The sequence below is a fragment of the Anoplophora glabripennis genome, unplaced genomic scaffold, assembly GCF_000390285.2.
Source record: "Anoplophora glabripennis isolate ALB-LARVAE unplaced genomic scaffold, Agla_2.0 scaffold473, whole genome shotgun sequence".
In the NCBI taxonomy this organism is placed as follows: domain Eukaryota; kingdom Metazoa; phylum Arthropoda; class Insecta; order Coleoptera; family Cerambycidae; genus Anoplophora; species Anoplophora glabripennis.
The window spans coordinates 37,175-108,935 of record NW_019417197.1 but is presented as its reverse complement, the minus strand read 5'-3'; the positions used below and the strand labels follow the sequence as shown (position 1 = coordinate 108,935).

At 34.1% G+C, this 71,761-nt stretch overlaps 5 protein-coding genes across 6 annotated transcripts; 2 read left to right on the top strand and 3 right to left on the bottom strand.

The window, feature by feature from the left end:
* Nucleotides 1-35,464: 35,464 nt before the first annotated feature.
* LOC108911424 (2-oxoisovalerate dehydrogenase subunit beta, mitochondrial) lies at nt 35,465-45,244 on the bottom strand. Its single transcript, XM_018716360.1, has 7 exons — nt 45,049-45,244; nt 43,671-43,951; nt 42,279-42,434; nt 41,724-41,895; nt 38,155-38,300; nt 37,906-37,992; nt 35,465-35,624 (listed from the first exon to the last, which is right to left on the bottom strand). Exons 1-7 carry the CDS (start codon nt 45,170-45,172, stop codon nt 35,484-35,486), a joined length of 1,107 nt encoding a protein of 368 aa, XP_018571876.1. The 5' UTR covers nt 45,173-45,244; the 3' UTR covers nt 35,465-35,483.
* A 2,810-nt stretch (nt 45,245-48,054) lies between these two features.
* Nucleotides 48,055-67,315, bottom strand: LOC108911423 (centrosomal protein of 290 kDa). Its single transcript, XM_018716359.1, has 20 exons — nt 67,015-67,315; nt 65,997-66,082; nt 65,756-65,941; nt 65,103-65,244; nt 64,920-65,056; nt 64,477-64,863; nt 64,242-64,426; nt 62,153-64,192; nt 61,802-62,096; nt 61,585-61,752; nt 61,183-61,476; nt 60,921-61,093; nt 60,660-60,869; nt 60,395-60,608; nt 60,152-60,345; nt 59,508-60,045; nt 48,854-49,020; nt 48,598-48,793; nt 48,197-48,454; nt 48,055-48,146 (listed from the first exon to the last, which is right to left on the bottom strand). The coding sequence occupies exons 1-20, from the start codon at nt 67,313-67,315 to the stop codon at nt 48,069-48,071; spliced, it is 6,249 nt and encodes a 2,082-aa protein (XP_018571875.1). The 3' UTR covers nt 48,055-48,068.
* Nucleotides 51,788-55,925, top strand: LOC108911429 (cytochrome P450 6a9-like). Its single transcript, XM_018716368.1, has 6 exons — nt 51,788-51,874; nt 54,265-54,649; nt 54,745-55,043; nt 55,101-55,310; nt 55,411-55,645; nt 55,705-55,925. Exons 2-6 carry the CDS (start codon nt 54,268-54,270, stop codon nt 55,830-55,832), a joined length of 1,254 nt encoding a protein of 417 aa, XP_018571884.1. The 5' UTR covers nt 51,788-51,874; nt 54,265-54,267; the 3' UTR covers nt 55,833-55,925.
* A 149-nt stretch (nt 67,316-67,464) lies between the features above and the next one.
* On the top strand, nt 67,465-70,260 carry LOC108911431. The gene is made up of 5 exons (XM_018716371.1): nt 67,465-67,535; nt 67,603-67,782; nt 67,843-67,962; nt 68,021-68,109; nt 70,136-70,260. The coding sequence occupies exons 1-5, from the start codon at nt 67,511-67,513 to the stop codon at nt 70,247-70,249; spliced, it is 528 nt and encodes a 175-aa protein (XP_018571887.1). The 5' UTR covers nt 67,465-67,510; the 3' UTR covers nt 70,250-70,260.
* Nucleotides 70,247-71,542, bottom strand: LOC108911430 (probable enoyl-CoA hydratase). 2 transcript variants are annotated; one of them, XM_018716370.1, is made up of 5 exons: nt 71,346-71,542; nt 71,039-71,277; nt 70,843-70,987; nt 70,638-70,787; nt 70,247-70,587 (listed from the first exon to the last, which is right to left on the bottom strand). In XM_018716370.1, the coding sequence occupies exons 1-5, from the start codon at nt 71,413-71,415 to the stop codon at nt 70,298-70,300; spliced, it is 894 nt and encodes a 297-aa protein (XP_018571886.1). In that variant the 5' UTR covers nt 71,416-71,542; the 3' UTR covers nt 70,247-70,297. The 2 variants fall into 2 exon arrangements, with proteins under 2 accessions (XP_018571886.1, XP_018571885.1); XM_018716369.1 differs by having other exon boundaries at nt 71,039-71,289; nt 71,346-71,541.
* Between the last annotated feature and the right edge of the window lie 219 nt (nt 71,543-71,761).

Genomic DNA, 71,761 nt, shown 5'->3' with positions numbered 1-71,761 from the left:
TCAACGTTCCAAAGCTCTGTAGTCCGCAGGCGCGTTAAAATTATTACATATTTTAAAAAGTGTAGTAAAAATGGTAAAAACTGGCTAAGTAAAAAAAAGCGATTAGCACAAATCTAGTCACTTTTAACACTGTGGTTTCAAAATTTCATTTTTTCTGAAAGATTTATAAGTTGGATGTACAATTTTGTTCTATAAATATTTATTAATTCCTTTCTCAAGGACGTCACTTGGAAAAGTATTCCTAAAACAAAACGCAGGAATAGTTGAGATCTTATCTATCGTGGCTATTTTTGCGTGTAGCTCTTTGTCAAGGCTGATGTTAGAGTAACAAGAATACAAGATATTTCTTTGAGAGATTACACTGTTTATTAATTTCAATAGGTGCAAAAAAGTAAGTGTTTATGAACTTCATATTTTTTATTTTATTTTAGATGTTTCAAATATAAATATGGTAATTGATTTCATACATATACTTAACCCTAAAATGTTTGGTGAATTAATTCTTATCTTATATTTAGAAAAACCTTATACTTACTTGATCATTTAAAATAAACTTATCTTTATTTTTAAATATAAACGCACATACACGCTCGGATATATGAATATAACCATTTGGAATTAAAATACCAAGCTCATTTTTCTAGAACATGCTATTTTTTTCAAAAGAACACAATTTTTATAAAATATACTGACTATAAATTTATTTTATTGTTAAAATCTCATGTTTTACTTACTTCAATCAAAAGGCTGCTCTTTTGATGTCTACTGATTTATGAATATTTTTTACAGCTTACTCAAATTGATATTTTAATAGCTTGTAAATTAGTAGATTTCCATTATAATTCATAATATAACCAGAACAATGAACACGGATAGGAATTATTCAGGGCATATGCTCAAGCAAAGCAACAGAGTACTGTCCAATTTGAGGATTTTTCCTCCAGATCTAGGATTGTTATTCATTTTTTCGAATATATATTTATTTATTATATAACTGTTTTAAGTAGAATTTTATCCACGCAAGAATGTATAAACGCGAGAACGTAGTTGCAATACAACGTTTTATCCATAATCACATCACAATTATATTTGTGGAATCAGAAATTGCTATGGTACGTTGTTTATTATCAATTATTTAATAAACAGTTCTATCTGAATTTGGTAAAAATGCAAGAAAGTAATTGTGTTCTTGTGGCTGTTTTTGAAGAAGCTCAAGAAGCAATTTTCCATTTATTGCCAGCTAAATCCAGGGAACATTACGGAAAAATGTTCGCCGAATTTAAGAATGGAGGAAAAAACGGAGAGTAATGCCAATAAATGAATAAGTCATGCTATTGTATTTTTTAAATTTGACGAAAAAATATCACGTTTATGTGGTCGAAGTATTCGATGTTGAAGGCTATTATTAAATGTCTACAAAAATATAGATATTGGAAAATATAACAACCTTATTGCTTGTATTGAAGAATTTTTGACTGGGACTTCTGATAAAGAATATTTAATGATTATTTCTTTACCTTATACATGTTGTTAGGTAATAGTGAAAATTATTTTAGGTTGCATTAATAATGGGGGTTTCTGGTGCCTGTCGATGCTGCGAAGTGACAAATTTGTGATGTACAGGACGTTGGCAGTTACCTGCTTGTTTCAATACCTGACACCAAGACGGGAATGTCAAGAAAATTTACAATTATAGAAGAAGGATTTTGCATGAATATTGTTGAAATATGCAGAAAATATATTTCTCTGCGCCCAATTCGCTTAAAACAAGACAGATTCTCTTTAAGATACATCAATCAAAAATGTTCTTCTCACCCTGTTGGAATCAACACATTAGCGAAGGTACTCTCAATAGTTGCTTTATTCCTGAATATCGCAGAAGCTTATACTGGCCACTGTATGAGGCGCACTTCAACAACTTTATTGGGCAATAAAGGTGCTGATCTTACAACCATCAAACGGCATGGTGGATGGAAGAGCCCCTCTGTGGCAGAAAGTTATGTTGATGAGTCTATATTTAACAAACTTGATATTGCATGGAAGATCCAAGGAAAAAAAAACCTGCCCTTACAAGAAGAGACATCCGTAACTTGTGCAAATTCTTCACAAACTTCGGCAGATGTTATGCGTTCTGATAATGATGGCAACAATGCTACAAGGGTTGTTATTGACGGAAAGGAAGTGAAATATGATAAAACAAAAAACGAAATGTCTATTACTATAAATGTAAATGTTAATGTTAATAAGTAAATAAATTAAATTTGATTCATTGTAGGTAAAGTTACTTTATTCCTCTAGTGTATAAAGTATCACTTTAGAAGGCTCATATGTGTGGATAAAAGTCCGATTATAAGGTAATTGTGAATAAAATAATTTTATTTTAAAATGAGTGACACTTGGAAATATGATTTATACAATAAATAAGCATTGAAAAAGTTACCTTAAAGTGGAGTAGTGCATCAAATATACACACCCTTCATAAATAATAACAAGTCACTTAACTCCTGAGCTTAGGCAACCAACATTGCCTGATTGGTACTGTCAACTTACAGCGAACAATGACAAACCGTTGCGTTTACGCTCGAAATAATACTATCGCCGATTGGTTGAATTAAATGCCGTAAAAAATTATGCCAATGGTGAAACAGAATGTTGTATTTTAATGTAAACTTGATCTCTTGTTTTAATAATTTTTAATTTTGCCGAAATTTAGTTGCCAAGACGATGGAAATAAAATTACTCTTCCAAACAAAATTACTGCTTGTGTGGTGAAGGCCTTGTACACGTAAATGAGATAAAACTTCCAACGGCAGTTTTAAATAATTCAACTTTAATCTAAATTAATAAGAAATCTAGTTTTCATATTATAATTAAAATATCAGTCTACAAACTAATTTTTTAGTTACAATTATAATGTCGCACGTTGCGACTTTTATCACCTTTAAGTCTAGATGGCTGTGGAAACAAATACGCCTCGATATGCACGCACTATATCATATCCTGCAACATAAAAAGCTATTGATTGTTGTGCAAGGTTAGTAACGAAGAATGTAATAGTCTAGATTGAAGTTATACAATTTATCTCAAATTGTTGTAATTGTTACTTTAATAGCATATCTGTTAAGCACGAGTTATAATAAATTCTAGGCTTCACGTCTAACGTGCGCTGTTAACATTTAAATATACGGGGTGAATAATGCATCTTGTCCACTACCACCATATTAAATTCCTGTCTGACATTTCACTGCGATATGAGTTATTACATTTAAGATTCGAGCTCGCTTAAAAATACCTTCCAAGAATATGTTGAAACCTTATTCCATTATTATTTTAAAAAACCTGTACGCTAATAATACCCGAACTGGGTCAATCTCGGCAAATCGTAGCTGCATTTTTTAGCTTTAGGAAGGCGGGCACAGCGCGCTGCTTTGCCGAGTCGAAATAAAACGTTTGTTGACTGTAAGGTTTCTGTAATTATAAGTGTAGGTCTTCTGGCTTCAAGTACATCCAAATGAAAGATTTGTTTTGCTGTATTCGTTCGTTGTCAAGCTGTAAAGGAATATATAAGGGGCTACTGAAGTATTTGTGAGGTTATGGCGACATAAATGGGGTCGTCTCAATGCCAACTATTCAAATATGTTGCAACTGGAAAGTGATGCAATTAAAATTGGAAGAATACTTCTTGAGCTGCACGAGTCACTTCTGCATAAAAATAGTGCAAAATACGTGCTCTGGCGCGAAGGTTATGTGTTCCAGTTCCAGTTGGTTAATTTAACTCTCAGAAGTCGTGTCTGAGTCAATATTTATCTTCACATCGAGCTTGCCTAAGCAGAAAAATCAATTAACATCTCAAGTGTCGTTTCTTGCTATCGACTATGCCATTGGAGTGATGGACAAATTAAAATTTTGCCTCCCACAGACCACTTGTAAGCGATTGCGTAGCAGATAAGGGGAAAATCGGACAAAATTATATGTATAGCTGGCCATGACAGACAGAAACAGTTGGCAATTTTAGCTTTGAGTATCAAGTATGTATGGCTTAATCAAAGCTATGATTATTTCTGGGCAATGTTTTGATATACAAGGTTTTTTTTAATATTTGCATAACTTTAGGCTTGTTTTGTTAAAAAATCCTTAATTAATTGATTAAAGACAAAAATTAACTAAATCGGTATAGGTACAAATTTATTAACCAGTGACTGAGATACAGGAATTTCTCGCTAAGAACCTTAGAACCTCGACACTTCCAAATATTTTAATAATTAAATAAGGGCATATAATGACGTGGGCAAGAAAAAAGTGTATGTTTCATTTCAATCGAAAAATGAACCCTGTATGAGTTAATTTTTTTTAGACTTATCGGTTTTATCACACTTTAATAAATTTAAAAAGTTTCTAAAATTATTCTTTCGCAAAAGAAATCTAACGAGCGTTCAAATAAAAACGTGGTCAAGTTGGTTCTGAAAATTTGGACGTAGGGCGTAGCGTATAGCAAATGAACTTAAACGTCATCTGTCAAAGCGTCAATTTGAATATTTTCGTTTTAAAAAGCGTTTAAAATGGTGTCTTCTCAAGAACAAAAAGTGTTTATCATAGAGTCCTACTTTAGAAATGGACGCAAGATTGATGGAATATGGAAGTATTCTATTGAGGAATGTTTCATAGAATTTCAAAATCAATTTCCAGGCGTTGTTGAGTACAAAATTTTTCAAAGTGCAGTTCAGCGTTGTGTTAATATTTTTCGTGAAACGGGCAGTGTAACAAGAAAAGAAGGAAGCGGCCGACCTAAAAAGCGGACTGAAGAATTAAAAGAAAATGTCCAACAAATAATGGAAAATCCGCCAAGAACTTCTGTACGTGTTTTATTGCAAATGGTGGGAGTAACAGTCGGTACCTGCCACACAGTGTTAAAAAAAGATTTGCGTTTGTTCTCCTATCGTTTAACTTGTCAGCAAGAACTTCATGAAGTTGATTTTCCGCGACGGGCTGTATTTTGTGAATGGTTTTTAAACAACTACGGTGAACTTCATAATATCACCTTTTTTTCTGATGAAGCCTGGTTTCATTTAAGTGGTTACGTAAACTCACAGAATATGAGAATGTGGTCTTCTGAAAAACCAGATAACTTTTTTGTCGAGGGCCCTCTACACGCTCAAAAAATTGGAGCAAGGGCACATACGGCAGGCGAGACGATGAATATGTTGAGGGAAGTTTTCCAAAATCGACTAATAAGTCTCAATGCTGAACATGAATTTCCACCGAGGTCATGTGATATTACGCCGTGTGATTTCTTTTTGTGGCCTTACCTTATAAACACTATTTTTGAACTGCCTATTCCTGATTTAAACCATCTGCAGGCTCGACAAGATTCGTGAAATTAACAATACCCCGAGCATCTTAGAAAATGTCTTTAATTCTTTGAGGAACAGGTGTGAAAAGTGCATGGAACAAGGAGGGGGACACTTTCAGCAGCTGCTTTAATTTATTGTTATAACAAGGAGGGGGACACTTTCGGCAGCTCCTTTAATTGTTTGTTATTATTATCACGATTATCCTTTAAAATAAAGTTATATAGTCATTAACGTTATTGAAACTGACAGCTGCTATACAGCTCGTTGAGAAATGAGGTTAAGTTGGTCGCTATACGCTACTCCCTACGTCCAATGTGTCAGAGCCAACTTCGACCACGTTTTTATTTGAACGCTCGTTACATGATTTTTTTTATTGGGAATACAAATATTTAAAAAAAAACATTGGAATGGAAATTAAAATTTTTTTTTGAGCCTGTGCTCCTTTCCTAATGCTTAGATAATGATACGTTTCTATAGCATTGTATTTTTTGGATTCGTGATGGTTACACTGTATTTGAGACTATATTTCGAATAAAGAGCCCTATATATTTTTTTGTAAAAATTTGTTTCAGATTATTCAGATAATATAATCTTTGACTTTAACTTAGACTTTGGAAACAATAATAGAAATTTTTCAGAAATTAATTGTTTAATTGAATAATGTATTTGTTTTGACAAACAAATAATAAAAGTATATTTTTGCAATTCGATTTTATTTAAAAAAATAATAGTGTAACATAAAGAGTAAGTAAAAAGAAAACGTCTCCTAATATTGAACCGTATACATTTCAAATAACATTATTTTTTAGTACTTAAAATGCAAGATAATAATGAAGAAAGTATGTAGTTGTAAATTATTTTCTGTCTTTTTCTTGCACGTTGAGCACACAAAAACCTCATTTTCTACACACAGTCCTCATGGGCTCATCAATAACATGCTGTTCACTTAACCCACTGTTCCTCTGCCGAATACAAGCCTATGAAAAGGGGATACTATGCATTAGTTCTCCTCGATATCATTGCCATCATCAAAAACAATTTCCATGTCATATCAATGTCATCAGTTCAACTACCACTTAAATCAACTTTCTTCTTTTTCTTTAACTGCTTAGCATCCTTTGATTTGTCATTTTTAACTTTTTTATAATCATTAAACTTGAACTTCTTTGTTACTGTTGTAACTTTTCAGTTTTATGGAATGTATTTTTTTTACCTTTTTTGTCTAAACTCACTGCTATACTCTCAGCATGTGCACTTTTTGACTTTCCAGGACGTGGTTTAGAAGCATCTTCTTCAGTGTATCTGCAATGTTTTGAAGACGTGGATGATTTGAAGTCTCTTCAGTGACTGCAGGTTTCTCCTCAAGGCAGTATTGTACTAACTAATCCTCGATATCTTTGTTCAGAGCGGACTTTCTACCAAATATCCCAGAAACTATTTGCTTAGGTGATTTTTTTTCCATCTTTAACTGCATTTAGGGGAATTCACCTGAAAAATTGTTCTATAAAATTATTGGTTAAGTAAGGTTGAGGTCTATTAATGAGTGGAAGAAAATAAAATTACTTAGCACGTTAAAAATATAAATGTTTCAATTTGAACTGGTAAAAAACTTCGGCGTGAATTTCGCAGAAAGTTACTTCAAACATTTGCTGAATTAAATTTGGTGCCACATACCAGACAACAACAGTACTAAAGAATTAGTAACCCATCTACTATTGCATGAAATAGTTCTACATTACAAAAAAAACAGGTAGTATGTGTCAAAAAATCGTTTTCTCAGCCATATCATTTTTAAATTCATAGTCTCGGCATTTTCTAGTTATACTAAGTATTTTTATTATTTCTTGGTGTTATGCTGCGTCAGTGTGTTTATCGAGCGTTTTTTTTTCTTCAAGTTGTTTATTACAGACGTCGTCTTAACCAAACTTTTCTTGAACGATATCTTGTTACGAGGCTATATGAAATGCTCATGCTCAGTAACATTGATATAATTTTAATTTATTAATTTTAATTTTTAAAATTGACCAAAGAATACGAGGTTTCATTTTTGGTCACCGTTTGTGAATCACCCTGTATTACCAAGTTTTGTAGCATAGCAAAGGACTAAATTGCAGTAAAAAGAAAATTATGTAGCCCCTCAAATTAATGTACCAATTGACATGAAAAGAATCACTCATCATTTCTTTCTGCCTGGAAGGAATTTTAAGTAAATGCCAAAACCTTTGAAGCTGCCGAAGAAATGAATACGGTCCTGCAGATAACCCTTTAACCCCTTTTACATCAAGTGGACCGAAACAATTGCCTGTGATTTACTTGCAGCTAATGATTTGATACCGATTGTTCTTACGGTTCACCTGGGTGCCGACAACTTTGTCCCCGATAACGGGGCCAATCAATTTCCTTTCGAAACACCGATAAAAGTGAAGAGGAATCCGTCTCTTTCTCTAAACAGCATAATAGAATTCCAGAGATGATGAGATTGCGATTACCTTGCCATACCTTACCTTATAGAAGCGACAATCTCCCGTCCATTATCCGTTGACGCACCGCGCCATCCTCAGACCACTTAGCACCCATCATCCAGCTGAACGGCAGCGTCGACAAAAGCTGGCCTGGCTCGGCCAGCATCTGTGTCAGGGTCGCCGGTTTGAGGAATCGTTGAACTTGGGAATTATTTTGACGAAATCGAAAGCGGTCTTGATTGATGGTGTGTATTTTCGGATCTGCTGCGCTCGTCTTCTCCAAGAACGAACTTGACCAAAAAAAAAGGAACGTCTGACCTTGAGAGGTCGATGGATAATCGGAGGTATTTATTTTTGACGCCGGTCGTACGCTTTTGCGTAACTGGCATTGGTGCTGGAGTTGTGAAAAATAAATTAATTAAAAAAATAACCATGCTCCTTGTTTTGGTAAGAGTTTGGAAAGCGTTTCCATTATCAAGTTAGTCAATTAATAATTTGCTGCAAATTCTGAGCTCGCTGCAACCTATCCTTACAAAATTTTACTTTGCCTTTTAAAATTTTACATTGAAAAAGCAGACAAATACAAAATATACAATACACATCACCATACAGTGTGTAACTTTGAATGGGGGTCATATTTATACGGAGACTACCTTTCACCTTTAGAAACACACATCATAAGCTTGTTTTCTCAAATTCCGCATACACACTTGGGAACTGCGGTATGCATTATTGTAAAATCTCATAATTCAAAGAAAAGGTTATTAAAATGCTTTTATCCAACACTTGTATATAATGATACTATAATTTCTTTGGTTTTAAAGGAATAATGTGGCCTATAAGTCACTAGTGAGTTATATGTCATAAGTCACTAGTAAATTATGTCTTATAACCCACTAGTGTGACCTATAGAAATCATAAAAAGACAAATGTTTGGTTTATTTTTCTAGCTTTTATTAGAAAACCAATTTGAAAAAGTAATAAGTCAACAAATAACCTAAAATGCTACAAACTTACAATCTATCTAATTATTAATATTAACATTAACATTTATGGTAAAGCCAAATGATTATTGGAATCATTCTGTGAATGTGGTAAATTTATAGAACAGGTTGCCCCTTTGCTTGTGCTTGCTTCAGGAGTCTGCACCCCTTGTATCTTTTCAGCAATATCAATTTTGCTGGAAATTGACTCTTCTATATAATCTTCTGCCACCGTAGATGACTTCCATCCACCGTGGCGTTTGAGTGTTGTAATATGCCCTCCAGCACTGGCCAAGAGTGTTGCAGATGCCGACGCAAGCCATGCCCTGTATATAAATTAGAATCTGTCAAGCCCAAAAATCGCGCAACAACATTAGGGATTTTTGATAGCTTATTAATACCAACACATTGACTTGTGCATTTTCCCTTTTGAAAATTGCAAAAGAACCTTTTATGCTGCACATTTTAAGGCCTTAACTTAGAATATTGTCTAATTAATTCACTTGGATTAACACAAAATCCTTCATTTAACACAGCGAAGCTTCTTGGTTTGTTCGGTTTAGTATTTGAAATCATGATGTAGATATACTGCCCTTTGTCCTCTATATTGTCTATGCTTAGATGGGTTAATTCCTCGCAACGGCAAGCGCCAAAAACTCCTAATATCAACGCCACCTAAGAACAACAAATTTAATAAATATAACTCAGTTAAACTATTCAGTAGAATAGATCTTCGTCTAGGGCTTCACGCAAAAATTGTTCGATTTGTTCTCTTTCTAAGACCTTGGATTTTTTTGGTTTAGTTTTGAAAATGTTTGTGCAAACTTAGAACTTTAGAAATGCCACTAGCCTTCCGGATTTAGAAATTTCAATGTTCTTGTAAACTCTCAAAGTTGACTTCAACATGGAATATGTAGTCCACAATGTGGATGGAGCTAATTTCTCACTTAAATTGAAAAAACAAGCCAGCAAGACATCTTCATTTACGCCTTTCACCTCTTCTTTGATTTTCCAATCTTGAAATTCCTTCAGTTCTTTGTTGTATATAGATTTTGATTTCTCCGGAATGATGCCTGCAGTAGCCGCATTAGCTTTTTCTAAAATGGAATCTTCTTTTTCTTCAGATGGAATTTCCATTTTTTCAGTCTTGGTTTTAGGTTTTCAACGTGATTTCAACTCAAAAAATATTCTTCGTTTACTGACAACCCTTGGTTACAGACACAATTTGGGTTGACATTCACATCGTTTGCAATATTTAAAAATACATTCATTTCGTTAAATTACCTTACTAGTACCATAATAGTTATTTATGGTACTAGTGTGTTACGGTATACAGGGTGTATCTTAAGTGATGACTTTAATTTCAAGTGGTGATTCCTTGTCATATTTTAAGCAAAAAAGTGCATATGAATATCGGTCCGCAAGTGCTTCGTTACCGAGATACAGGGTGTCAAAGTTGGGAAAATAAATCGCATTTTCTTAAATATCTTTCGACTGATTCGAAATAATTTAAAGAAATTTCATACACGGGGTTTTTTTGGAATGACAAATTCAAAGCTGTGGTCAATTTAGGTGTATTTTTTTGAGGGCGCCACCGGCAACGATTTCGGCCTCTTTAATCCATCGCAACTTTTTTCTGCTACCCTGTATGCCATTTTGGACTAGAATAATCGATTCTCCTACCTTATCTGCTTAAAAAAGATTTTAAAGAAATGTTTTTTTGTTGAATACAAAAATTCCTGTGATAACAAAATTCCGATGATATTTGGCATTAAAAGTGACAAGATACTGTCAGTTGACTATCTTTTAGTGTGCAGTTAACTATGAATAACGTTGAACAAGCTCAAATACATTTCATTTATGGGCTAGCAGATGGAAATGCTGCACAAGCCCGTCGAATTTACCAGGAACGATTTCCCAATAGACCACTTCCATCAGAAAGAACTTTCATAAGGCTCCATGCTAGACTGTGCGAAACTGGATCTTTAAATGCTCACGCTGAACGTATTGGTAGACCGAGAACAATAATGACACCACAACTAGAAGAAGCAATCCTACAAGAAGTGGAAGCTAATCCGTCAAGTAGTACGCGAAGATTATCTGAACAGTTTAACATAAGTCATCAAAGTGTTTGGAGGGTTTTGCACACAAATTTACTTTATCCGTACCACATTCAACGCGTGCAACCACTGTTGCCAAGAGATTTTCCTGCACGGTTAGATTATTGTCGATGGTTTCTCCAAAAAACTGCGCAGAATCCCAACTTTACGTCTAAAATTCTGTTCACAGATGAGGCAACTTTTTCACGGGATGCCATCATAAACTTCCACAATAATCATTTTTGGAACTATGAAAATCCCCATGTTATTGGAGAACGTGGATTTCAGCAGCAGTTTTCGGTGAATGTGTGGGCCGGAGTTATTGGTGATCATGTCATCGGACCGCATTTTCTTCCTCCTCGACTGAATGGTGAGACTTACAGACAGTTTCTAGCTGAAACATTGCCTGGTCTGTTAGAAGATGTACTACTAGCAACCAGAAATGACATGTGGTTTATGCACGACGGGGCACCTGCTCATTTCAGTCTTGCTGCTCGCCAACATCTTAATGACACTTTTGCTCAGCGATGGATAGGTCGGGGAGGACCTCAGCCGTGGCCAGCACGATCTCCAGACCTAAATCCTCTGGACTATTTCTTTTGGGGACATCTGAAGTCGCTTGTTTATGCAACGCCAGTTGTAGATGAAAATGATTTAAGAAACAGAATTGTAAATTCTTGTAATGTCATACGCAACACTCCAGGAATTTTGGAACGTGTGCGACAGTCGATGAGCAGAAGATTACATACTTGTATTGACAGTGGCGGTTCTCATTTTGAGCATTTGATTTAATTCAATTTTTATGATATTTCCAGCTCAAGTAAGTTTAAATGCGTTTTTCATGGAAACGGTTGCTCCTAGCTACTTCATTATTGGCGCCCTCAAAAAAATACACCTAAATTGACCACATCTTTGAATTTGTCATTCCAAAAAACCCCCGTGTATGAAATTTCATTAAATTATTTCGAATCAGTCGAAAGATATTTAAGAAAATGCGATTTATTTTCCCAACTTTGACACCCTGTATCTCGGTAACGAAGCAATTACGGAACGATGTTCATATGCACTTTTTTGCTTAAAATATGACAAGGAATCACCCCTTGAAATTAAAGTCATCACTTAAGATACACCCTGTATATAAGTCACGCTGGGAAATGTTTAGCTAATTTTATAATTATAATATAATTTATAATTTTATAATATTCTAAAAACCATTCGGTCGAAAATTTATATAAATTTGTTTTTTTTCTGAATATCCCGTTGAGATAAAAAGCGAAGTGTGACGCCACTACTTACCTTAATAATAACACCTAAATAATTGCAAATAATGAACAATCAGGTCACTATTGGCTCTTTCAACTTGAGAATCATTAATTATTTAGCCGGATGCAAATATTAATTGAAAATATGACTTACAATTAGATGCCGACTCCTAGGAAAGACCTCGTCTGTCAGTTTCTGTACATACATCGAAGCCTAGGCAATCGGCCTTCCATTTTTGGTAACTTTTACCAAGCAATTTGTAGATTTGAATGATACATCTGCTATGATTCTAAAATCCATTAGTCAAATTAAGCTACCGTCGTTGGTCTCAATTAAAACTAATAAAGAAAAATGTTAAGTCCATCTATTATTTTTTGATATTTGTAAATATCAAGGTACCACTAAATTAAAATTTTTATGGGTACCATACTTTTCGAGGATATGCTAATTGTAACCGTAAACGAATGTTAAATGTTACCTGAATTGGTCAATAAACCGACACAAAAAAATATTTCGCTATCAATGGTTTGATCCTTACCGAAGAGCAATAAAAAAAACAATTTGAAGCTTGAAGTTACCAGTTTCTGAAACTGAAAGTCAAAATTTTTTAACATTATAAAATCATAAGAAATCCAGCAAAAATTTTCTCCCTCTCTTTCAAAATGACCACGGACTATCAATAAATGTTTAATGGTAATCTCACTTGTCAGCTCTTTTAGTTTGGTTCAACCTCCTTAATTTGAGATAACTTTACACATAATAAATAAACTAAGGATATTTTCGTTTGTTTTTCAACCTCAAACAAGCCCTAAATAGTTTAAATCGATACGATTTTTCTTTTGGAATAAATTTTGCATCTTTTATTCTTCATTTAAATTAAAATTTTTTTTTGCAAAAGCTTATATTTTTTCTTATCAAAATATGTTAAATACAGTGGCGGCTCGTCATAGTACAAAGGATTTAAGGATAAGGACAAGGAAGGTATTAATTTAAAGTAAATAAACAACAACTTACTTACAACAAAACAAAGTAAGACTAAATTTAGGGGGTGGGTCGATTTGGTTGGTTTTTGCCCCATTTTGTTTTTGCGATAAAAAATGTGAAAAAATTCCTGTAATATCTACTACCAAAAATGAGTCGATCTGACCCGAAACTAGTAAAAACTGGATAACTCGCCGCGATCACCGTATCCTTGGGTTTTTGGGGTTGCTGATCACGAATCCGTAGTCCATTAGCCTCCACCAGATGTATTTCAAGGTCATTTAAAGGTTAAACTGAGAAAACGCTGATAAAAAACATAAAAAATATATCTATGGGTTATTTGGAGGTCAATCTGGTGGTCCCATTTCATTAGTCTCCATCAGATAAGATTCAAATATAAAAATATAAAAATATAAAAATATAAAAATATAAAAATATAAAAATATAAAAATATAAAAATATAAAAATATAAAAATATAAAAATATAAAAATATAAAAATATAAAAATATAAAAATATAAAAATATAAAAATATAAAAATATAAAAATATAAAAATATAAAAATATAAAAATATAAAAATATAAAAATATAAAAATATAAAAATATAAAAATATAAAAATATAAAAATATAAAAATATAAAAATATAAAAATATAAAAATATAAAAATATAAAAATATAAAAATATAAAAATATAAAAATATAAAAATATAAAAATATAAAAATATAAAAATATAAAAATATAAAAATATAAAAATATAAAAATATAAAAATATAAAAATATAAAAATATAAAAATATAAAAATATAAAAATATAAAAATATAAAAATATAAAAATATAAAAATATAAAAATATAAAAATATAAAAATATAAAAATATAAAAATATAAAAATATAAAAATATAAAAATATAAAAATATAAAAATATAAAAATATAAAAATATAAAAATATAAAAATATAAAAATATAAAAATATAAAAATATAAAAATATAAAAATATAAAAATATAAAAATATAAAAATATAAAAATATAAAAATATAAAAATATAAAAATATAAAAATATAAAAATATAAAATAGATATATTTTTTATGTTTTTTATCAGCGTTTTCTCAGTTTGACCTTCAAATGACCTTGAAATACATCTGGTGGAGGCTAATGGACCAGCGATTCGTGATCAGCAAACCCAAAAACCCAAGGATGCGGTGATCGAGGCGAGTTATCCAGTTTTACAGCGCCAAATCTCTCCAAAATGATGTTATCTAGTGATGGTATTTCCAGTATTTGCGGGAGTGTTACAGGGAAACTGGGTGGTGAGTGGGTGGTCCGTTTCGGGTCAGATCGACTCATTTTTGGTAGTAGATATTGCAGGAATTTTTTCACATTTTTTATCGCAAAAACAAAATGGGGCAAAAACCGCCCAAATCGACCCACCACCTTTAACGTAATTTAATAGATACTTATTATATTATCAATACCTACATAGGTACTTAATAATGAAACTATCTCACAATATTGTTTTACCTCTTGAAACATCTTTTTCAAGACGTAATGACGTAAACTACTTCTCAAAACAAATTAAAATCACTAGTCAAAGAATTTCTGAATTAAGAAACGACGAAAAATTTAAAAATATTGTTAATTATGCGAAAAATATTACTGGACTACCAAGTAAAAGGGGCAAAAGTTGCGACGAATTAGAAATATTTTCGAAATATATTTCCCCTTAATTAAGTACCTACTCGTTTTGGGAATTTATATGATTTAAATTTTTTTGTTTAATAGATCCTTCAAAATTTCCCGAATATGCAAACAAATTTCCCAAAAAATCGTTTAGATGTTTATTACAAATGTATCCAAACGTTTTTAAAATAGATAGGTTGAAAAACGAACTTAATATTTTATGCAGAGATGAACAGTTTCGTAATTTAGAAGTTCAAAAAACGATAGAAATATTATACAAGCAATTTAAAATTCTATTTTCTGAAACATAAAAAATGGTTTTTTCTGTTACTTAATTTTATTGTAAATACAATTTTTAAAGTTCTGATATTATTATTAATAATATAATTTTTTAACTAAGCCTCCATAATAAAAATAACGTGGAAATTTATTCCTATTAATTGAGAGGGGATTAATAAAATATCCAAATAGTATTATTTTTTATAAAATCTCAACTATTCACAATTGCACGAGCCGCCACTGGTTAAATATGTATTACATACGTTTATTAAATATCCAAAGTAATGACAATATTTCATTTTTTAATCGAATCCGAGTTGCCACGGCTGATTTGCTTTGACGCATTCAACAAATTGTTACACCTTTAAAAAAATTCCACATGAAGCAAATAAGTAACTTAGTTACTCTAGAAATATAATTAATGTAAGCTACAACTTTTTTCGCAGCCTTGAACTTTCGCGATCTGGTGACAAACTTGTTGACTATCAGCACCGTCCCTTATAGCCAAGGTAAAACTCTAAAAAAAGGAGGCGGTCTACAATGATACAGGCTATTACACTTAAGTGAAGCTTCATCGACAAAGCTCACGGTTCTGTGAAACAATATTTTTTTTTACGTGTTGTAAGAAAACTGGTACCGAATTTATTATTTTTATAACCAAATTGTGTTTCAAGAACCATTAACTTTTTACGACCCGTTAGGATTTGAACTGAATAATTTGAACTACAAGAGCCACAAAAACTGACACATTTTTTAGATGTTTTCTCCATGTTCTAGTGGTTAAATGTCTTATTCAAAGTTCAAAATAATTTCTGTGTTTTGTTTTAAAATCCATTCATTAAAATTCATTCATTTTAAGATTCATTCTAAACTGAATTTTAGAATATTCGCATGAACGTAATAAAAAAAATTGTATGTATGTGAATTTTGAACACTCCTAAGTAATACTAAAGGCCATCAGGACGAAGGACAATCAACAGGAAACCTCTACGCCTCGATTAGCAACTTCGGTCAATGTTTGACCGGTATGGTAATTTTTTATTTAATAGGGAGGCAGGGCACTGCCCAGATACTGCGGCAAAATCGGATTTAGTTCAGGTTCACGGCAACTTGACTGCACACGGACACAATATGCTAATCATTATACCATCGAACGCGAAGATTTTACCACCTTTAAAGCTGAATTCACATTATACCAAATAAATCTTGCTATTTAGGAAACAGTCAAAGTATATTTTTACGTCAGTCATCTGTCAAGTGAAATATAACAACGCGAGATATTTGCCTAGCTGAAGTAACAGGATTTTCTTCATCTTCCAACAACATTCTCAACCGGGTTTCTTCCTTTTAAAGGCCTTTGCAGAGGAGCATCCTTTGCGTGGCCTAACTCCCTATATCGAGTTTCGATTTTGCTAATCGTACAATCGTATTAATTGGAGGCATTTGTGGATGAACTTCAGCAAACAAACGAGTGACTTCAGCCTGTGTTATAATATAATATGCGTTTCGGTTAAATAGCCCATTTTTTTATATTTGGTTTTTAATTTACATGTTGAAATGCAAACAAGTGATAACAAATCAATTATATTGAATTTAAATTAGCCAAAAAAAACTGTCGAGCAGGTGATAGGGCATGGAACTGTTTTTGTGGCTTATCAAGTAAGAAAAAAATGTATACATTAAAGAGGTTTCATTTTCTTATTTTATTTTTTCCGGGACAATGCTATAAAAAATATAAAAAAATAAAAAAATTGTATTTGCAATTGAAAAAGCTTTAAAATAAAATAATAATCAACCTACCCTTCTATTAAAAAAGAAGTTGGGGGTTGCTACAACCCCCCATATAATTTAAAAAAAAAAACAACTAAACCTCATTGCAATATGCTCCATTGAAAATAAAAATTGACGTGTGAATTTTGCGACAAATCTTTATTTATTAAGTTACAGAAGTTGTTCCAGGTCAAACTTTCCACTCTATATATCTACTGACTGATAGAACATTATACTACATCACAGTTTTTCAATGAACTGAAATTAAACCATTGCTGTCTAGAATGTCAAAATAATAAAATAGGTGTAACTGCCTATTAATTATCACAGCCCCACAAAAAAAAGGGGCAGGTCCGAAAGACAAGACCATGGTATCCATATGGTTTTGGGGTCGCTGAATCCGAATCCGGTGTCCTTTTGACACGATTAGGTCTGGTTTAAGGTCAGTTCAAGGTCAAATGTAGAAAATCAATTGTCAACAAAGTAAATCTACATATCTAAAAGTTTCTGGGGTCGCCGAATCCGAATCTGATGTCCGTTTGACTCAATCAGATCTGGTTTAAGGTCAGTTCAAGGTCAAATGTAGAAAATCAATTGTCAACACACTAAACCTATGTATCCTTAGGTTACTACAATGATATTGTTAGATCAATCACTTCAAACATGGATGTTGTACTTAAACCTAACGCACATTGAAACAAGAGTGCCATAATTTGAGGATAGTCTTACATACGATCAAATACGAGTAACATAAATGGCTTACATTTGACCTTGAACTGAATTTAAACCAGATCTGATCGAATCAAACGAACACTGGATTCGGATTCGGCGACTCCAAAAACGTATAGATACGTAGGTTTAGTTTGTTGACAATTGATTTTCTACATTTGACTTTGAACTGACCTTAAATCAGAGCTAATCGCGTCAAACGGACACCGGTTTCGGATTCGGCGAGCCCAAAAACGTATAGATACGTAGGTTTAGATTGTTGACAATTGATTTTCTACATTTGACCTTGAACTGACCTTAAACCAGACCTAATCGTGTCAAACGGACACCGGATTCGGATTCAGCGACCCCAAAACCATATGGATACCATGGTCTTGTCTTTCAGCCCTGCCACTTTTTTTTTGTGGGGCTGTGATTATCTAAGGTTATGGGTGTCAAAATGTTACTATAATTTGTTGTTCTTACTTCAGAAAATTGAGCAAAAAAACTTGCCAATATTGTAACAATGTGTATAAACGAACTCTCAGCTTAATGAAGAACTCTGCACATATCTTCAAGGTCAGGTCTTTCTCAAAATTTTTGAAAAAACGACTTTAAATAGGGACACAAAGTTTTCACAATATTCACTACTATCTACTACAAACACAAAGATACATAAATATAAATTGTAGAATTCAGTAAGTTGTTATTAAAGTGTATTATAATAAAAGCAAAATTTTTTTTGTAAAATTAAATCGAAATTTTATTTTATGTACATACAAGGTGTAAGAAGTTTGACTGCCATTGCTTCAGCATGAGTTAGTGTAATCATAAATGAACAAAAAAGTTGTATATTACAGGGGCGTAAGATTAACAGTTTTCAAAATACAGCGAGTATTAGTATTGGGGAGTTTCATCGCAACGTGACAATAGCGTTTAACCTAACGCTACACAGCTGCTGCATACCACGCGTGCACGCGGCAGACTTGTCCTACGGAAAAAATGTATACAACTATTATTGTGAAACATTTAATAAGTTTCAAGACAATTGTTTTCTAGTTTTTAAATAAATAAAATAAAATAAAGGGTGTCCCTGAAAAGGGATATAGCCTTCTAAATATAGAACAGATAACCTAGTTCTTTTCAAATAATTTGAAAACTGTTTTTCTTAGAAACTTCAAATTTGGTACACATATTTTTTTTTTTATATATAAGAGCAATGTATATATAGAGAATGGTGAGAATACATATACAGGATGTTCTGTTTCTAGTGTCTGTGCGCCACTGGTTATGACGTAGCTTTTTTGTATGTACGCCAATGACAACAGAATTTATATTTTTAAAAATAAGCACTATTTTAGAAGATTTTTTTGCTCTTACAAAATTTCGATATCGTTTATGGATTTCGAGTAAAATTCGCATTTTTTACACATTAAATAATATAAAATCAGTTTAAGATAAATAGAACATTCTAGTACGAGGTGCCATATAACAGAAAAACAAATTCATAACAATTATTAAAAGGTTCTGTGTCAAGCTAGCTGTGATATAATTTTAGCTTACTTTGTTTTTTATTGCAATTTATACTTTTGCTGAACAAACTGATATGTTAGTAGTTTTGGATTATTGTGAAGGAAATTGTTGTGCTACTGTTCGAACATATGCTAAAAGAGTTCTTAATCGAAGAACTCCAAATCGCAAAACATTTGCTAATGCGGAGAGACGCCTCGATCCCCAGACCTAAACCCACGTAATTATTTCATTTGGAGAGCGTAGAGGATCACAGTTTAAAATAGCTTTTCAGTAAATACAGAAAACGAAAATGGGAAAGAATACAACATGAAATTAATGTTATGAGAGGTAATGCACAATTATTGGATAATTTCTAATTTTCGAAGAACTAATGTTTGCGTTTAAGAACAAGAAAGTAACTTTACATTTATTGTAATATTATTTTAATGTGATTACAAATACTAGTTTATTTAAAATATTAGTGTTGATTTTTATTTTATTGATTGATAATACTAATACCAAAAATGTGTAGTTATTTTTTTTTAATGTGACGTTTTTTCATTATTATTCCCTGCTTTGAGGCTGCAGTTATAAATTATTTTTTATAAATCGGACTTTTAGCTTATATTTAATGTACAAAAAATGCGAATTTTACTCGAAATCCATAAACGATATCGAAATTTTGTGAGAGCAAAAAAATCTTCTAAACTAGTGCTTATTTTTAAAATTCTGCCGTCACTGGCATACACACGAAAAAGTTACGGGATAGCCAGTGGCGCACAGGCACTAGAAATAGAACATCCTGTGTATGTATTCTCTCCAAATTCTATATTTACTTTGCCCTTATATCAAAAAATAAGTGTACCAAATTTGAAGTTTCTAAGAAAAATAGTTTTCAAATTATTTGAAAAAAATAGGTTACCTATTCTATATTTAGAAGGCTATGTCTCAGTAGGCGTGCACTTTTGTTTATAGGTAAGTTAGGCCAAATAGTCTTATTTTCATCCAAGGAACCTGTGGTCAAGCGTTGTCCATCCTTTTCAGGGACACCCTGTATAATTAGGACTACCTACAATAATGACGTAATATTTTGAAGGCATTTTTTTTCGTGTAGCGTTAACTACTAGACAACATTTCCAACAGACTGTTGTGTTAAGAGAATGTAAACAAATAAAACTCGTACGGGTGATTATTTTTAACGATTTTTGAGCAGTTATTTGTTAGCTAAATACCGTACAGACCGCTCTCTCTGCGTGGCGTTGCCCCAACCGCCCCCCTTGCCCACAAGAATTAACATATCGAGCGGAATCGGTTCGAACAAAATCGAAAAAAAAGCCTCCCAAGGACTTTTCCTACGGCTGGGTGTGGCCACCAACAGATCCATGTCTTAGATTTCTGCTTACCGGTTTCTTTATAGTCGACGCTTTTGAAATTAATTTAATGATTTTGTACCTTGTGCAAACAACAATCTCTTAAATTGCATATCAGTTGTTACGCAACGTAAACGTATACACAGCGCGTTAGCTGCGTTAGACTCGATGGAGGAGAACGATGGGAGTCGGGCTTGGACGTAAGGCATTGTTAACGTTATTTAAATTTGGCTTTTTGCTGGAACTAGGTTGAAATGTCTTGAACTGAAACAATTATTAGTTACTGAACAATTATTAGTTACAGGAGACGAAAATCCTGAGAGGCCAAAAGTTCAGTCCTAAGGCGAAGATCCCTATAGGAGCGACCACAGCAGAGCCATCATAGGGTGTGATCGAACGTCGACTCTAGCACGTTGCAGTTCATTAACCAGGACGGATACGAGGACAGTAGCCGATACGTTCAAAAGCTTGTATGGTCCTTGTATTAGATATATATTATATGTTAATAAACAATGATTAAGAATAAACATATTTTTTTCGATTGGAAACCTTGTTGAAAGCGTATCGCTTGAGGCGTGAATAGTCTATCTAAAGTCGACCCTAGGATCTCGAAGAGGGTTGCACATATTTTTGAAAACTTTTCATAATTAATTTACACAAAAAGACGCTTTTCCATGTTTAACAATTTTTTTTTATACACCGTGTCCACCTAGTGCGCGTAAATCCAATCTCTAGGTTCTACAGAGCCTACTTTCCCGAGATGGACAGAGTGAAAATATATTTGCATATACAGGGTGTTCAGTTTTTCCTGGGCAGGTACCAACTTAATTTTTTTAAATGAAACCCTATATTTTTTATTGCATTATCGAATTCTACGTGAAAAATTAACGGGACTTTGTGTTATAATCCCTATTAAAATATTGATAGTTTTCGAGATAATATACTTTTCATTTTTTTTTTCTTATGTTTCGTCACTTCTAGTAGTTAACATAATTATGATTGTATGACACCTAGAAATTTTATTTTTTTTCAGGAACTGTAGAGTGAAGATGGCTCTTTCAAAAATCGTATCAAAAGTTGACCTGCGACATATAGGTGGCAAAAAGAATCGTGCCAAACCTGATAATTTAAAATTTGAAAAATCTCGACTTTTTCAAATAGAACACCCTGTGTTTTATGATTTCATTAGATGCCTTTCTGTAGACCCTACAATTTTTTAATAGCTTTCCCTATACCTAAGTTACGTAGTTTTTGTAAAAACCCATTTTTACGTAAAATACCGGATTTGCGCCCGTTCCTTTGGCTGTAATGTGATTATTTTATTGTTATTATACTTTTCCTATTACCTATTTATCTTTCAGGTTAGAGAACACCTAAATCACGTATATCCAAACCAGTAGTTAGGTCCTGGTGGTCCAGTTCCTTGGCCCACACGTTCGCCTGACTTAAATAGTCTGGACTTTTTCTTGTGGGGTTATATCAAGGAGCGAGTATACGTACCACCAGTATAAGTACCACCAACGGATATTCAAGACTTAAAAGAAAATATTAAAAACGAGTTTCTAACTATAACGCCTCAAATGTTAAGAAATGTCCACATTCATTTTCATCGTAGATTAATGCTTTGTGTAGAAAACAACGGTGGACAGTTTGAACATTTATTTTAAGTTAGCTTGCGACTATGAGTATTCATTTTTCAAAATTCTATTCATCCAAATTTTTTAATCTCCAATTTCACTAATAACTTTCCTAACTACGGTAACAGTGCTTGATTTTCAATATGATACGGATGAAACTTCTTCTTCAATATTTTATTTGTCAAGCTTTTGAAAACTCCAAGGTTACTACTAATTTCCTGGCACTAATATTTGGATTTTCAACAGCAGACGCCACAACTTTAAACTAAATATTATCGTTGTTACTTTCATGTCTCCTGGTAGTTTTCTCATAATTCGCATTTGCTGTTCATTCAAACCTTTCCTTCACATTTTCAAAACAGTGGGAATCTCTGTAAATTTGGATTATTTGCTTTGTAAATACGTGCTGCTAGCAAACATTTCCCATATTTTGCTAATTCTTAATCACTTGTAGCGATTTTATGGTTTTTTGATTTTATTTACAAATAAATGGTAACTTTCCATAAAGACTTATTTATTAAACTCAAATATCTAAATTTTTCAGTTATTAATTTTTATTTTAAATAGTGTAGCTAGACAACTAATAAATTTAATAAAAATAAATACCCTTACAATATTTTTCCCGACAAAGGAACGGGCGCAAATCCGGTATTTTACATAAAAATGTTTTTTTTTTCAAAAACTACGCAACTTAGGTATAGGGAAAGCTATTAAAAAATTGTAGGGTCTTCAGAAAGGCATCTAATGAAATCATAAAACACAGGGTGTTCTATTTGAAAAAGTCGCGATTTTTCAAATTTTAAATTATCAGGTTTGGCACGATTTATTTTGCCCCCTGTATATCGCAGGCCAACTTTTGATACGTTTTTTGAAAGAGCCATCTTCACTATACAGTTCCTGAAAAACAAATAATTTCTAGCTGTCATACAATCATAATTATGTCAACTACTAGAAGTAACGAAACATAAAAAAAAAATGAAGTCAATTATCTCGAAAACTATAAATATTTTAATAGGGGTCATAACACAAAGTCCTGTTAATTTTTCAAGTAGAATTCGATAATGCCATAAAAAATATAGGTTTCCATTTAAAAAAATTAAGTTATATCTTTTATTAACCTATACATATATTGACTTACGCGCACTAGGTGGACACGGTGTATAAAATAAAAACATCATATTTTAGATAGAAAACACTGTTAAGAATTAACTCGTATTTTTCTAAATTTTGAAGGATGATATGACTTTTCCGAGGTTAATTAGTGAAGATTTCTGTTTCCAAATAATACAACTTTAATAATAATGGCAAATAAATAATAAATCATGATCACAATCCATTGGTAGAAAACCAGCTGGCTTCTGTTCTAAAGAATTAGTTCAACGCGAGCATCCACTCATTTTAACAAACCTTCTATGTAATTTAACGAGAGATCGTAATATCGAGCGTAAACAAACAAAAATTGCGTTAATGAATGACAGAAACAGATGAAGGCAATTACTAGTTAAAAAAGAAGTGCTCAGCAGAGCTAAAAATAGCCACTTAACAAAATAGTTGTAAACAAATACAATTGCAACTTAAAATAGACTTTAATTTTCTCCCACAAAAATGTTTTTCTTACAAAACCGCAACTCGCACGATTTCTTAATAATTTATCTTATGTCGCTGCAAATAATTCCAGATAAAAACAATAACAGTATATTTTATAAACATAAATCAAATATGATGCCTTTAATAAGGGCCCCTTATAATTCTGCTCACGTATGTACGTCAAAATATTTGTACGAAGTGAACAACTGTAGTATCTGAAGAAGTAAACCCAATCGATTTACTCAAACTGAGTTTATTTATAACTATTTGTCTGCAATAACAATCGAACTGTTTCGCTGGCGAGAAAAGAATGTGGTTTCGTCTCTACGGGAATTACAATACAACTGATAAATATGATACAACACGGCGGATCCTTGCAAACCCATTACTATTTATTATACAACTGCTAATAGAGGTGCTTGAAAATCGTTTCCCAACGAGCACCCCGTGTCTAATTAGCTTAATGCCCAATTATTGCATAAAGCGGTGGTCTGCATTGGCCAAGAAGCAGAAACCGGTGGCTGCAGCCCCCCTCCCGCTCATCCTGCCACTGATAGCCGACCAGCTGGCCCATAAGAATCTTGTAATGCAATTAATATCTGGAAGGTGGTTCTCGCACAAGAAAATAATGCTATAAAATTGTACCATGACATGACCTTCAGAAGCGGTAAGGTACTATAAATTTTGTAAACGTAAATTAAAATCTGAAAAACGGTTTTCCGAAAGTTTAATTTGCCTCTAGGCCTCTAGCCAACGTCTTTTTATTGCACTTAACTAAAAGCTTTTATTAATGTGTGGGGTGTACATTGACCTGAATACTGAAATAGATTAGGGAATATGGCGGGAAATTTAAATGGTCATGGGTGTACAAAAGTTGGAAAGGATGAAAGAATATTGTGAATCACTGAAGTCACAAAAAAACATATACTTTTTTATCTTGCACTGTGGTAAACACAAATGAGAAGTAAAAACTGTTTTCATTTTTTAACATTATCCAGTTACGAAAACATTGAATACAGTCGCTATGCCGAAGAACTGGAACTACTGTCAGAGCAATTCACTGATCGATTTTCCGATTTTAAAAATATGGATAGCACTTTTAATATTTTTGCAAATCCTTGTAAGTGTAATGTGGAAGATGCTCCGCTTCACCTACAAATGGAGTTGATCGAACTTCAAGAAGACTCATATTTGAAGTCTAAATTTGATGATATGGAACTAAGCGAATTTTACAGAACATACCTTTTGGAAGAAAAGTATCCACAGTTGAGAGTTTTCGCACGAAAAATAATTCGAAAGCACGTATAAATGTGAGCAGCTTTTTTCAATCATGAAAATTAATAAAAATAAGCATCGTACTCGGTTTACTGATGTTAATTTAGAAAACACACAATTTTCATTTGATCTGTCTATCTTTTTTTATTAATTTGCTTTTTATATATAATAAATAAATTATAATAAATAAATTATTATCTAAATAAATATTTATAAATTTATTTAGATAATAAATTTTCATAAAAAATGTTTTGGAATATGAATAGAACTGGAATCACATGGTATTTACATCCTTTAACAGTTTATATTCACTATTTTTTTTTCGAAAACTATCAAAAAATGTAGACAAAAAACTCTTAGCTGTTAAATACTTATTAATATATTTGGATATATTGCTTCAATAATTTGATTCAATTTGAATTCATTTTGAAAACGTAAATTATTTCAAATGGACCAATTTTACAGCTCATACTAATCAACCACCATCATTTTATTTGTTCGAATGTTGCAAATTGAGGTTCCCAATGTTACAGTAGGTCAAGTTTATTCTCCTGTTCTCAAGTTCCAATTATACTGCTAGAATTATTTTTCGATAGATACTGACGGAGCAAATGAATCAGAATTTTTAACGATTTTGGAATATACTCTAATTAACTTGAATTTTATTCTCAGTAGAATCTTCAGTGTATATTTCCACAACTGAAGTAGTCCATACCCCATGTTTTTTGGTTTGATAGAGGTAATAGTTTGCACCAGAATAAGCTAAAATCCTGAGCACATGAGGGAGAATGTCTGAAACAGTTGCCACTATAGTATTTTGGAAACAGCAATTCCAAAAGTAAAACGATTTCACTTTCTCTCTCTAAGATGAATTGTCTTCAGGTTTTTCTTCTTTTGCATCCTCTTTATTTTCAGTGGGACTGTCGACTTTCAAATTCATAATGTTGAAGGTTTGCTTCATTCCCTAGTATTCAAAATAAGCCAGTTCAACACATTTACAAATGTTTTTTTATTTTTGTTAAATCGTTATCAGCTGTTTCATATCGTCTTGCAGATTTTGGAGAAATATGTTGCAATACCCCACCACTTTTCTACAGTAAAAGTTACTGCAAATGTACGGGTAATTTCGCTAATAATTAATAAATACTATAAAAATTTTGATTCGAGTTCTACGCCATTGTTATAAACCTTGTGACGTACTGTACCATTTTTTTTATAAACTGCGCTATCACGATACTATTACAGAAAACTTCTTCCTTAAGTAACGGTGGTACGAGATTTTAGTTGTACTTCCTGTTAACAGATGGCGCAATTAAAACATAATATAGCACGTCGCGACTGCTCGCCAAATTGGTTACCCTTTTATATTCTTTTAAATTATTGTTTTTTTGTCATATTACACCATTTTGTGGTAATATCCGAAAAGGTAGCAAGCCCGTTTTCATCTACACTTGCGTATAATTACAGATTTTATATCTACCAACCAAATACGACTAAAGGATTATTTTCTGGGTCTGACCGCCGGACTATAGCGTTTGATCATTGTTGAATGTAAACGGTAGTTGATATCCTTGACAAGGACGTTGGTAGTGCGGGCGGTTGATCCCCCTCCCTTCCCCCCGTTCCCCAATCTGGTTCCAGGCTACTTGAAGCGAGCAATTCACATTCGATTTCTAATTGTAGCTTTCTGAGGCCAAACATTCTGAATTGTTACACCATTAAGGCAAAACTACAAAACTACGAAACTGCATATCTTAACACCAGCTTAGCAGCGCTGTCCGCCAGAGGCGTCCGGCAGGGGGAAGGAAACGGACTAAATTATACTAGAAACAGCTCATGTTTAGCAAAAAAGAGAGTTTAATGGATAAGTCCGATTTAATAAATGCAATTTTTATAAGAACTGTCATTATATTGACAAATTCACCTTGTACAATTTACAAAATCGTATATTTTTTTCGATAAATAAAAGAGCCATGAGTTTTCACTCTCGTGAAACCTACTGTTCTAAGGGATGGAATATGAAATTGTAATTTGAAAATATTCAAGACGGGAAATCTTAATTTTTGAGATGAAGACAATTTGCTTTTCGATGGAAATAATTAATTTTAAATCTGTATCATTTTTTGCTGTGTTTAATTAGTTTATTCTGTTAAAATAGAAAAGTGAGTAATATTATTATCGTGAATTAAAAAATTTTGTCTTGTTCGTCTCACATTAACTTGACAAAATAAAAAAATCTTGATAAAAATTTTTTTTTCAATAAGAACCATATTTTTACAGAGATTTAAACAAAAAGATTAAGCATAGGAAATGGATATAAATGAAACAATTGTAGTAATTTACGCGCTAAGATCAGAAAGTAATTACAATACTCGAAAATACACTTTCTGAGTGTGGTTGGTCATAAATTTATATAAAAAATATAACTTGTTTGTTGTTAATATTTATGTTAAAAAAGATTCATAATATTTGTGTTACCAACAATACTTTGTTCTTTTCTGGAAATTCTCAGGTTGGTTTTCGATATTAATAATTTTATTTGCTGTTTACGTTATTTTGAGTTTTTTACTTATATCTTGGAACCTATGCGATTTGGAAGAATTTTGAAGAGGAAAAAGTTTTAGAATTGAATTTTGCACAATATACTGTAAGTAAAGAGTACTTATAATAAAACAACACACCAAATTTCATTAAAATCGGTTCAATAGTTTTCGCAAAATAATTTTTTCAAGAAAAATTTTGAAAAAAATATTCGAATTTTCAAAATGTTGCACAGCCTCAAAGAAAGCATCTAGATACTTGAAAATTTTTTCACATAGAAAAGACCGCTCAACCTTTCAAATGGTTTTTGAAAAATTTAAATCGGTTGATTTTTTTATCACTTTTTTTATTTTTAAATAATTAGATTACATTTATCAATTTGCAATTTAGTTTTTTCAAAAATTATAATTTTAAAGTACTATTTTTTCTTAATTTTATTTGTATTTAACAAAAAAAATAATTTCCAAATAATTTTTTTTCAATTTGTTTAAACAAAAATTAGGTACTTAAATAATTGTAATAATTATAACTAAATACATTCAGAGTGGTGAAATATATACGTAAACAAATTTTTTCATTGAAATAATGCAATAGCATAGGGTAAAGTATACAGTATATTAAATGCATAAATAATAAACTTTGTTTATAACAAAATATGTGCAAATTAGACAGTTGGCATTATGATATTCGAATTACTTGGCTCGCAAGACATCGGATTAAAAAAAAGATCGAAATTGGTCCAACAGAAGCAGAGATAATGCAATTTTTTTCATATCTTCGCATTTTGAACCTCCGAATTTAGTCTCGGAACGAAAGTCCCCTCCCCCACTTTTCGTGTTTTGAGTCACTTTTCGCGCGTGCGAGATAGCTTTTTCGCTGATTTATCTATGTTGCCGATAACTTATGGATATGAAAATTTTTTCCAGCTTAGAACTCGGAAAAAAAGAAGCCACTGGATCAAAGATTATTGCTAAATTTTTATAAACTAACGATAAATGCCGATAAACTTTGATCGCTTATATCTCGAGAACCAATGAACGGAATTTAACTTTTTTTTTAGAAAAAGAAGCGTCTTTCCGAGTACATTAAAATTTAAATTTTTGTAAAAAACTAAATTGCAAATTGGTAAATATAATCCAATTGTTTAAAAATAAAAAAAGGGTGTTAACTTATTTTGCGAAAACTATCGAACCGATTTTAATGAAATTTGGTGTGTTGTTTTTTTTATACTTCAAAGTTTTTTTACCAAAATTATTCTTCCAAAATGCATAGGTTCCAAAAAGTTCGAAAAAGGAAAAATAGCGAAATTGATGACTGTAGAAGCTTACCTTTAATTTTTATAGAATAAAACAATATGAAAGACAAGTCGAAACTGAAATGCAATTCATACCCAGCCCAACGCCAATGTATTTGGTTTGAAACCGGTCGGTAGACGCAGTATAAATAACACGATTGTGTAAATGTGTAAATATAATGTAAATGTGTGTTTGTACGTGACAATTTTTTACTTTTACTTGCTGTTTACACCGGACAGGTTAATGAATGTCCTTTGAGACAATTAATGAGGAATTCAAATGGACGCGGATTTTGAAAGGTGCTTTTTTATGTTTATTATTTTATAATTTATTACCACCAGACTGTCGCTTTTCGACAGTGTAGATCCGTAATTGTTTGTTTTGAATTTGAACAAACAAACTGACGGTTTAGATAAATATCAAATTAAACTAACAGCAAACCTTCAACATTTTTATACTTGTAAATTTCAAATAGGCCTTTCTTTCTAATTCGGTCACTTGCCAATTTTGATTTCGCGGCTGACATAAAAAAATAATTAATAACATATTCAAACTCATTTAAAAAACCCTAGGCGCAATGAAGCTTTCGTAATAATTTTCGAGCAGCACAAGCCTATTTACTGGCCTTTTACTTTCGTATATTATGTAATAATAAAAAAAAAAAAATGCAATACTCTTGAGTCTTCACTTCAATTTGATAGAATTGAAAGGCAAAAAACGTACACGCCTTTCGATACATTATAAAGCAGATAGATTTGCAACGCAGATAGCTGTCAGCAACCTTATACAGGGTGGCTAAATGAAAACGAAACAGAGCCATTTTCAGGAACTGCGTCAAGATTGGAGAAAAACGCTCAGACCCGTCGATTTTAGATTAAAGGGGGACATTCTTTGCTGGTATTTTTGACTCCGCCACTTTCACCCCCAGGCAAGGTTAAGCATCACCGCAAAATATTTAAATGGCATTGGGGGTCGAGTAATAAGTGTTTCTTTTGAAGCTCTTACAATCCTCTCTTTACAACAGACTTTCAATTTTATAATTCCGCCAAATACTTATTAAGAATTTTGATTTTAAGGTTGAAACTTATATACAAACAATTAGTAATGGTAGAAATGTCAGTCATTCGAGTTAAGTACGCCAATGGTATAAATTTAGTATTTCTTGCGTTACGTTGATTTTTGGCGATTTGTTATCACTTTCGTAAAAAAAAAACACAATTGTAAAAAACAGAAATGAATGCTATACACACACAATGAACGTAGAATTAGTGGATTCCAAATTATTTTCTAGTATTATTTGGAAGCGATGGTTGGTAGTTTATTTAATTGTGTTTTTGAAAATTAAATACTATGGTTTATTCCACTGCGGAAAGGGTAGATATCATTTCGCTTTACTTTATGAACAATAAATGTGCGAATAGAATAGCTCAGCTATTTAATGAACAACATCAAGATCGACATGTCAGGAAGAGGTATGTTCTAGAGTTAGTAAAAAAAATTTCAAGAGACAGGGATTGTAGCCAATAAAAAACGAGTAACTGAGAAACCCTATAATTAACGAAGCTAGTGAAGTTGCAGTTTTGGGGCAAGTTCATCTTGATTCTACATTAAGTACGAGGCAGTTGGCATCTGTGTCTGGGATCAATCGAACTACAAACCATTTTGAAGAAGAATAAATTCCATCCATACAAAATACATTTAATCCAGAGACTTCATGAGGATGATTATGGCCGCCGTTTGCAATTTTGCGAAATAATGTGTGAGCGAGCAGGGTACGATCCACAGTTCCATTTTAACATCTATTTTTCTGATGAATGCAGTTTTTTTTAACGGGACGGTAAATCGTCACAATTGCCCCTATTGGTCCGATTCAAACCCAAGAGTTTTTCACGAGGTGCATACACAGCAAACGAAAAAATTAAATGTATGGACTGGAATTTTCGTTGACTGGCTAGTGGGTCCTTTTTTTCTACCTGGTAATTTGACTGGCCAAATGTATTTGCAATTACTGAAAAACGCTGTTGACCCGGCTTTGACTGATATTATTGAAAATGTTCCAGAGTATGATGAAGATCATTTAATTTTTCAACAGGACGGTGCTCCTCCGCATTATGCGTTAATTGTCCGACAGTATTTGAACCAACGTTTTCAACGGAATTGGATTGGGAGAAGAGGCAGCATTTAGTGGCCTCCACGATCACCGGATTTATGGCCCCTTGATTTCTTTTTGTGGGGATACTTAAAAAGTAAAATCTATAAAACACAGCCAGCGTCGCTGGAAGATTTGCGTCAAGGAATCGTCGACGAATGCCGTCGAATCATTCCTGAAATGCTTCGGAATGTGCGCGAACGTTTCGAACAAAATCTTTATTCTTGTATGGAAGCGGGCGGTCATCAGTTTGAACATTTAATCAACTAAGTAATAAGTAAGCAACTAAATATAATTTAAATTTTAAAATGTAAATTTGTTTCAAAGTATTGGGCGGAATTATAAAATTTAAAGTCTGTTGTAAAGAGAATTGTAAGAGCTTCCAAAAGAAATATTGCTCAATCCCCAATGCCATTTATATATTTTGGGGAGATGCTTACCCTTGCTTGGGGGGTGAAAGTGGCGGAGTCAAAAATACCAACAAAGAATGTCCCCCTTTAATCTAAAATTGATGGGTCCGAGCGTTTTTCTACAATCTTGACGCAGTTCCTGAAAATAGCTTTGTTTCGTTTTCATCTAGCCACCCTGTATAAAAGTCATACATAGGTGAAGAGTATCGTTTTAAGGGGAAAAAACAAAAATATAGTGCAGTGCTTTGGATTTCCCAGCCAGGAACAGACTGTCATTAAAAATTTAAAAAATATATGTCTTAACTAATCTTTCGACTAATACAATTTGATTCAGTCTTCGAAAATAATTAATTATGTGATTAATAACATAATATAGACGTTAAAAAATACATTGCATAAATAATAACCAATTCTTAGTGAAAGTACTTTTCTTTTCTGTTTAGTATCTCGAAATGTCGAGAGAGTGTTGTTATGACCGATCACCTTCTTTAATGGAGCTCTTCCGCCAGTCGTAACATTCACTATTACCTAATTTTTATGACAATATATAAAAAATGCACAAGACGTACAGAGTGAGTCGAATTCGATGGAATTTCAATTTCAAGATATGTCAGGAATTAAGGACGGCAAGTTTTAGAGCTCTATTTTCGAAATAACGCTCTGTATTTCCTATATTTGAAAATAACCAATCGCGTTATCGCAAGGTAGTCGCAGAGCAAATCAATAGAGCATTAAATTAATAATTTTGTGACAAAAATACTAGTAACAGACGGACTATGTTAACAACCAGAAGCAGCTGCATTTTACATCGAACTTAAACGCGCACAGTGACAGAGTGGTAAGAATGCACGGAATCACACTGACGTGAGACCTGTGAACATTCCTTAATTTGTTCCTGCATTTTTTGACATTTACATGAAATCTTGACATCAAACGTGAATTTGAAAATTTTCTTACAAAATGTACGTTTCTGTTCGTTTTAAGGAGGTTTATCGGGTTTACTCAAATGCACAGATGCACTTGAAAATATAGCGTGTTAGCCAGTGCTCCCTCTGTGCATCGTATTTTTTTTATTTTTTTTTTTAATCTAGATTTTGAGATATTGATGAAAGTTGTTCATTTTAACATAGGTTTATATGGCGAAGATGGACGGTGCGGCTCTTTTTTCGCCCATAACTGAGAAAAAAATGTAGAAATTGTAAAACAAATCTTTTCCATAGATAGTACACAGTATTATCTTATTTTTAATGTAAAACTAATGTAAGTTTTGACCATAGTACAGCTGTATTAATTGGAAACAGAAACTAATAATTGCATTTCTGTCTGACTTGAGGATTAATGTGGCAACGTCGCAATCAGCTGACAGCAAGGAGGGAATACATTTGAAAGACTTGATAAAAACGAAATTGATTTCAATCATATACATTTTTCCTAAATCCCATGTACATTGTTATCAACAGTAAATTATCCTCAACAGATTATTTTTTGTAATGTTTTTAAAAAACTAAATTAATTTAAAAATTCTAGGAAGCTGTGATGATATATTTATTGGAATAAAAAATACAGTTGATAAATCCTTTTAATATATTTAATGGTTTATAAAAACATCGTAATCATTACCCAGCAATATTTAGGGTTACATAAAGTTTTCTTTACTTGATTAATATAATTAGTAATACTTGAGATAAAAGCATTTGTACGGAATAACAAAGGAACTTAAATATTTCTCAGCAAACTTTATGTCTAAAAAATTAGTTATAGTTGCAAAACTTTTGTAACACTACTAAAATAGAGATGAAAAACACGTACAGTGAGTAATAATATAATTTCTATGACAGAACCTTCTAAATTGCATCCAACATTTTCTTTGACTTGGACGAGAGATGGGCGCGAGTATCATATCATTTCTTTAGAACTAAATTAACATAATTCTCGTTAATTTACCAGTTCACATGATTTACGGATTTTAAATAAAGAATATACCTCGACCACAGTTGATAGGGGCCCGTTAGATGCTCCAGAAAAGCATGATCGCCAGGAGAACAGGCCTTAGCCGGCAGTAGCGGGTCTCAGCTGGCGGGTCTTAGCCAGGACAGAAGGAAGCCCCGCGAAGTGAATTAATTTCATCACTGTATAGTGTATTCCTAATTAATCATTTATGAGTGATTTCTTTTTGCACTCAATATTTAATTAATTAAAAACCAAGTCTGAGTCAAAATGACTCAATAGTAGTTAAATTTAACTCAAATTAGAGAAAAAATCAACTCTAAATTGGTTTTATATCCTCAAAATAGAGTCAAAATCGCTCAATTGATAGTTAGCAGTAACTAGGATTTGAGTAAAACTCATTCATTTCTGCTGCAATAGTTTCACTCAGTTGTACTCATACTAATAGAGTGAAAATTTCACCCAATCGGGTGTGAATTAGAGAAATTGATACATTATTGAGTGAAATTGAGTGAAATTTGAGTGAAATATTTTTAGTGTACATTTTGTAAGTTGTTTATGAACGAATTTACAATAAAAACTGTACTATAACTAACAATATTCAAAATTGTATACCTATATATCCACTGCCCCTCATCTCCCGATCTTCCCCCACTATTCGACGGCGTACGCGCGCTCGGCCGTTTTGAAGCATGTTTGGCGAAATTTTTCACCTATTTCGCATCATTTTATAGGAAAATTTAGAATATACGTTTTGTAGTGTTATACTTCTACTTTTAAAATCCGGCTGAAAAATTAAAATCGTACCACCTCCAATGCATCCAGAAATTTTACAAAATAGTGCACCGAAAAATTCAAATTGCAATTGTGCCAAAACTAATGGTCCGACAGCGCCTGCTTTGTGCACACTTAAAGTACCTACATTGTAACTCACTACTTTTGTGCACAGGGCCAGCTCTACAAATTAAAAAATGTCGCAGTAATAAATTTAAAAAAAACGCTAAATTCTCGATTTTTCCGAGTTTTCTTCGTTTCTAATTATCCGACCGGATCGATCGAGCTCTCGTTTTATTCGTATTTCGATTCTCTACAAATTATCTCTTTATAGCATTCAGGTTGCTTCATTTGTTTAGGTTTTATAAGCAAAAACCAAAAAAAAATGCGTTTTTGCATAAAAATGTTTATAAAAAATAAATTAATTGTAAATAGGAGTAGTAAACATATAAGCATATATCTACAGACTGTATTTTATATGATGGCATAGTATATTTATTTATATATATATATTTTAATCACCTTGTACGTTTTTTGCGAAATCTGTAGTCTTTTCGATACCTTTGGAGTAAAAAGGAAGACATTATGCACAAATTAATTAGTAGGTTTTGAATATCTCAACAACAATAAGTTACAGGCAAACATTGGAAATATTTAAAGAATCGGTAATGTTGGGAAAATATGTGTATAAGTGAGTATAAATTTTCAAAGTGTAACAAATCTTCGAGTGGTTCGATCGGAGGGATTTTGGTGTCCTTGTGTAGGTTGGATCTTTCTGCGTCGAACAGAAGTGGTCCGGGCATTCCAAGATTGCGGGGGTGGCAATGGAGACAGTTAGAACTTTTGTTTTGGGAGTAGGTGGTGAAAAAGTTTGTTTGATGACGAATTTGCATTTTTTAAGAAGTTTTCGTTATAAACCCAAGTAAAAAACCTTCCCCTCGGCTTTATCGAAACAGAAATTGTATATTAGCTGAATTCGAAAGTCTAAAGTTCTTGCTTTTTCCTTTCGGAATGTCAGAAAATTAAAAAAATTATTTTTGAACTTTGTAGGGCCGTATTCCCTTAAATACGCTCAACTAAAAGAAAAATCTTCAGAATTTTCCAAGTTTATGGCCATTGCTTTGCAACATACGTATGCTTTGTGACATGTAATTACAGACCACCTCGATGTAAAACAAAAAAAAAATATGTCTGTCTAGATCACAACCAACTGTTCTTATTTAAAAAACTATGGAAAACAAATGAAAATCAAGCTTGAAAACCGTCAGCCGGTTTTTCCATTCTAGTATCTTTTGAGATAACTCCCGCTGAATTAGTTTTTCTTTTGTTTTCCTGTTTTTCTCGCATTCGTTATCTTTCCGGAAGGAAAAGGTAAAGAAAACACGAGTGAGTCACCGTAAAGAATGTTATTTAATAATTTATCAGATTGCGGACTGCCGCCAGACAACGCCACTTGTCCGGCAAGTAGAAGGGCTCGAAAACGTGGGGAAACGGCGTGTCGTGGCCCGTGACTCGGGCTACGGGGGCCTCAAGATGTAGGAAACATTCCTCCTGCAATAGACAGACAGTTAGAACTTTTTTAAATCAGAGATATTCAGTTTTTTTCAATCAAAATGTATACATAGCTCCATCTACTTCAACGCTACGTTTAATAATCGTGAATGTTATAGAAGCTTTAACATGTATTTTTTAGCATATATAAGAAAATATATAGAGTGTTTCGCCGTAATTAGTACAAAAACATATGAAAATCACGTTATACAAGTGTGACCTAACTTATGATTTTTTAGAGGGAACACCCTACATATGTTTTTTCTTAGAATTACGGTGATATAGTTTAATAATAGAAAGGGAAATAGAGTGTATCTTTCGTACATGTTTTGATTCTCAAATTCAATTTTTAAACAAAATTCAATATTTTGTAAATCAAATTCAAGCTTTTACAAATCAAATTCACTTGTTTGTAAAAGAAGCTCAACTTTTCGAAAATTTCAACCTTTTGCAAATCAAATTCAATCTTTTGCAAATAAAACTCAGCCATCTGTAAATCAAATACAACTTTTGCAAATAAATTCAACTTTTTAAAACCAAATTCAAGTTTTTGCAAACAAAATTTAATATTTTAAAAATGAAATGCAAGCTTTTGTAAATCAAATTCACTAGTTTGTAAGTGAAATTCAACCTTTTGCAAATCAAATTCAACTTCTTAAAAACAAATTCAATCTTTTGCAAACAAAATTCAATCTTTTGAAAATCAAATTCAAACTTTTGCAAATCAAATTCAACATTTTAAAAACAAATTCAACATTTTGCATACAAAATTCAACATTTTACAAACAAAATTCAACAGTTTGAAAATGAAATTCAACTTATTGCAAACAAAATTCAACATTTTGCACACAAAATTCAACATTTTGAAATTCAAATTCAAGCTAATGCAAATCAAATTCCCTAATCTGCAAATGAAATTCAACCTATTGCAAATCCAATTCAACTTTAAAAAAAATTCAATCTTCTGCAAACAAAATTTAATCGTTTGAAAATCAAATTCAATCTTTTGCAAATCAACATTTTAAAAGCAAATTCAACTTTTTGCAAACAAAATTCAACACATTTAAAATCAAATTCAAGCTTTTACAAATCAAATTCACCCGTCTGTAAATCAAATACAACTTTTGCAAATTGTATTGAACCTTTTAAAACCAAATTCAACTTTTTACAAAATTCAACATTTTGAAAATCAAATTCACCCACCTCTAAATCAAATACAACTTTTGCAAATAAATTCAACATTTTAAAACCAAATTCAAGTTTTTGCAAACAAGATTTAACATTTTGAAAATGAAATGCAATCGTTTGTAAATCAAATCCACTAGTTTGTAAATGAAATTCAACCTTTTGCAAATCAAATTCAACTTAAAAACAAATTTAACCTTTTTCCAAACAAAATTCAATCTTTTAAAAATCAAATTCAAACTTTTGCAAATCAAATTCAACATTTTAAAAACAAATTCAACTTTTTGCAAACATAATTCAACATATTGAAAATCAAATTCAACCTTTAAATCAAATACAACTTTTGCAAATTAAATTCAACCTTTCAAAACCAAATTCAACATTTTGAAAATCATATTCACCCGCCTGTAAATCAACAACTTTTGCAAATAAATTCAACTTTTTAAAAACAAATTCAAGTTTTTGCAACCAAAATTTAACATTTTGAAAATGAAATCCAAACATTTGCTAATCAAATTCACTAGTTTTTAAATGAAATTTAACCTTTTGCAAATCAAATTCAGCCAAAATTCAATCTTTTGAAAATCAAATTCAGTCTTTTGCAAATCAAATTCAATATTTTAAAAACAAATTCAACATTTTGCAAACAAAATTCAACATATGGAAAATCAAATTCAAGTCAAATCCGTCAAATCCACACGTCTATAAATCAAATACAACTTTTGTAAATTAAATTCAACAGTTTAAAAACAAATTCAACTTTTTGCAAACAAAATTCAACATTTTGAAAGTGAAATTCCAGCTTTTGTAAAGCAAATTCGCTAGTTTGTAAATGAAATTAAACCTTTTGCAAATATGTGCCAGTAGTAATGATTATAATCTTTGAAAGTATAATTTTCTTTCACAGCAATTATTGGTAGCAAAAAATGTTTTTTACTTATATTTACATACGAAGAAAATTTAATGAGACAGAGGCTCTTATAGTTTGTTTCAAAACATTGTGAAATGAACTGACATGAGATGGTTAAAGAATTGATAAATTTTATCAACAACTTTTTGCAAAATTACATTACAAAATTTAAAAAAGACTGACTACCTGAATGCTAGCTGACAATTCTGCTCCAAATCCTCCAGTCAAAGGAGCCTCATGCGAAACAAGGACCCGCTTAGTTTTCTTCACCGACTAAAAAACACGTTCATATCAATAATTCATTAACAATTACGGTACTAGACCGATGAAAAATAAACGTATGGATCACCCTGAAATGTTTTAAGGCAATAAACAAACACAAGGCCGGTCGTTAATAATAAGTAGTCGACGGATCAGTATCAGTTCTTCACCTACCTTAAACACCGTCTCCATGTCCCAGGGCAGAATGGAGACAAGGTCTATCACTTCGCAGGATACCTTCAGCTGGCTCTTCGCTAACTGGGCCACCTCTTTCAACACGTGGACTTGGGTGCCCCATCCTATGAGAGTCACATCCGAGCCTGGAAGGAGACGCGTGGTAAGCTATTGTTACAGACAAATATTTAAAAATTACACAGGCGCGCAAAATAAATAAATAAGTGGATGATCCAGAGATCCATGTTGACAGTTTTCTTTGATTACCGTGGCCTAGTGCATTATAAATTTCTTCCAACCGGCCAAACTGTTAACAAGATATATTATTTGAGTGTTACGCGTCGATTACGTGATGATATTCGCCGCAAAAGGCCGGAATTATGGACAGGCACCTCTTGGTTTTTGCATCATGATAATGCACCGGTTCACACATTGATAGTTCGAGGCCATTTCTCCAAAAATTCAACTCATATCGTTCCGCAACCACAGTATTTGCCTGATTTAGCACTGAGTAACTTCTGGCCATTTCCTAAACTCAAAGACCACTCTGTGGACACCGTGTCGACTCGATCGAGGAAATAATAACCGAATCGACGAAAGCATTGAAGGCAAAGGCAAAAAAGGACTTTTCAGACTGTTTCGGGAGTTGGAAAAAACATTGGATAAGTTCATTGTATCGAGTGGGGATTGAAGGCGACAAAATTGATTTGGAAGCATAAATAAAGATTTTTTATTTTTTAAACAAATTCACCTTATTTTTTGAATAACGGGTTATATGTACTTGTGAAAGAAATACTGATTTCTATACAGGGTGGCCAAATGAAAACGAATCAGAGCCATTTTCAGGAACTGCGTCAAGTTTGTAGAAAAACGCCCAGACCCGTCGATTTTAGATTAAAGGGGGACATTCTTTGCTGGTATTTTTGACTCCGCCACTTTCACCCCCAAGCAAGGGTAAACATAACCCCAAAATATTTAAATGGCATTGGTGGTTGAGTAATATTTCTTTTCAAAGCTTTCTCTTTACAACAGACTTTAAATTTTATAATTCCGCCCAATACTTTGAAAAAAATTTACATTTAAAAATTTAAATTATGTTTAGTTGCTTACTTACTGATGACCGCCCGCTTCCATACAAGAATAAAGATTTTGTTCGAAACGTTCGCGCACATTCCGAAGCATTTCCGGAGTGATTCGACGGCATTCGTCGACGATTCTTTGACGCAAAGCTTCCAGCGACGCTGGCTGTGTTTTATAGATTTTACTTTTTAGGTATCCCCACAAAAAGAAATTAAGGGGCGATAAATCCGGGGATCGTGGAGGCCACTAAATGCTGCCTCTTCTCCCAATCCAATTCCGTAGAAAACGTTGGTCCAAATATTGACGGACAATTAACGCATAATGCGGAGGAGCACCGTGCGTCCTGTTGAAAAATCAAATGATCTTCATCATACTCATCTATAATATCAGTCAAGGCATGGTCAATAGCGTCTTCCAGTAATTGTAAATACATTTGGCCAGTCAAATTTCCAGGTAGAAAAAAAGGACCCACCAGCCGGTCACCGAAAATTCCAGCCCATACATTTAATTTTTCCGGTTGCTGTGTATGCACCTCGTGAAAAACTCTTGGGTTTGAATCGGACCAACAGCGGCAATTGTGATGATTTACCGTCCCGTTCAAGAAAAAACTGCATTCATCAGAAAAATAGATGTTAAAAAGGAACTGTGGATAGTTCCCTGCTCGCTCACTCATTATTTCGCAAAATTGCAAACGGCGGTCATAATCATCCTCATGAAGTTCTGGACTAAATGTATTTTGTAATATATGGAATTTGTTCTTCTTCAAAATGGTTTGTATGCTAGTTCGATTGATCCCAGACACAGATGCCAGCTGCCTCGTAGTTAATGTAGGATCAAGATGAACTTGTCCCAAAACTGTAACTTCACTAGCTTCATTAACTATAGGTTTCGCAATTTCTCGTTTTTTATTGGCTACGTTCCCTGTCTCTTGAAATTTTTTTACTAAATCTAGAACATACTTCCTCCTGACATGTCGATCTTGATGTTGTTTATTAAATAGCTGAGCTGTTCTATTCGCACATTTATAAAGTAAAGCGAAATGATATCTACCCTTTCCGCAATGGAATAAACCATAGTGTTTAATTTTCAAAAACGCAATTAAATAAACTATCAACCACCGCTTCCAAATAATACTAGAAAATAATTTGGAATCCACTAATTTTACGTTCATTGTGTGTGTATAGCATTCATTTCTGATTTTTACAATTGTGTTTTTTTTTACGAAAGTGATAACAAATCGCCAAAACCAATGTAATGCAAGAAATACTAAATTTATGCCATTGGCGTAGTTAACTCGAATGACTGACATTTTTACCGTTACTAATTGTTTGTACATAAGTTTCAACTTCAAAATTCTTAATAAGTATTGGGCGGAATTATAAAATTTAAAGTCTGTTGTAAAGAGAATTGTAAGAGCTTCCAAAAGAAATATTACTCAACCCCCAATGCCGTTTAAATATTTTGGGGTGATTCTTACCCTTGCTTGGGGGTGAAAGTGGCGGAGTCAAAAATACTAGCAAAGACTGTCCTCCTTTAATCTAAAATCGACGGGTCTGAGCGTTTTTCTACACTCTTGACGCAGTTCCTGAAAATGGCTCTGTTTCGTTTTAGTTTGGCCACCCTGTATATGTATTTCATCTACAAAAAAAAAGTGATGTTTACGTTGCATGGTTTGACGTCTTATAATCCCATCCTGTTTCTGTTTCCAGCTGAGGCGTGTTACTGCGTGTCATATGTGTACAAGTGGGCTAGATGTGTTATTGTTTTCAGATTTTAGATATTCCAATAAGTGTTGTTAAAAATGTGACAACAATCAAGCTAGTCGCAAATGACCTAATTGCCATTAAAGAAACACTAAGCTGTAGTCACATGTTAAAAATAAGTTACTATTTATGCTTACTATTTCAGATCTGGAATATACAACGTTGTTAAAATATTGTCATTAATTTCTAGTTGCCAGTGAATTAAAAAGTGATTGTTAATTATCGTATCTTTTGATTGTTTATTGGACAATTCTTGTGTAATATTTGGTTTATTTAATAAACAGCCTATACAATAAATTATTTTCTTCTAGACACGACATTATTCTCTGAGGATCTCTCTACCAATTCGACCAATCTAAGCAAGAATAAAGCAATAGATATCAAGTTAAGACAAACTAGTTTACAAGTCCCCTGAAATACTCCTCGCCCTTTTGGGATAATTTCATTTAGCGGCGATGTAGACCTTCTTGCTAGGGTCTTAATATTTAACGAATGGTCCAATGCGACGCGTTGATTTGTCTATTAGGTTTGCCAGAGTTTTTCTACGCAATTTGTTATCTGTAATTAACTTACTTCGACAGCAAAAAGTATATGAGATTTCAAATTGTATACGTCTTTTCGTCAACTTCAATAAAAATGTCCTCATATCAGTCTAGGGACTTACAACTACAAATACTTACGCTTATTGTATAGTTATGCCGCTTGCGTCACTTTTACAACCCCTACCTTTTAAAATAATATCCGCTCTGCCAATGGGCAACTGGTAGTCTTCTTCTGGGACTTCTTCTACTGCTGCTCTATACAAAGCTTTAGGCTCGAGTATTATACAAGGATCTGGGTCTCTAATACAACTTAGTAATAATCCTTTGGCCTTGATCGGACCTCTAGGTACAACTACCTGAAAACTAGTGGGTGGATGTATTACAAAAGTTAATAGACTTAATAGACTATAATACAGTGCGTCTCAATATTCCGGTATAGCTACCACAGTTTCCTAAGGTCAAAGTAAGTACTTTTCAATTCAAACTTGAAATAATTGCGTCACTTCAAAAGTAATTCATTTGGTAACTGGATCAAAATAATATCTCTGCCTTGGACTAAAATATACACTAAAAATATTGCTTAAACACACTTGAAGGCACTTAAAGGAAAACGCCGTCCGTGAAAATAACAAATCGACACAACTATGATAACCAATCGATCAAACCGCCGGACTTAATTTACATTGTGATTTATAATTTCCATTAAAATGCATACATTTAATGTTCATCCCATATTTACCTTAATACCAGGCGTATGAGCAAAATATGCCTCCGGACTTTGTGAATGGTACAAAGCACCATGCCCAACAGCACTGCATGGGGCTCTTATGGTTAATTTGCCACAATCGAACTCGCCTCCACTTCTGTATCTATATTTGGCCGCCTCGTTTACTATCTGAAAGAGAAGATAATAAATTTAGACAAGAGGATTAAAAAAGCTAAACATATGTATAATAAAAATAATTAGAGATATAATCACTGAACGCGGGAGCGCAAATGGCTCCATCTGTCGTGCGGACTCCCAACTGTGCCATTCAAATGGCTACAGTAGGAAGCGACCTGCTAACTGCAGGTACTTTGTTGCACGACTGCCACCTACAAAGGGCGTAACATAATGTTTGAATTGTCAGTGTTGCGAGAAACAACTACTCCGAGAGCCTCTACCGGCATTGAATTATACTCAACACCTAGTGCAACAGCTATGATCGTTTGTCAGTCGTCAGTCAGTTTAACCCACCAAGCACAAACCGGTTTCGGACTTATTAGTCCTCATCAGTGCGTCATAGGTGCGACAACCGACAAACGACCCAGCTATTCTTCGTCGTATCGTCACGACAAAAAAATTTCCTTGTCGTGACGATACGACGAAAAACAGCTGGGTCGTTTGCCTGTTGTCGCACCTACGACACACTGATGAGGACTAATAAGTCCGTAACCGGTCTGTGCATGGTGTGTTAAACTGATGACAAACGATCCTAGCTGTTGCACTAGGTGTTGCGAATATAATTCAATGCCGGTAGGGGCATATAGCTCTCGGAGTAGTTGTTTCTCGCAACACTGACAATTCATATAATCACTGACTTCTATTAAAATATGGACTGTCATTACAAGTTAAGTCTAATCCTAATCTACAAAAAATTCTGAAAATCTGAAAATCTTTTGAGAGAACGGAAATGATGCTGGAATACTATATTTTTTTTAGACTAACGTTCCCTGATTCGAAACTGGGTCTATTTATGCCTAGACGGTCCATCCTGAATGGAAAACAAACAAAAAACGCAGATGCATCTGTATATGTTTCTACGGAAATATTCAAAAACAGTTTTTATACAGACTGCATACAATTTTTATACATCTTTTTCTATATTTGCGAGAATAAATATGTAGATTTTGATTAGGCTTTAAAGACGTACAATTTTTACACACAGGTTTGTTTATACATCTCCATCCATATTTAATAAAGATCAGTGGATACAACTGTGTTAAACAAAAACTATACACGGCTGTATAGTGTGTTGCCTATCACTCATCCTCAAAATTGCACTGTATCTCAAAAGAATCATTCAGAGAATTGTTTATCTTTTCTATCATATTTAACCGCTTTATATAAAGTTTACTACTCAAATCCTACTTGATCGAACGCAGGGAAAATATAATCTGCAAATTGTATCTCCGCGATGGCTGTTGACCCCACAGCAGCAACTCCTATACCAAAACCTACGATCCCCTGTTCGCTTAGCGGGGTATTGAACACCCTTTCCCTTCCGTATTTCTTTTGGAGGCCTAAGGTACACCGAAAGACCCCACCGAAACCAACGTCTTCCCCGAAGATCATGGCGGTTTTGTCTGATGCTAGGGCTATGTCCAGGGCGTTGTTTATGGCTTGGAACATGTTCATCTTTGCTTTCTCCCCTAAAAATATAGATAATTTAATCATTTAATATAGTATAAACAAATTTGGAAGACTTGTTTCACTTTAACGTCATTTTTATAAGGTAAAAATATTAACGATTGTGTCATTTAAGCGTACATATTTGAATAAGTACGAATTACGAATCTGTTTTGTAAGAATGCTTCGAGATAATTGTTCTCAAGGATTTGGAGATAAAAAAAATATTGTTACAAACATATTAAGATAGTAGTACTGTATTTATTTAGTAATAATATAACGTAATACCACGAAATAATATTTAATACAGATAGTAAGTGGAATACGTAAGTTAATATTACGTTATTTTTTGATAAAATTGATTTTACATATCCATATGCACATATATAACAGTAACATTACATTTTAAGTAGATTTGAATTATATTGCGAGTAAGTGACGTAAAAAAACAGTTCTTCTTTCAAATATAATTTAAATTTTTACTTTCTAACTACTATTATACTCCGCGGTCGAAATTGTAGAGATTGACTCATCGCTAGCTATTGTGCTAGTAAGGGGGATGAAGCGTGCCGGGAACGAAAATCCATTGGCGTGTCTGCGTAAAAGGCAACAAGATATAGAAAATATTGAAAAAAGATAATAAAACATAACGTTTAATATTTTCTACGGTTTGCTATAATCGGCATTTAGATCCATTTTAATTATTACAGCATTTTAAAACGTCCCAGTTGTGTTTTTTTAATTTATAAATTTATTATAGCCATGGAATTAGACCCCTCGTCTACGCTTATACTATGACGTTTCTCAGGACTGGTAAATCAAGTCCGTTTACACCCACTAAAAAAGCATTTCCCTATTCCCTACCAAATGCAAAAGACAGAGATAGAGTATAGATCGACGTTCAGTGTAACTCAGTCTATAGACAATTATAGATTCTATCGATGTGCGTAGCGAGCGGCACAAAGATAAATAATATTGAACCGTATAAAAATCATTTTATATTTTATACGCATTATGGTAATAGTGTTTTTTTATTATGTCTGAATCACTCTCTATAATTTCGACCGCGGAGTATAGGTGAATTTATTCGAAAAATATTATTTCTTGGTTGTGTACCCACCTTTGCTTGGTACATCGGTGTCGGGAGTATACGTAAAATGACTTCCTCTCGAAATCACACTCAATGATCCAAATTCACCCTTAAATCCGCGTAAGCAAAGCGCACACACCTTATTTAAAGCCATTTTAGCGATTCTCAATGTAATACTGAATCTCAACTAGCAGGGCAACAGCGTCGACTGATCGTAGTAAACACAAGCCAGCGGTATGTCAACCTCGTTTGCTGTTGACCTCGCGACCTTTCCTTATCTGAATTTTAAAATATGAATCGCTTTACGAATATAAACAACGCGCGATTTTAATTGATTGCATGAAAAATAAGTGGTGCAATAGCAGCTATATCTTATCCAATGTATTGTAAAAATAGCACAATTGTTTTTATTTCGGGATTATCAAAAATCCGTACTTTTTAGTGTTTTTAAGACAGGACCGGCTCCAGCCGTTTTCTTGCGCCGAGAAAATAATAATGTTAGGCTTCTTATTCGCAAATGGGCATGTCCCACACCCACATATTTTCTTTCATTTGTTTATTCAGTAGAATCTACAGGGGAAACAAAGTTTTAGTTTTCTCGTGGAATTTTTAGAACCTGAATGGCATTGAAAAAGATCCCTCAGAGTACGTCCTTGAGCACCAAGAGTTGAAAGGGAAAAATTCCTTGTTTCTTCACATTTATAAGTGTCTTATATTTTAGTAGATACTTATTAATCTGGTATAGTGGAGTAACCTAATTATTAATTTTAATAATCACAAATTGGTAAATCTTCTATTAATATAAGGCTAATGTAGACAAAATACGCCAATATTACCACATTACAATGCTCGTCCAAATAGCGATTACAACCTCAGCTGGCAAGATCGAACGCTTACTGTAATGTAACAATACGACGTGTCATTCCCTCTCGACTGCAGTGGTTCTCAATATGTTATCAAGTAATGTTAGCTTTTACTATTTTTTTATTTTTCTTGCGTCATACGATTCAATTTAATGGGTGGAATTGTCCTTAAAATATAACTTCCAAATTTCTAAATGCCCTGTATACTTAATGATTAGTGTTATTTTTACTTTGTAGACAATCTAAAGTGGTCTTGTCAATGCGGATTCTGATATCTTCTGTGAACTGGCTTCAATGTTTAAAGCACATCAAAACAGAGGTATTTTATTGGTTGATCATTAAGTGGCGGTAAATTTGAATTATTCTAAAATTAGTAATTAGTATAAGAAGTTTGACTGCGATTACTTCAGCATGAAATAGAGTAATCATAATGAACAAAAAAGTTGTATATTACAAGGGCGTAACAGTTTTCAAAATTCAGCGAGTATTAATATTGGGGAGTTTTTATCACAACGTGATAACAGCGCTTAACATGACGTTACACAGCTGACGCAAACCACTTGTGCACGCGGCAGACTTGTCCTACGGAAGAAATGTAAACAACTATTCTTGTGAAACATTTAGTAAATTTCAAAACAATTGTTTTCCAGTTTTTAAATAAATAAAATAAAATTGTATCGATTTTGTAGTACGAAGACAGTGTTGTGCTTAAATTTTAGCTCGAATTTTAGTAATTATGATCTCTTAAAACAGCTTAACTTTTAATCAAATTATGAATTTGAAAAATATGTAATTAAAGTACCCAAAGATTCACGTCGGCCAAATAATCATACGTATTAAAAATAATTTAGGTACTTACCAAAAAATTCATTAATTTTTAAACGCACAAGTACAAAACAAACTACAACATATGCTCAAAATGTCCACAACCATTTTCCATGCACCTCAAGAAAAGGAAATAGTGGTACGCAAAAAACACTCAGGCACGGTCCAATTCCAGATACCTGGTGTTATCCGCCGCGCCGTTGTCACATTGCTCGATATAAATTGCTCGATATAAATTTTATCGAATTTTAAATTTATCACAACGGTAATTATTTTTTAGAATTAAGCATAAAGTTCATTAATCGATCAAGTTGGAGATTTTGATATTTTTTTTCTCAGAAATGGTCGAGTTTAGGACCCACGTCAAATAAGGTTTTTTTGTTTATTTTAATGTATTCTATCGTCTGTTAAAATTAAGGCAGTCAAACTTACAACACCCTGTATATAGGCATTTTACAAAAGAAATAAACGTATTTTGGAACTCGAACTCTTATAAAAACGAATGAAATTATTAGACTTGGGGAAATTAATTTAATATACAAGGTGTTAAAAAAGTTTGGAACATCCCTCTCTATCTCAGAAAATACTGCTTCAACAAAAAAATTATTAGGACAAAAGTTGCAGGGTTTTTAGTGAGCAGTCCAACGGTGACCTTGACCATGACCTTGGCCGTGACCTTGAAGGTCATTTAGAGGTCAAGTTGAAAATTTGAAATGGAGCCGTATACTTTTGACCCCGGAAATGGTAAGAGCGAAAAATTTTACGTTCGAATGTGACTTTGACCTTCAAGGTCATTTAGAGGCCAAGTTGAAAATTTTAAATGGAACCGTATACTTTTTATCCCGGAAATGAAAAGAGCGAAGAATATCGGGTCATTTATTAAAAATCTACTTGACCTGTAAACGACCTTGAAGAACATGATCAAGGTCATATCCGAACGTAAAAATTTCAATTTTTTTCATTTCCGGGGTCAAAAATAGACTGTTCCAATTAAAATTTTCAGGTTGACCTCTAAATGACCTTGAAGGTCATGGTCAAGGTCACCTTCGAACATAAAACTGTCCGCTCTTACCATTTCCGGGATCAAAAGTAAACGATTCCATTTAAAATTTTCAACTTTACCTCTAAATGACCTTCAAGGTCTTGGTCACCGTTGGTTTGCTCACTTAAAACCCTGCAACTTTTATCCTAATCATTTTTTTGTTTGAGCAGTATTTTCCGAGATAGAGAGGGGGTTCCAAACTTTTTGAACACCCTGTATATCTTTTATAGAAATAAAAATCAGTATTTCCTTATTTAAAAAAGTTTATTCTTACGAATTACAAACCTACAAGTGTATAAATAAAAGTATAGTATAAAAACCTAAATTTCAGAGCTGTCTTCAGATTCCTCTGGAATAGGACTAATTCCAGCCTCTTTCTGGCTTCTCAACTCAGCTATCTGCAAAAAAAATATGAAAACAAATCTCCAATACATCATTGACCATTTACCTCTTGCAGAAGGGACTTTTCCTTCGCAGCTGCCCTGTGCAGCAACACCTTAACCTTCTCCAGGAGATGAGACTTTTGTTCCAATTCTTCTTTCACCTTGGCCAGCTCATCGGAAAGAGCGTCATCTGGTTTCTTCAGCATATTTTTCGCTTCGTTCCTATTGGCTAGTTGCCGTTCCAATAGTCCGATCTTTTGCAGACTCTCCCCGTACTGCTCCTTCAACCGGGCGTAGTCTCTCTTGAGTTTGTCCCCAGAAGGCTAGTAAAAAAAATTATGTCTTCCATGAGTACAAATTTGAAACTAGGTAGCTAAAATTGCTCGGAGTGGCACAAGGACGCATTTTAGGGCCACTTGATTACCTCATTTATGCTTTTTTAACTTCCTTATAAAGTCATACTCACTGATCGATCAGATAACGGTCTCTTCCCTGTAAGTAGACGTTTGTTTTCGGCTTGAAGCTTTTCCACCACTCTTTTCAGGATAAAGACGGTCCTTTCCAGTTCCGACACCCTCTTAGGTTCATTGGTAGGTTGGGAGCTGCAAGGCAAAGTGTCCAAATCCCTCTTGGTATTCTCGCTTTTCAGTACATCGACGTAACTAGTAAAAAAAATGAGAAAGTCAATGTTGATACTTAAGGTTGAGGAAATGGGCTCGTACTTTTCCAAGTGCTGTATCTGTTGGTGGAAGTGGGGAATTTCTTTGTTGGACTTTTCCAGGTCCAGTTTCAAGTCCAGATTTTCGGCTTCTAAGCACAAATTCCTCTTCTGCAGATTCGAAACGGTGTCCTGAAGGCGTTCCAGTTCGGCTCTAACCTCGGCAGAGCCCTAGAGATTGGAAATATAAATATGGGTGGCCAAATGAAAACGAAACAGAGCCATTTTCAGGAACTGCGTCAAGATTGTAGAAAAACGCTCAGACCTGTCGATTTTAGATTAAAGGGAGACATTCTTTGTTGGTATTTTTGACTCCGCTACTTTCACCCCCAAGCAAGGGTAAGCATCACCCAAAAATATTTAAATGGCATCGAGGGTTGAGTAATATTTCTTTTGAAAGCTGTTACAATTCTCTTTACAACAGACTTTAAATTTTATAATTCCGCCCCAATACTTATTAAGAATTTTGATTTTAAAGTTGAAACTTATGTACAAACAATTAGTAACGGTAAAAATGTCAGTCATTCGAGTTAAGTACGCCAATGGTATAAATTTAGTATTTCTTGCGTTACATTGGTTTTTGGCGATTTGTTATCACTTTCGTAAAAAAAACACAATTGTAAAAAACAGAAATGAATGCTATACACACACAATGAACGTAAAATTAGTGGATTCCAAATTATTTTCTAGTATTATTTGGAAGCGTTGGTTGGTAGTTTATTTAATTGTGTTTTTGAAAATTAAACACTATGGTTTATTCCATTGCGGAAAGGGTAGATATCATTTCGCTTTACTTTATGAACAATAAATGTGCGAATAGAACAGCTCAGCTATTTAATGAACAACATCAAGATCGACATGTCAGGAGGAAGTATGTTCTAGAGTTAGTAAAAAAATTTCAAGAGACAGGGAACGTAGCCAATAAAAAACGAGAAATTGAAAAACCTATAGTTAATGAAGCTAGTGAAGTTGCAGTTTTGGGACAAGTTCATCTTGATCCTACATTAAGTACGAGGCAGCTGGCATCTGTGTCTGGGATCAATCGAACTAGCATACAAACCATTTTGAAGAAGAATAAATTCCATCCATACAAAATACATTTAGTCCAGGAACTTCATGAGGATGATTATGACCGCCGTTTGCAATTTTGCGAAATAATGAGTGAGCGAGCAGGGAACGATCCACAGTTCCTTTTTAACATCTGTTTTTCTGATGAATGCAGTTTTTTCTTGAACGGGACGGTAAATCGTCACAATTGCCGCTATTGGTCCGATTCAAACCCAAGAGTTTTTCACGAGGTGCATACACAGCAACCGGAAAAATTAAATGTATGGGCTGGAATTTTCGGTGACCGGCTGGTGGGTCCTTTTTTTCTACCTGGTAATTTGACTGGCCAAATGTATTTGCAATTACTGGAAGACGCTATTGACCCTGCCTTGACTGATATTATTGAAAATGTTCCAGAGTATGATGAAGATCATTTGATTTTTCAACAGGACGGTGCTCCTCCGCATTATGCGTTAATTGTCCGTCAGTATTTGGACCAACGTTTTCTACGGAATTGGATTGGGAGAAGAGGCAGCATTGAGTGGCCTCCACGATCACCGGATTTATCGCCCCTTGATTTCTTTTTGTGGGGATACCTAAAAAGTAAAATCTATAAAACACAGCCAGCGTCGCTGGAAGATTTGCGTCAAAGAATCGTCGACGAATGCCGTCGAATCACTCCGGAAATGCTTCGGAATGTGCGCGAACGTTTCGAACAAAATCTTTATTCTTGTATGGAAGCGGGCGGTCATCAGTTTGAACATTTAATCAACTAAGTAGTAAGTAAGGAACTAAACATAATTTAAATTTTAAAATGTAAATTTATTTCAAAGTATTGGGCGGTCTTATAAAAGTCTGTTGTAAAGAGAATTGTAAGAGCTGTCAAAAGAAATATGACTCAACTCCCAATGCCATTTAAATATTTTGGGGTGATGCTTACCCTTGCTTGGGCGTGAAAGTGACTGAGTCAAAAATACCAGCAAAGAATGTCCCCCTTTAATCTAAAATCGACGGGTCTGAGCGTTTTTCTACGATCTTGACGCAGTTCCTGAAAATGGCTCTGTTCCGTTTTCATTTGGCCACCCTGTATATGCGCAAGTAGTGTTGAAATGTCAAATTTCAAAGATACACAAAGATTAGAATTAGGTTAATTTATCATGTAACATTTCAGAGTACATTGAACTCATTACTTCTGTTTTTTTTTTGACGGTAATTCCCAATGATACGCCTTTGGAAAACTACTTGAGAGTAGTTAAGTGACAGATTGAGAAAGATCATAGTGATACCCGTCAAATGTATCTTCTTGGCAACTCCCATTTGTTTTGATAATTCGCCTAACAAGTACAACAGTGTTACTCAAGACTATGATGCAAAAATGTAACAATGACAACAGTCACGCCTCAAGAGTATCGTTTTAAATTGCAGTCATCGCCTGCTTGTAACAGAATGTGAAAATATTACATTTTACTTAACGCCAGACACAATTCGACGACTCACAATGAGCTTGTAAATACATACAAATGTGCTAAATAAGATTGTGATGCAAAAGTGTAACAGTGGCAACGTCTACTCCTCAAGTATACTGCGACTTCTTTCTGTAGGAACTCTTAATGTGTTACATTGTATATATTTTTAATGATCCGACTGAATTAAAATGCCGATTAAACGGGTTGAATTACGTGTCACGCCTCGTATATTACATATAACGAATTCTTCATTCATTATTTTATAATGATCTAAAAAGGAGGTCGTATAAGTGTCATATTGTCGAATATACCTCCTATGTAGGCCAACCACTAATGTAAACCGTAAACCGGCCAGAAGATAGCATCAGATAACTGTACACAACAAAGATGCGTGCAATTTTCGCCAGAGTATGTTGTGGGTATTCCCGAGAATGCAAGCTAAGTGCCCAGTGTTTTTGCAGTAATTTTAATTTATGATACTTTTGCGATACATCGATTAAGCAACAATTAACGTAAGTTTTTTAATGTATTGATTTATTAGAAGAGCAATTTACATAATGGTTTAAATTAATTTATGTAAGTCTGATAGGATATGACTGTGAGATAGTGGTGTCACTGATATTATTATTGATACTGATTGATGTAAATGTGTTTGCACGTAAATAAGCCTTAATGGGTTTTTTATAACACTTACTAACAAAAACCGATTAAAATATAAACCGGAATTTATTTTTTATTTTCCTTATTTGAATAAATATCTAATTTATTAAATACGAATACTTTTGGCAATATTCTTACTTCATTTGATTTATAAGAAAAAAATAAACACGCAGTACTACCTAATAGAGTTGATTTCTTTTAATGAATTATTTCAGACTTTCGTTTTCAAAAGAAACACTACGTATAATATATAAAAAGTGTTTCAGTTATTATTTAATTTTTCTTCAGATAGGAAAATAAAGCAAAAAGTCAAAACAAGCAAATAGCAATTAAATATTCACTAGGTTTTTTTGTATTACTTTTTGAAACAACATTTATTAAGTTAGACATATGTACTTTGATTTACTAAATGTCAATAATTTTCACAACACAGGGTGTTCTACAAGCTCTATGACAAAATTTGACAGAGATGGTACTGGATTAATTTCAACATTTTTTCTTATATGAACATAGATCCGATTCGTTTTTGTTTAGAAGTTACAACCATTTAAAATAGTTATTTACAGCATAAAGAAGGTAAATTATGCTTAACCGCTGCGTGGTGTATAACACTTTATCTGCTCCCACAGTTCTTTATGGTTCATTAAATAAAAATTTGATTTTATTTTTTGATATTTCTTAAGCAATTTATTTTGACATTATTCGAAATCTTGCAGAGTCGCCTTAGATGTTTGGATTTTGTCGTTTCTAAACAAAACTACATAAAAGTTGCAATTTTGCTGGTTTTGAATTATTTCTAAATAAGTGATTTTTAAATAGAAAGTGCAGCAAATGCTGCCTGCGAATTTTTATTGTCCGAGAAGTCGAAGGTGCGCTACCGACGAGCATATAGAAATTTCAAAGAATGGTGCCAGAAAAAAAATACTGGTGTCACTGCGAGCATATTTCACGGAGAAGTCAAGAACTTTAAAGTCACCGGCGAGTTTGTGGAGTGAATACTCAATGATTAAGTCAACTATTTTCAGAAAACCTCAAGCTGAGAGAATTTTTGAAACGTAAAAATGACGGCTATATACCTAAAAAGTCAAACGTTTTTAAAAGAGAACAAGTCAACGATTTTCTCGTTCAGGCACCCGATAACACATATTTGCTAATGAAGGTAGTGACGGTTTTAGGCATTGCAGGAGCATGTCGTTCAGATGAGTTTGTAAATTTAGTTTGGACAACGGCAAAATAAAAAATTTCGATGACATTATTGTAGTTACAGTTCCAGATTCTAAAAATGGTATGTCACGTACGTTTACAATTACTTCTCGTCTGGGTTCTGTTTCTCACCTAGAAATTCTTAAGAAATATGTCAAGATTAGATTGGAAATTAAAACTGAAGTTTCACGCTTTTTATGCGCTATCAAGCAGGTAGATGTTACAACCAACCAGTCGGCAAGAATACCCTTTCTAGGATTCTTAAAAAGATTGCACAGTTTTTGAAACTAGAACATCCTGAAACATATACAGACCATTCATTCCGAAGAACATCGGCAACGTTGCTGGCTAATACAGGAGTTGATGTATTAGCAATCAAGAGACATGGTGGGTGGAAATCTGCCACAATTGCAGAAAGTTATGTTGCTGACAGTTTAAATAGCAAAAATGAAATAGCCAACAGGATTCTTTACAATGACACTTCTACTCCAGGTTCTAGTACTACGTCGCATCATGCTATTTTAATGGATCAATCAGATAATATTGAGCCTCCGGTGACGGAGCGGTCAAATCATTTTGAGAAAAATGTAAACGCGAGGGAAAAAATCCAGATTTTATAAATGTTACTAAATGTAATAGGTGTACAATTACTATAAATATTAATTCATTCTTCAACGAGAGGTAAGTTACCTCACTTACCTCTCGTTGTCCATAGCAACTTCCACTTCTACGGTAAAATCCACTTACCTCCTTAAAAACAATGTATTAATTGGGAGCAGATAAAATATAATTTCATATTTCAATTATAGTAGCCTGATTGCTATAACAATGATTAAAGCGTTAAAGTGCTAAATATAAAATGCATTTATTTACATCTGAAGATTATGCAGATATTGTCATTGTATATGGGTATTCCAATGAGAATGCCAGACAAGCAACCCGTGAATAGCGACGAAGATACCCAAATAGACATCAAGCTGCCCACACAGTCTTTATGTGACAACAGTATGTAACAAGGAATTTTTTATTTCATCACCAGGATATGTACCTGGTAGTTACCGAAAACATCCACCTAATTCTCTTAGCAACTTTGGCCGTACTCATCTACGTCTACTTCAAGCGCGCCCATTCTTTTTGGCGCCGTATGGGAGTCCCGCAACTGAACCCCACCTTCCCCTTTGGTGACGTGGCGTCCGTCGTACTTCGCAGGCAGAACATGGCGGAAAAAGTGAAGGAAGTTTACGACCGAATGAAAGGCCAAAAATGTGTGGGAATGTACTTCTTCAGCAGACCCACCTTCTTGCCGCTGGATCCGGTGTTGATCAAGGACATCCAAAGCACCGACTTCGAGCACTTCTACGACAGGGGCATCTACTACGATGAGGAGAATGACCCCATCAGCGCGCATCTGTTTTCCATAGCAGGTACAAAACTCTTATAAACTATCTTCTATCAGTTACTTAGAAAGACGAGTTCCTGCTACAGATCTTATTATCCTAGTCTGTAATTCTTCCTTCAGGTCCCAAATGGAAGCGACTTCGAGCCAAGATGACCCCAGCGTTTTCACCGGGTAAATTGAAGTATATGTTTGACACCATAGCCCAGTGCGGTCACCAGATGATTGACCTGCTGAAACAGCTGACTTCGGAGGAAAGAGGTGCAGTGGAAATCAAAGAAATCTTAGCTAGGTACACCACGGATGTCATAGGATGTTGTGCTTTCGGTCTTGAGTGTAACTGCATGAGAAATCCTCAAGCTGAGTTCAGGATGATGGGAAAAAGGGCCTTCACACAGACCATAGGAGATCTGCTGAAGATGGTGAGTGGTGAAGAAAAGTCCAAAATTGTTTATGTGTATTTGCCTACTTTATTTCAGATCGTGATCAGAAGTTTTCCCTCCTTGGCGAGGCTCCTACGTATTGGAGTCTTTTCAAGAACGGTGACAAACTTCTTCTACCGAGTTGTAAAGGAAACCATAGAGTATCGGGAGAAGAACAACGTCACCAGAAACGATTTCCTTCAACTGCTGATCCAGCTAAGAAAAGATGGACAACTGGATGACAACCAGAACAGCGAAAATGCCAAGGTACAAGCTTAAACTCTAGATCTAAAATAGTAAGCAGTGAGTCAATCAAACAGCAATTTTTAATACTTCATTAAAAAAATGTTAACTGTTTATGATTTAGGTTCCTGGTGTAACTGGTCTGACCATGGAAGAAGCAGCGGCTCAAGCCTTCATCTTCTTCCTTGCCGGTTTCGAAACGACGTCGACCACCATCAGCTTCGCTCTGTTCGAAATGGCGACAAACGAAGATATCCAACTTAAAGCAAGGAAAGAAGTTGTTAAAGTTTTCAAAACATTCGGAGGTCTTAGTTACGAATCTGTTATGGAGATGCATTATTTGGACACCATCATATTCGGTAAAAAAAAACAAACACCTGTGAAAACAAAAGCGACTAATAGAACGTTGTTTTTAGAGACTCTAAGAAAGTACCCTCCAGCTCCAGCGTTTCTGAGGAAATGCACAAAGACCTACCAGATACCAGGCACTACCAGTTTCATCAAAGAAGGATTATCAGTGATCATACCCTGCTATGGGCTCCATAGAGATCCAGAATACTTCCCAGAGCCCGAACGGTTCGATCCGGATCGTTTCAACGAAGAAAATAGATCGAAAATTTGGGACTACACTTACATACCCTTCGGAGATGGTCCCAGAAATTGTATTGGTGAGTCTCTAAATATTATCTTAGGGATATGGCGAAATCTGGGTATTATTTTTTTTTAGGTATGAGATTCGCGATGATTCAAGCTAAAATCGCGCTGTCTTTGATGCTGAGCAATTTTAATTTTAACTTGAACAAAAGAACGAAATTGCCGCTGAGATGGAGACTGCTGGTATCCTCCTTTCTCCTATTGGTGGACTATGGCTGGATTTGCAACCAATATCCAGTTAATCTTCTTATTTATTTATTTATTTATTTATTTATTTATTTATTTATTTATTTATTTATTTATTGATTTATTTATTTGTATTTTTTATAAATTTTAATGAACGCTTAACAAAATTGCGTTTGAATATTAATCCAAACGAGCCGTCACATTTAATTGTTAAAAAATTTTATTTTCTGTAAACTTTGTATTTTTTAAATTTTCACTCCCCATTATTAACTTTTGACACTAGGTCATGGATTTTTCATCTCCAATCAATCCTTTTCAATTTATCAAGGTATTTCGACGAATTTGAAGATTTTCGAAGTATTTTTAAGTTACTTGAAGTATTTTGACATATTTATTAGTTTTTGAGTTTCTAGAAATAGTCCGACCAAATTATACTTGGAGAAAAAAAATTGTTCCCTGGACTTTTATAAGTGGAAATGGTAAAAGGGCTTATAATAAACTTAAAAAAATAAATGCGTGAGCAGGGGTGGCGGAGAGTTGATTTGGGGGGTTGAAAAGTTGTGAAAAATTGTATCACTGGGATTCCTGCGAAAGTTGACGTTAAACATAAAAGTATCCAATACAAAAGTTGTAGATCATAGTAAGATCATGTAAAAATCTACAACTTTTGTAGAGGTAACTTTTTAAGGTAACCTCAAAATTTCCAAGAAAAATACGAAAAACAGTTTTTTTTCTGATTCTTCGTTTTTTATTTCTCATTTCCGCAAAAATAATTTAATTTTGACGAAACTTGGTGAAAGTATACCTTTCTGTGTCTTAAATAACCACAATTTTTTTTAGAAAAAAAATCAAGAAGTTTCCGAGATATTAATTTTTTCCGGTCTGAAACACTTTTTTTTCAAAGAAAAATTCTATTTAGAAAAATCATCGTACAGAGTTCTGCCGGTGATCATTTTTTTCGTTTTGCAATATACTTTTTGGTGAAATAAAAAAATCTGTAATCACAGTTCAAAAACATGCTCAAAAATGCAAAAAAAAAATCCTTGCAACAGTCAATTTTTCAGTAATTGTTGATAATTTGTTTAAATTAAAAAAAAAATCAGAAACTGATTACACCATACAATTCTATGGAAAAAAACATAAAAAAACTGTCTCATTGTTTGACCCAAAACTTTATTTTTATACAGTATTGCTATAACATCTAAGTCGAATTACAAATGCATAAATGATAAATTATCTCTGGATGATTTGAGATTTCAGCGATACAAAGTATTAACTGCAAAGTTTACTGTTGACGCGAAACCCGAAAACCCGAAATTTTGCAAAATCGTTTTATTTTTTTCTGGCTTTATTTGGAAACGAATTTTAAAATAAATTGCATATTTACACTGCCACTTTTTTCGCTCTATCCAATGGCGTCAACATTTTCGCAATCCAACGTTTCGCCTTCGAAGGCCATCATCAAGTTATTTTTTTTAAATACGTCGCTGCTATTTTTATGACAAAATCTAAAGTAATTTTTAATTCTGAATTAGATGATATTACTATTGTAATAAAAAAGTTTTTAGCTATCATTTAAAATTTTTCCTGAGTACGGCTCTGAACGCTTTCAAAATATCTGTTGGAGGAAGTCATAACAGTATAAAAGCACAAAATATCCAAATTTAAAAAGTTGTAGAGATGCCGACTTTTAGTTTTTATACAGTTTCAACTACGTAAACACTATACCTAATAAAAAAATAATACGAATTTATGAAATGTTTTATTATTTCTAATTAGTATTGCTAATAGTAGTAAAAAAATTGTTATGACTTCATCCAAAAGATGTTTGGGACGCGTTCAGAGCCGTACTCAGCAAAAATTTTAAATGATAGCTAAAACAAGCTAGAAACATTTTACAATAGTAATATCATCTAATTCAGAATTAAAAATAACTTGTATGTATAATAGCAGCGACGTATTTAAAAAAATTAACCTGATGATGGCCCCTCGAAGATGAAACGTCGGATTGCAAAAATGTTGATGCCATTGTATAGAGCGAGAGCGAAAAAAGTGGCATTGTAAATATGCAATTTATTTTAAAATTCGTTTTCAAATAAAACCAGAAAAAAAATTAAACAATTTTGCAAAATTTCGGTTATTTCCGGATATCTCCGGAATTACCAGCAATTTTAAAACTTTCTAAACGGCATATTATTAGGTATAAAAAAACATAACTTTTTTTAGAGTTTTCTTTTATATATATTTTTCCGTATAATTGAATGGTGTATTCAGTTTTTGATTTTTTTTTAATTTAAACAAATTATCAACAATTACTAAAAAATTCACTGTTGCAAGTCATTTTTTATTTTTTTTTTGCATTTCTGAGCATATTTTTGAACTGTGATTACAGATTTTTTTATTTCGCCAAAAAGTATATGTCAAAACGAAAAAAATGATCATCGGCAGAACTCTGTATGATGATTTTTCTAAATAGAATTTTTCTTTGAAAAAAAAAGTGTGTCAGACCAGAAAAAATGAATATCTCGTAAACTTCCTGATTTTTTTATTTAAACAAAATTGTGGTTATTTAAGACACAGAAAGGTAGACTTTCACCCAGTTTCGTCAAAATTAAATTATTTTTGCGGAAATGAGAAATAAAAAACGAAAAATAAGAAAAAAAATTGTTTTTCGCATTTTTCTCGGAAATTCTGAGGTTAACTTAAAAAGTGACCTGTACAAAAGTTGTAGATTTTTGCATGATCTACAACTTTTGTATGACACTTTTTTATTTGACGTCAACTTTCGCCAGAAATCGCAATGATACAATTTTTCACAATTTTTCAACCACCCAAATCAACACTTCGCCACCCCTGCTCACGCATTTATTATTTTTTTCGTTCATTATAAGCCCCTTTACCATTTCCACTTATAAAAGTGCAGGTAACAATTTTCTTTTTTTTCCCTCTAAATGAGTTATTTCGATCAGTCTAAAAGTGATCTGGTCGGTCAATTCTGATCACCAGAACGGGAAATTACACGACCAGGAAATGACTCATGCGGTAATTAAATTTTTCTCGGGCTGTATGACATGTAGCACCGTCTTGTTAAAACCACATGTAGACGACATTTATATCTTGCAATTTAGGCACAAAAAACTGGATTATCATGTCGCGATAGCGAGCACCATTAACTGTTAACGATCTGAAGATGATTTTGTTCAAAAATTCAACGAATTGTGTTCGCTCTGCGTGGTCAGTAGGCTTCAGTTCTTGAGTCAATTGAACTTTGTAAACATGAACTTTACTCTTTTCCTCACAAATGGAGCAAAATTGGAAATTTTGGGACACCCAATATATTAAAGTACATCACAACGGATTCGATCATCATCTACCACTTACCTTCGCAGTTAGCTCCAAAATGGCGATTTTCCTCTCCTGCCCCTCCAACTTCTCCTGCATCATGGCTGCACCCAGTCCACCGGCGTGGTGCTGCTGCATCTCCAACCTAGAACTGACCGCCTCTATCTCCGCTTGCAGCCTCATATTCTCAATCCTCAACACCTCCACCTCCCTCACGCCCACAGCGCTCGCGTTGCTGCTCTTCAAGTTCTTCACCCTGTTCTCCAAATTGTGCTTCTCCCTCTCCAACCGTTCTATGAGCAATCTGTACCCGGAACACGTCTGCTGGAGCTTCTCGAATTCGTTGTCACGCTCTTTTAGCTTGTTCTTCAGCTTCTCGGCGCTCTGCTGCCAGTGCTTCATCTTCTTCCACTTGTCGAAGTCCTCGGAAGCCTGGACCCTATGGCCTTCGTTGATGGAGATCTGTTCGGCCAGGTTTTGCTTGAGGTCGGCCATCTCGTTTTCCAGAGAGGAGATCTTCCTTTGGAGTTGGTCCTTGATGGTCTTCTCCGACTTGTCGGTTCTGGCAGCGCTGGGTCTAAAACGTCAGTGGCGTATGCTAGATTTGTATACAAAAACGCGACGGGTGTCAAAAAAATATAAATATGTACACAGGCAACAAGCTACGTTAATAAACTCCGTACTTCCTCAAAAGCTGAGCTTTCAGATCTCGTATCTCCTCTCTAGCGCTTCTCTCTTTATTCAGCAGCTGCTCGTATCTCTTTTTGTGCAGTTCGTTTTCTTTCGAAAGCAGCTCCACTGATGATTCCAGGTCGTTCAGTTTTGGAGAAGTGCTAGTCTCCAATTTTTCGGCAGCAGGAAAACGTTTCGCCTCATTCTGAAAGGGTGGATTCAAGGATATCTTAAAAATTCGAGGATTTTCTTACCTTCGTTTGTCGCAACTTCACAGTCAACTCGTGGATTTTGTCGTCCTTCTCTCTAATCAGTCTGCCAATGTCGGCGCTGATCTGACCGCTGCTCTCGCTCTTGTACTTCATGATGAGCTGCAACAGGTTGTTCTTGTCGTCGTTCCCAAGCTCCTTCAACTTTTCGGAATCGGTCTTGTAAACGGAGAGTTCGTTCTTGTGCTGCTCCTCCAAGCTGAAAAAAAAAAACAGTTAAACAAGTTCGACGTTTTCAGAACCTCCCTACTCGTTCCTTAGTTCCTCCATGGCATCCAACCTGTCGTTGGCCAAGGACCTCCACCTGACTGCTTCCTGTCTGCTCGACTGCAACTGGGCTTCCAAGGTGGTGATTTTGGTGTGTAACTCGGCAGTGTGCTTCTCGAGGGCGTGCACTTGGGTCATGTACTGTTCCAGAGCAGCCCTGTTGGGTCTTGATCGCGAAAAAGTCTCCTTCAAGCTGCAAACGAGAGAAGATAAGTCTGCACTGGAACCTCACAACTTTATGAACCTTAAACATTTCTGCTTCTCCTCGGTCAAAGCTAGCTGGAGGGTCTGCAGCTCCTCTTGCAGCCTGGCAGCCGCTAAGCTGTGTTTATCTCTGTCTACTTTCAACAGTGTTTGATATTTTATTATCTCTTCCTCTTTAGACTTCAAACTATCCTGTAAGGATTGGATGGAGGCCTGAAAATGTAACGGTCAGTTTAGTTCCTCAAGAATCTGATTTGTGGCCTCTATACGATATGGAATCCATTAACGACGTATTAACTTACCTTTAAACTTATAATTTCATCGTTGCTTTTGCTGGATTCCATCCCCACGCTAAGGTTGTCCCCTCCAGCGCCACCAGAATGCACTTCGTCCCTCTTGCCTTGCAACTCCATGATGTGACGTTCATAGAAAGTTATCTGACTCTGTTTATCACCGATTTGTTTCCTGAATAGGCTAATGGTCATTTCCAGTTCGGTTATTTTACTCTTCAACTGGTCGATGTTTCGTTGCTTCTCGTCAACGACCTCGCGCACTTTGATGAGCTCAGATTTTAGGCTGGGGATTTGAAGAGTTTCCTCTGATTCACGAACGTCTTCATTTAGAACGGCTTCGATCGTCTGGACCTCGCATGACTTCATTATTTTAACGGCTGGAGCAGGAGATTTCTCTACGACCTTCTTGACTTCTTCAACAGAAGTTTTCTTTGGAGGTAGGTTGACGTCGAAATTTTTGTGCCACAACAAAAGCTCCTCGTCCAGTTTCGAGATTTGTTCGTCCTGCATCTTCACGCGATCCATGAAGTGTTGCAGTTGAGCTTCTTTGAATTCAGATTGACGCTTATATCGCAGTTCCTAAAATAAAATCATGAAACAGTTGCCGGTTATATGATTTCATTCTTACGTTTATTTGCAAGGTTTTCTTTTCCTGCATCCAATTGAGAGCCTTTTTGAATTCTTCTTTGTCGCCTTCGATTATCATTTGTTTCTGCATCGTCACATCCTGCAACTCAATTTCCAACTGTTCTTTTAGGATCTCATTCTCCGCTTCCAACATTTTGGTTCTGTGCAAATGGAGGAACGTCTCGTGCTTTTCTTTGTTTATACTTCGTAAATTTTCAAGGTATATTTCTTCTGAACATAGCGGAATGCTTCCCAAGTATTGCTGCTTTTGTTTACAAAGCAACTCTTGCAAAACTCTGAAAAAGAGAAAGATAAACTCCTTAACTCTACTACTGTATTTTATCGTATTTACTTTATCTTTTTATTTAACTGAACTTCTTTTTCTTCAGCTTCTAGTTTCTCCTGTTCATATTTGGTCGTATTTCTCTCCAATTCTTCTTTAGTCGACTTTAATTCCTCCTCTGCTTCATCCAGTCGAGTTTTGTATACATTTTCCGACTGCCTACAGTGCAACAGGTCCGAATTCAGCTGAGCTATAATCATTTTTTCGTCAGAAGCAGAAACGAGATCGACGACCTGATGTTTCAGATGCAACAATTCCTGTTCCTTGCAGTTGTTCCACATCTGTTGGTTATTGAAGCTCTGTTTTGCTAGTTTCAAATCTTCTTCCAGTTTACTATTGAGCACCTCCAGTTTTTCGTTCTGCCTAACCAGATCATTGTTAACCGTTTGCAGTTGTTTATACGATGCCCTGTCGATATAGTTACAAAGGTTGTGTTCGGCCTCTTTCAGTTGTTCTTGAAGGACAAGGTTCTTCTTCAGCAAGTCCTCGTTATACTTCGAGTACTCTTGGAATCGTTCCTCGGACTTGTTGAATTGTTCCTTCACTAACTCATACAAATTATTGGTGTGGTTGGCACGTTGTCTCTCTGTTATCTCATTAACCTCGCACTCTGCTAATTTCTGGGAATGCTTCTCCATCTTGTCGTCCACGTCTTGTACTGATTGAAGCGAAAGTTTGGACAGTACTTCTACCAGTTTTTTCTTTAGTTCTGCCTTATCTTTCTCGAAAGTCTTCTGTGACTCCTGAAGCATCTTTATTTCAGCGCATTTTTCTTCATTATCCTTTTTGATGTTTGAAGAAAGCTCTCTGTATTTAATAGTAATACCGTCCAGTGTTTTCCGTAGGTCTTCAAAAGCTTCGTAGTCGACTGAGGTTTCATTGAGATTTTTCAGTATCGCTAAATTCTTCTCCAAAGTTATATTTGCTCTGGATAATTCTCCAATCTTCTTTATGTGCTCTGATTGAGAATTAGACAAGTCGATTTTAAGTTCCTCCAGTTTCTTGGTTAGTTTGTTCGAGTCGTCTTCTAAGTATATCACTTTTCTTTTCAATACGACGTTATCAGAAACTATTTCTTCCAGTTTTTTCAACTTTGCCTCATCAGTTTCGTTTTCTTCCAATACCTTTAGTTTCGATTCCGACAATTCACATTTATCTTCGATAACTTTAAGACGTTCTTCATTTGATTTCAGCTCATTTTCAAGTTTTACTTTTTCGTTCAGTAATGCATTAAAAATTACCAAAGTTTTTCTTTGAATCTGAACCAGTTCCTTTTCCAAGTAGATGTAATCTAAATTTGTAATAGTTTTAAAATTTTCTCCGCTCTTGTCGAATAACTGGACCAGATTTTCCTTCAAGTCATCTAAATTGGTAATATCAATGATATTGTAATCTTCAGACTCCTTGATGTCACTCTCTTCTTTTGGTTGGGTAATATCTGGTTCGTCAGATTTTTCTTTTTCCTCTACTTCATCAGCTTCGTCCTTCCCGTGAACTGTTGCTGCTTTTTCCTCCATGGACTTATATTTTTCCGCCTCAACTCTAACTTCTCTCAGTTGCTCTCTCAATTCCGCGTTGATGCCTTCCAAATTATGGAGCTCCGCTTGTAGCCTCATAGCAGGGTGGTACCATCCCGAAATATGTTTAACGTCTAAAGCCCTCAGTAGTTTCTCAAACGTCTCTGATTTGATCTCGTTCAAAGATGAACCCTTCTTCACGTTGATGCTGTTTAGTATCTCGTGCATTCCCTTCCTCAAAGCTTCGTTTTCATCCACGAGAGCTTTGTTCTCGTTTTTTAGATCCACGGAAATTGGCTTGCGCTCTGTAACGTTGTCGTAGATGGGTTTGTGGCCCAGTTCAAGAATTTGGTCGGTTAAGGAAGACAGCATTCTATTGAGTTTTTGGGTTTCCGACTTCAACGAAAGCTTTTCTTCTTCCATTTTGGTTAGTTTCTTTTTAAGAACTTCTAGCTCCTTCTTGTGTTTGGACTGTTTTGCTGCGAAACCGCTTAGGTTTAGTTGTTCATCCTCGGACATTCCCAGTTTGGTTCTGAAAACAAGAGTTGAACTTTCTTGCGTAGACGTTTTGCGATACTTACCTTAACACCTCGTTTTCTTTTTCATAAAGATCACAGTTTTCTTGCAATTTATTAGAGGTTTTCACTAAATTCATGATCTGCTTTTCTTTGATCCTATTCTCCGTCTTCAAGTCCTGCAATTCCTTGACCTGAACGACCAAATCCACCTGCCCATTTTCATGCATCTTATCCAGAATGTCTTTCAGCTAGAAAAATAAGTGGTCATCAATCTAATTTTACCTTGGCCTGCTTCTACCTCTGCATCTTTACTGGCAGAAGTCTTCTCAGCGTAGGTCACCTCCTCCTGCAAATTTTGGCACCGCTCATGGACAGCTTTCAATTGTTTTTTTAAATTCTTCACTGTTTGGTACAATTCTTTGAGTTTATTCACATCTTTGTCCCTTTCTTCCTTCAGGTTCCTCAAAATCTCTGTATTTTCTTCCATTTCTTTGGTAGCTACCTGGAGCTGAATCTGGACCTCCATCAGTTGCTTTTCTCTTTCTGATAGAGACCTCTGCAAAGCGTTAACCTGAGATTTTTCAATTTCGTCATTTGGTAGACTGGACAAGGAAGAATTTAAGCTGGGTTGATGATTCCTACTCTTCAGTTCTTGGATTTCTGCGTCTTTTTGGTCCAGTATTTGCTACAAGGTACCATAAATAGATCAACTAATACAGAAATCTCTAATATACTTCTTACTTTCCACTGGTCTACTCTCGTGTCTACTTCAGCAACAAAATCCTTCATTTCCTGTTCCATGTTCTTCTTCAACTGTTCTAATTCTTCGAATTCTTCTTGAAGAATGTCGTATTGCGCGGAAATTTTCTTCAAAGATTCTAAACAAATTGAAACAGTTTTTAAAATAAAAGTTAAAAGTACTACCATTACCTTCGTTTTCTTCGATGGCTGCTTCTTTTGCCTTTAAAATCTCCGTCATGGTAGATATCTCCTTTGTAGCGAGGGATAGCTCGTCTCTGACATTGGAAAGTTTTCCGCGTAAAATAAAATTTTCCTTTTCGACCACCTTCAACAAAAAAATATTTTTTTCCCGCGAAGATATTTTTGTACAGTTACTGCTAAATCAAACAGTAATCAGTAAAACAAGTAAATTATTTTTTTTCCCGGGAGTTATATCGTTTATGTAAATATTAGCAATGTCGAACCTATTTGTTTTTGTTTAGGTTTATCATTGGAGACCCAAAAATAACCGGTGGTGTTTTAAAAAATGCAGAATTTATTTTTTCGAGTTACAAACGTTAGTCAGCTTCGAAGTACTCACCATTAATACTTATACACTCGTTCAAACGTTTCCGGGTGAATACAAAAAAATCACTGGGCGCCAGATCAGCTAAGTAGGGTGGGATGCGAGTCATGCGGCTTTTCGCCAAAAAATCTCGAACAAAATTTCAATGCCGCACGCTGTTCTCGAATATCAACCATTTAAAAAAATCGATTTACAAGAGCGGCGCGCGCAGCAAATTTCGCCAGGTTATTTTTGGTTCCCCCTCGTATACCCTCAAAAAACCATTGCTTACTTCTATATCGCCAAGTAGTTCCGAAATTTGTTTATTCTTGTTTTGGACGGTCTGCATCAGTTCTTTTTGCTGATCCTTTATGTTTTCAGATATATCAGATTCGCTAGCTGTCTCATGAGACTTCGCTTGAACCTCATTCTGCAAGTTCTTATTTTCTCTCTCCAATATTTTTATTGTGTTAGTCAGCTAGAAATCGGGCGGGCAATATTAACTTTGAGAAGGAAAAAAATCTTACCCTTACCTTATTTATTTCCGCGGTGTTCTTTTCATTGATTTTCATAGTTTTCTTGTACTTGCCCTTAAGCTCCAAATATTTTAATTCTAAATCTGAAACGTCGCGTTAAGATTTAGCATATACAATACAACCGCGGACGGAATTAAAAACAAGAGAAAGTTTTATATTTTTCAGTTTCTAGAAGTCGTTCTTGTTTAAAAAAATCTGCTTGTGTTTAAATGAACAAAAAATGTAGTTTCGAGTACAATAGCATACAGGGTGTATTTAAATAATTTTAAAAATGTAAAGGGCGAGGGCGATTCTCTGATGAAAATTAATAGGGGCCTTTGGCATAACATTTTTTGAAAAAACTCTCCCCTGAAGTTGCGCCCCCCAAAAATTTTATAAAAAAATTGTTTTTCTTTTTTATCTACCATGTATATCAGCTAAAGAAACCAAACTTGGTGAACATTATCCGACAAAAACACTACATTTTTTTAAATTTTTTCAACCCTGAAGTATTTTTGTAAGGGGTTGAAAATAAATAATCAACCCCTATGACATTTGTTCCTATTTTTTTTTCCTAAAATTTTTCTTTTAAAAAATATGTCTAAAAAGCCCCATTCATTTACCAACTTTTTAATCTCTTCAAGTTTTTTGGAAAAGTTAAGAATTTGTGAGAAAAAAATAAAAATATTGCAATCCATTTTTAAAAAGATGAGCTGTTTAACGCAAGTTGGTTGGTCCATATTCCCTGGACTATTCTAAGAATATTTTGTCCTCAAAATTGGTTTTGTAGAAAATTTTTCTCGCCCTGTATCTTCGGAACAAAGCGGCTCTTCAAAGGACAAAATATTTTTAGAATGGTCCAGGAATAATCCCTTGAATTTTTGCCGTATGTTTAATAAACACTCAGTATAAAAAATGTGAAGTCTTACAAAATTTTTACACGAAATGTAAAGTGTACCTATTATGATTTCCCAGCCTAAATAACGCCCACAAAATTCGACCATCCTGCATAATACTTATACTGATAATGTCTTACTTTCCAATTCTATACTACTAGACTTCCTAGACCTGGAACTCCTCGTATCAGACTCCATCCTCCCGACCGCTTCCTCCTCGCCCTGTTTGACCGCCACCTCTTCCAACTCGTGCAGCAAAGCCTCCACCTGCTCCCCCTTGTACTTCAAGATTTCCTGACTCACCCTCAACAAAACTTTGCATTTTGTTAAATCGACATCGTCGCCGTCGCACTCAAACCACGTCACCGTGTTGTACAGCTCGTCCTTCTCGTCGTCGTCGAGGTCTTCGGGAGTAAGAGCGAGAATGTGATCCCAATCCATATTGTTTTTTTCTTAATAAAACGATAAAAATCAAGAAAACCCGCCGTCACACTGACACCACTGGAGGCCTGGCGACAGCGGTAGCGGCGATTGTTATTTTTTGGTTGCCTAGCAACGCCAAACGTCACAACGCAATACTTTATACAATTTTATTATTCATGGTGTTTATCTACCGCTTTTTATTAGCGCATAAACATGTATTTTTCTGTTAAATACATTGGTAAGGTTGAAATAAGTTGTTCCATCGTCAACAGGTGTAAGATGTTACATTTCTCTGCGATTTGCAGATTTAAATACTTTTGAGGAGACTAAAGACGTGGATGCCTATAATATTTCTGATTTAACAGACGATGCGAAGAGGGCGATAAATGTGCAGAACAAGGAGCTAATAGTGAATCCCGACTGTTTCATAGCAATTATAATCGATTATGTATTCGCAGCAGTTGGTATAGGCGACGATATTAGAAGTATGACTTAGACATAAAACCCAGAAAAAAAATTGAGACAAGTCATTTTTACATTTACAGCTAAATTCGACATAATCACCAGCCAAGGAAAACCGTTAACGGTACATAGTTACCCTCCTACAAGCAGCGGATTAAATATATTTATCGATGGGGAACAATATTACGTTGCATTCTGTGATAGTAACGTATCTTTGTTTTTTAAATTCGTTTTAATAACTGCATATACATACTATTTTAGTGGGAGTAACCAAGCCATTGCTGAGCAAAACATCTCAGGAGTATTTCGACCTTATTGAAGGCAGGAAGAGGAAGGTCAAGACGAAAAAGGTTTGTTGCCGTTACAAAAGTTAAAATAAAAATAATGGGGTATTGCAGCTTATTCGCATTAAATTCAGAGCAATTTAAAAGTATTAAACGTCATTGATCTCGGGGCCAATAGCGTCATTAATCTCGGACATAAAAAGTCGATGAGCTTGAGGATCTAAGTCATTGACTGCGAGGGCCATTGATCTTTGACCTTCTGAAGGCATTTTGACATATTTGAAGGTGTTAGAAATAATTCCAAGTTTTTTTGGAGTGCTGCTTCCTGATGATTTTTTCATGATATTTTATTACTACAAATTTGCGAATTTTCCCTCCAATTCTGGGTATCGGAGGGTCAAAAGACTGACCGGGTACCAAGTCATTGAAGTTTGACGTTAGATTAAAATGTCATTGATCTCGGGTCCAATAGTGTCATTGATCTCGGACATAAAAGGTCGATGAGCTTGAGGATATGTCATTGACTGCGAGGGCCATTGATCTTTGATCTTCTGAGACAATTTGGCATAATTTGAAGGTGTTAGAAATATTTCCAGGTTTTTGGGAGTGCTTCCTGATGATTTTTTCCTCATATTTTATTTTTGAGGTATTTCGACATACCTATTTAAAAGTTTTGAAAGATCTAGAGGTATTTTGATCTAATTGAAAATGTTTTTGAAGAATTTTGAAACATTTAGATATACTTTATCCCAAAGTTTTTACAAATATTTCAAAATTTTCGAGTTTTCAACGTAATGAATAGTTTCGGAGATATTTTCAAAGTTTTTAAAAGAGTCACATTCTGATGTTTTGATTAATTTCAAAGCCGATCTGAACAATTTTTACTTTGATATATGTATTTTGTTATATTTTAAAGGCATTTTCATCTAATTTAACTGCTTCCTGAAGCCAATTTGATGTTTTTTGGCACATTTTACTTTGATGGTTGATTTGATTATTTGTTTTAAAAGATTCAAATTGTTCTGCAAGTATTTCAAAGTGTTTGAGGTATTTCGTTTCCCGATATCTTGAAAGACAATGAAACTACAATCGGATCTAACATTTTCACATGATGGCCCTGTATACACTGTAATTCATTTTTCATGAAGCCACCTGTATATTTCAGTTATTTGAAATTAAATAAATTTTAAAAATAGGTAAAAAATTTAATATTAGAAGTTTTTCAGACAACTAATATTTTACAGACTTTATTGTCAAAGACGCTCCCAAATAATTACTTTGAAAATTCAAAAAATTGCATTTATAGCATACCTTGTGAATGCAATAAACAGTATGTTGGAGAGACTTCTCGACCTGTGAATATTAAAATAGATGATTACAAGGTTACATTAAAAAAAACGAGAATTTCGGAAAACGGTCATATAATTCAATGGAATTTGGCAAAATTTTTGGAAAAGGAATATAATACTGTTAAAAGAACATTAAAAGAGACCGCAATTATTTTGTTGAACGGTGAAAAATGTGTTTAAAAAAAAAATCATAGAAAAACAGTTGGAAAATTAAAGTTGAGAGAATTATTTAGTTATTTTGTTTGTACTTTTTCTAAATTTTTATTACCGACTCGACAAAAAAAATTTGCTCCTAAACTGAATCTGGTAGGAGATTTCTAGGGATGCTAAATTGGAATACATGTAATATTAACTATTAGATAAAAAAAATGCTAAAATTTTTTTCTAAAAGGTTCCATTCCTTTTTATTTTAAAACCGGGCCTCTATGACAAAAATCAAATTCATTTATATCGGAATAATTGCTTTGCAAGAAGTTATTTCCTGCTAAAATGTGAAAAAGTCTCAATTTCAAATAAAGGAGAAAAAGGATGGCCCCATCAAAAGTGAATGAATTAAAATGAAAACTATACGGGCTTGTCCTTTTTTCAACTTAATCTGTCGATATACTGTATATATACACAGGGTGATTCATTAATAATTTAATTCCGATTTAAATTTTCATTCTTTTTGATAGAAAATTTTTGATTTTTGCAAAATGCAGATTACAAAGATCTCCGATTAAAAAATTATTTGTATTTTCCAGAGTAAATCCAGCATCACCAGAAGCAGCAAGGAATCTGCTACACACCTACATAGGCTAAACAGCGCTCGTACTGTGAAAGGCAGCCCATCAAGAGCAAAAGGAATTGTGGAATAAAAATACTATAACTTTACTTAAAATCACTGTACACTTATATCTTAGAAATTACAGTTTACTTTTTGGTGTCGCTTCTTTGCTAAATTCTCTTTCCCACTCGCATATGCTTCGTTCCGTCAAATTGTACGTTTTACCGTGCCTGCCCAAGCCCGAGATGAATTTTTTCGCACCTTCAATCACCCCTCTCAGAACTTTCTTACTATTTTTCTGTTCGTACCTCATAAGTTCATCGTACGCTTTATTGTAAGCAGCATTATACGTAGACTCCCTGTCAACGATTAGGCAATCTTGTGGAAATTTAATCAGGGACGAGGCTAGGTTAATTGCTTGTCCCAATGCTAAAATATCAAAAATAAGTACAATTTTTAATTTTAAAGAATGAATTTACCGGTTCCACAAGCGACTATTCTGTTGGCTACTCCCCAATCGAAAGCTTCTTTGGCATTGAGTGATCTACCCGTTAATACCATGTCTAAAGCTCTGGAAAGACCAACCATCGCTTGTAATCGGACAGCAGCTCCATCAGTTAAGGGTATACCTTCGAAGAAAATAAAATAAACAAGAAGTTTATTAATGCAACTATCTAGACTTACCAAACCTTCTACCATAGAAGCCAACAACAGCCGTTTCCTCCATTACCCTCAAATCGCACATCAAAGCGAGTTCTAAGCCCTCTGCAACTGCGTAGCCATTTATTGCCGCAACCATCGGTTTCTTCACATACTTTGACGAAATACCCTGTGGGATATTAACGATACAACTTTGTAAATATAATAAACGGTAACAAACCATGAATCCATTTTTGAACACATTTTCCAAGTCCTTATTTTTATCTAGATCAACTAATTCATTTAAATCAAAGCCTGAGCAGAAGTTGCCCCCAGTACCGTACAGGACAGCTGCACAGGAGGTGTCATCTTCTTCGAATCCTTGTATTGCGTCCTTTATCAGTGTCGCTGTATTGAAATCGACACAGTTTCTTCTCTCTGGCCGGTTTATGCCTATTGTGGTTATTTGTCCTATTTTTTCTATTATCACGTCTTAAAAAGTGAAAATTACGTTCATTGTAGTTATTTGCGTAAAATTCTGTACTTACTATTGGAAGAAGTGGACATTTTTCTTGTTATTCTCGGGAAGAGTAAACAAAATAATTTAGTTTCAAACATGTTAAATCCAGCATTTTATTTATATTTTATTTTGAGTTAATTAGCGGACATGGTAAAAAATGAAATGAATAATTGCTTAGGTTCGTACTTCGTATTTTGAACTCAAGTAAAAATATTAGGTTAGGTTAGAAAGTTACAAAACTATGAAGTGTACCAAGTGACAAAGGATAGAAATGACATATCGTCGATAAAATAGCTCTTTTCTTTTATTCATGATTTCATAATCATAACGCATTACCATGGAGACTACATCAGTTCCTAGCGGGCAGCCGACCAGAGCACACGTGTTTTGTGAAAGTGTAGTGCAAGGAGCAAATTCTACCTGCCTTTATTAAGGCTACCTGGA

Excerpts from the sequence above, each read along its gene's own strand:
- LOC108911424 (XM_018716360.1), bottom strand. The coding sequence starts at position 45,172 with ATGGCTTTAAATAAGGTGTGTGCGCTTTGCTTACGCGGATTTAAGGGT. Across the intron at positions 38,301-41,723 it reads AGCGGATATTATTTTAAAAG|GCTCGGATGTGACTCTCATA; the intron begins GTAGGGGTTGTA and ends GTCTCCTTCCAG. Across the intron at positions 35,625-37,905 it reads AATTGTCAGCTAGCATTCAG|GAGGAATGTTTCCTACATCT; the intron begins GTAGTCAGTCTT and ends TGTCTATTGCAG.
- LOC108911429 (XM_018716368.1), top strand. The coding sequence starts at position 54,268 with ATGTACCTGGTAGTTACCGAAAACATCCACCTAATTCTCTTAGCAACT. Across the intron at positions 55,044-55,100 it reads TAGGAGATCTGCTGAAGATG|ATCGTGATCAGAAGTTTTCC; the intron begins GTGAGTGGTGAA and ends ACTTTATTTCAG. Across the intron at positions 55,646-55,704 it reads TTTGGACACCATCATATTCG|ACTCTAAGAAAGTACCCTCC; the intron begins GTAAAAAAAAAC and ends TTGTTTTTAGAG.
- LOC108911431 (XM_018716371.1), top strand. The coding sequence starts at position 67,511 with ATGTATTTTTCTGTTAAATACATTG. Across the intron at positions 67,536-67,602 it reads TTTTTCTGTTAAATACATTG|ATTTAAATACTTTTGAGGAG; the intron begins GTAAGGTTGAAA and ends TGCGATTTGCAG. Across the intron at positions 67,963-68,020 it reads TTACGTTGCATTCTGTGATA|TGGGAGTAACCAAGCCATTG; the intron begins GTAACGTATCTT and ends ATACTATTTTAG.
- LOC108911430 (XM_018716369.1), bottom strand. The coding sequence starts at position 71,415 with ATGTTTGAAACTAAATTATTTTGTTTACTCTTCCCGAGAATAACAAGA. Across the intron at positions 70,988-71,038 it reads TGTTCAAAAATGGATTCATG|GGTATTTCGTCAAAGTATGT; the intron begins GTTTGTTACCGT and ends AATATCCCACAG. Across the intron at positions 70,588-70,637 it reads AATAGTCGCTTGTGGAACCG|CATTGGGACAAGCAATTAAC; the intron begins GTAAATTCATTC and ends TTGATATTTTAG.
- LOC108911423 (XM_018716359.1), bottom strand. The coding sequence starts at position 67,315 with ATGGATTGGGATCACATTCTCGCTCTTACTCCCGAAGACCTCGACGAC. Across the intron at positions 60,609-60,659 it reads ATGGAGGAACTAAGGAACGA|CTTGGAGGAGCAGCACAAGA; the intron begins GTAGGGAGGTTC and ends TTTTTTTTTCAG. Across the intron at positions 48,147-48,196 it reads AAAAGTCCCTTCTGCAAGAG|ATAGCTGAGTTGAGAAGCCA; the intron begins GTAAATGGTCAA and ends TTTTTTTTGCAG.